Genomic DNA, 64,111 nt, shown 5'->3' with positions numbered 1-64,111 from the left:
CTGATGTCTGTCTTTCCTAGAAGAAGGACAAAGGGGCTGAGGTTCATGATCAAGGCATGGGCTTTGATGATAATATGAACTTGCTTAACCCGTCTCTGCCATTTAACCAAGTTAAGGGATAATAGGTGTTAAGGGAGTCCCTCTTCCTCTTTGAGCCTTGTTGCTGCTGCTGCTGCTAAGTCGCTTCGGTCGTGTCCAACTCTGTGCGACCCCATAGACGGCAGCCCACCAGGCTCCCCCATCCCTGGGATTCTCCAGGCAAGAACACTGGAGTGGGTTGCCATTTCCTTCTCCAATACATGGAAGTGAAAAATGAAGTAAAGTCGGTCAGTCGTGCTCGACTCTTAGCGACCCCATGGACTGAAGCCAACCAGGCTCTTCCATCCATCGGATTTTCCAGGCAAGAGTACTGGAGTGGGGTGCCATTGCCTTCTCTGTGAGCCTTGTTATCCATTAGTTATGATAATAAGTGCATGTACCTGGGTGGGGGGGTGATTTGGAGAAATACCCCATGCATAGTGCTTAATAGAGGGCCAGGCTCAGGGCCTTTGTATATGCTGTTCCCTTTGCCTAGAATGCTTTTCCCTACATTCATTGAGTGGCTGGATCTTTCTCATTTCTTGGGGTTGGGCTTAAATAGTTCCTTGGCTTCCCTTCTAAAGGAAGAAAGGAAGCCACTGTCACATCTCGTTCATATTCTTTAGAGCATATGTGACATTTCTGGCCTGACATACTTTATTAGATTACAATATATTCTTCCTTTCATTCTTTGACACCCCCTGCCCCTCACTAGAATTGAGAATCTCCATGTTGGCAGGGACCACCTCTACCTTGTTCACTGCAGTATCTCCAGTGTCTAGTAGGTACCTGACAATTATTTACTGAAAAAAATGAAAAAACCCCACAAATCTATAAATATGCATTATTCGCTTCTCTGTGGTCTGTCTTCTCTGACTGGTTTGTGAGGGACATAAGCACAAGCCTAGTCAGGCTTGTTCTCTGCTGTGTCTCCTGAGCCCCTCGCCCTGGTCAGTGTGCATTGCATGACCTGTAAATACTTGGCAGGGGAACATGGCTGGCGGTGTGGAGGGCGGCAGTCGTCTGTGAGCACTGCTCTCAGGCGCAGGAAGCACTCCAGGCCCTGTCCCTGGTGGCTTCTTGACTTAGGCCACACTCTGTTCCAATGCTGCATTTTTGCGGACCATTTCTTTGTGCTGCAGGCCCCTCAAAGTGATAGGCAGTGCCCTATATTGGGAAAACAGACAGAGGATTGGGAGTTGGGCAGACCTAGACACTAGTCTCTGATGATCAATCACTAACAGTCTCTGGGACCTTGAGTCAGTTGCTGAAGCTTCAGTTTTCTCATCTGTAACATTGTCCAATAGGGTGTGGCTATTTAAGTGAAGGCAAACTCAGTAAAAATTTACTTCCCTAGGTGTACTAGCCACATCTCATGTGTTCAATAGCCGCGTGTGGCAGGGGTTCGCTGTGTTAGATGGTGCAGATATGGTACATTTCCATCACGGTGGGAAGTTCAAGTCTAAAGGAACAGCTGACAAGTAAACTGGCATGCAAGCACTGGTTACTACATTTCTTCTTGCTTCCCTAGTTTGCCCATCTCATGGGGAAGGAGTGGAAAGGATACAGCAGCTGCTTTACAGTGTTGTTGGGTATGTTAAGTCCTTTCCATTCCTTATTTCACTCCATCTATACAACCACTCTATTTTACCACAAGGAAACTGGGGTTCAAAGAGAGTTTATGACCTGTCAAGACTGTCCCTGGTGTTCCCAACTCCAAAAAATTGTGTCCTTAACACAAGAGGAGTCTGGGAGATAGTAAGAACAGCTAATACGTAGGAAGCGCTGATGATGGCCGTGTGAGGCTCTCTTGGAAATTCGCTTTATATAAATCTCATCCCAACCCTGGGCGGCTGAGCGTTCTCACCACTTCATTTACAGGTGAGGAAGCTAAAAGCGCAGAGAGGAAGTGACTTGCCCATGGCTACCAGATGGGAAGACGCTTGTTGTCTCTGACCTTGTCCCAGGCAACTTCCCCGTGACTCATATCCTCCTGGGGGAAGCCAAGAAAAGCCAAGTCCATACTCCCTCCCGTGAAGTTGGAGACCCAGCCAGGTTTCTCTTGGTCCAAGCTGCCTATTTGGGACAGGACCAGGAGACACCATGGGCTGGTTCCCCTCCTCTCTGGGTGGCTCTGGTCTCCTTGCTGTCTAACTGCTGGAGGCCCTGAGCGTGGAAACTTGGCTTTGGGACCAGACCACCCACCTCCAAGACCAAGGGCTGGCAGGGCGGGCTGAGCAGAAGGCAGGGCTGGCCCCCGCCCCCTCTCTGTGTTTACCTTTTGAACTTTTATTGTGAGCTTATCTTTAAAGTGGAAAAATATTCCATAAACTTAAAATAGGCAAGACTTAATTAATAGCATGCTTTGTTCTTCTGATCCTTATCCGTACAGGAAGACCCACCCCTTTTTGGTTTTGTGGGTCAAGGTGAAATTACCCCTGGGGGCTTCCAAACAGCTGCTCCATTTTCTACTTTTGAACTCTGAGACCCTTTGGCTTTTCCCTCCTTAGGGTGGAAAGGCTTTTCTCATCTCGTTCGCCTCAGGATTTCACCAAGGCCTTTTCTTTTTACCATATCACTAGTCTTACATGTTTTAATTATTTCTTCTCATGTGATTAATAGCTACTATGCATTGAAGACCTACTCTGTTAAGGGCTCCTAACACTCTTACATGGTAGATCTTATTTCCATTTTACAGATGGAAACAGGCCCAAAGAGGAAAAATGACTTTCCCAACGCTGCACAACTCTAAGATGTGGAGCTTGGCTTTGAATCTAGGCTCCATGCCTCCACACACCCATGACTAATATTTTACTGACTGCTTAGCTCTGGGCTCAAGGGTCTAAAACATGTCCTTTTTACTTTCCTTGTTTAAAACCTCTCTTTTTACTTCTTACAGTCCTACAAGGCATGTATAATTATTCTCACCATTTCACAGATGAGGAAACTTTGGCTCAGAGAGGTGAATTCATTTACCCAAAGTCACACAGCAATCAATGGTGGAGCTGTGATTTGCACCGAGCTGTGTCTGATAGGTAGCTTGGAAAAGTAGTAGATTAGAAGCCAAAAACCCCCACAGATTTTGGTTCCTCATTGTATGGGCAATCCACTTAAGCCTTCTGAACTTCATTTCTTATCTGCGAAATGGGGACATTTTGTTTTCCTAACTTCTTGTGGTGGTTGTGAGAATCAAATGGCTCAGAAACAGTGGTTCTTGAGAACTGTTCCCTCAGGGCCTGAGTTTATCCCAGTTTTGGATGGAATTGTGGTAAATTTTGTCTTTGTGAAATTCTCTTCTGAGTTTTCCAACAAAATGTGTATCTTTCTTCCACGAACAGAGAAGAATAATCTATGTCCTTTTTTAAACCATCTCATTCAATCCCCACAACGGCATGAGATGGATGCTCTTTTTTGCATTTTAGGAGAGAGGCGATTAGAAGGAAAAGGAGTGACAGCTGGGAGCTGCTGAGGAAGCAAGGGAGCCCAGTTCTGTTTGACCGTCAAATCTCCACGCACATCACTCCATGGAGGGCAAATTCTCCATTGTGAGAAGGTTCTGGAGGGTTTGTAGTGTTTGTTTGTTTTTTTAGATAGACTTTATATTTTAGAGCAGTTTTAGGTTCACAGCAAAGCCGAATGGAAAGCACTTAGAGTTCCCATATTACTCCCCATCCTCACTCCATACACAGTTGTTCTGCCATCAACATCTCTCATCAGAGTGGTCCATTTGTTACAACTGATGAACCTACACTGACGTGTCATTATCACCCAAAGTCCAGTTTATACTGAGGTTCACTCTTTAGTGCTGTATATTCTATGGCTTTAACCAAAAGTATAATGACATGTCCCTGGAGGAGGGCAAGGCGACCCACTCCAGTATTCTTGCCTGGAGAATCCCATGGACAGAAGAGTCTGGAGCGCCACGGTCCATAGGGTCGCAAAGAGTTGAACAGGACTGAAACAACTTAGCAAACACACACACACACACACACACACATAATGACATGTGTCCACCATTACAATATTATACAGAGTAGTTTCGCTGCTGTGACATGACTGAAGCAACTTAGCATGCAGGCATGCGTGCAAAAGTTCCCTGTCCTTTGCTTATTCATTCCTCCATTCCCCACAACAACCCCCGGCAACCACGGATCTTAGTGTCTCCATAGTTTTGGCATCATACAGTATGTAGCCTTTTCAGATTGGCTTCTTTCACTTAGTACTATGCATGTAAGGTTCTTCCACATCTTTTTATGGCTTGATAGCTCATTTCTTTTTTAGCACTGAATAATATTAGAGTATTGCATTGTTTGGAGGTACCATAGTTTATTTATCCATTCACCTACTGAAGGACATCTTGGTTGCCTCCACATACTGTCAGTTATAAACAAAGCTGCTGTCAGCATCTGTGTGCAGGTTTTTGCGTCGATGTGGGTGTTCACCGCCTTTGGATAAACACCCAGGAGTTTGATGGCTGAATATCACAGTAAGAGCACGCTGAGTAGTAAGAAGCTGCCAAACTGTTTTCCAAAGCGGCTTACCATTCTCACCAGCAGTGAATGAGCACTTCTCCTCCTCTGAAGAGCTGAAGCAGTTTTTGGAGAAAACCAGCCCCAGCTAAAGGGGGCGGGGATGCAGCCACTCTGAGAGTCCTTGTGCTCTGAGATGGGGCTGACCTTCCACAGCAGGCAGGAGACATTGGAAGCTGGAGAGAAATGCCTGGGCCCGGTGCCACCAGGGAACTGACACCCTTCTCTGCTTTCCTAGAGCTCGCACTCCCTGCCGTGTGGACAGCCAGCCTTGAGAGGAGGTCCAGGGCTATTTGGGGACTCCTAGGTCAGAGACTTTGGATGTAATCCTGCCTCGGAGTCAGGCCCTCCAGTCTGGCTTGGCAGCTGGGACCCTAACACTTTTGTCTCCCCCCACTACCCCCATCTCAGGGGGCTTCCCTGTGGCTTAGATGGTAAAGAATCTGCCTGCAATGCAGGAGACCTGGGTTCGATCCCTGGGTTGGGAAGATCCCCTGGAGTGGCAATCCACTCCAGTATTCTTGCCTGGAGAACCCCATGGACGGAAGAGCAGGGCAGGCTACAGTACATGGGGTTGCAAAGAGTCGCACACAACTGAGCCACTAATGCATTCATTCACCACCACTGGCATCCCAGCCCTGAGTCCCGCTCATGATAACTCTTCAGCTGCTTAGAATCTTAACTCCTCCAACCTCTATCACCACTTGCTCCCATAAAACTGCCCCTGAATCACACTATCTCAGATGAGACCCACTGTATAGGTGCCAGCTTCTTCTTGCAGAAGCAATGTCTGCCATTTGAAATCTGCTGGCTCCTATCCCTGCAGGCTTGCTTCCTCAGTTATATGAGGAGAGTAGGTATGGGGCTTTCAAACGCTGTAAGAATCTCACAGGGCTTCCCTGGTGGCTCAATGGTAAAGAATCAGCCTGCTAATGCAGGAGACTCAGGTTTGATCCCTGTGTCAGGAAGATCATATGGAGGAGGACATGGCAACCCATTACAGTATTCTTGCCTGGAGAATCCCATGGACAGAGGAGCCTGGCAATCTATAGTGCATAGGGTCGCAAAAGAGTCAGACATGACTTAGTGACTAAACAACAAGAATCTCATGAGATAAGAAAAGAGAAATAGCTTGGTGAGTCAAGCGGCCCAATACTTCTGTTAGGAAATCCCCTGTTAAATAGTACCACCGATTTCACCAAAATTGGTTATGGGGTGTCACCTACAGAAGACATGGTCACCCTTAAGGGGCATAGGGTCTTTCAGCAGAAAGGAATTTGAGGAGGCTGCAGCCTCAGTGATTATACTTACCACTCCTGGCATTCCTAAAAAAAGCCTGACTGGCAACCTTTCACAGGACAGGTCGGGGTACAAATTGCAGAAAGCAAGAACTCAGGGACCCTTTCATTCCAGGATAACAATTGGCTGAGTGCTTGACTTGTGCCAGGCACTACTCTAATCTCTACTCTAAAGTACATCACCTTCTCCTCTTCCTCCTCTGCCCCCTCCTCTCCCTCCTTCATCTTCTTTTTGGTATCAGTTTTATTTAAATATAAATTCACATACCAGGCAATTCATCTGTTTAACATGTACAAATCAGTGGTTTAGTACATTCACAGAATTTGTGCAACCATACCACAACCCATTTTAGATATTTTTGTTACCCAAAAGGACACCCCATACCCTTTAGTTATCACACCCCAATCTCCCTGCTTCCCCAGCCCCAGGCAACCACTAATCTACTTTCTGTCACTATAGATTTGCCTATTCCGGACATTTTACATAAATGCAGTATTAGATTTTATAGCCTTTCTTTTTTCTGGCTTCTTTCTCTCAGTACAATGTGTTCAAGGGTCATCCATGTTATAGTCTGTACCAGAACTTTGTTACTTTTTCTGGCTGAACAGTCTATTGTATAGATATACCACGTTTAAAACCCTTTCATTAGTTCATGGGCCTCTGGGTTGCTTCCAGTTTTTGGTCATTATGAGTAATGCTGCTATGAACATTCATGTACAACTGTTGATGTGAACATGTGTTTTCATTTCTTTTGGGTGAAATGGAGTGAAATTTCTGAGTCAAATGATTGCATTACCTTCTCTAATTCTACATCTACCCTTTGAAGTCGAAACTATCTCTAAGTCACAATTGAGGAAACTTGAAACTCAGAGAGGTTGCCTAAGACCATATGGTGAGTGAATGGTGGAGCAGGACTTGGAACTCAGGCAGTCTAACTCAGATCCCATGCTTCTCATCCCACCTTCAGGGTCTTAGAACTTCTGTTTCACCTAAGAGGTAGCCCCAACTACAAGCATCTGAATCTCAAAAATGGGGCTAGGCCTCTGCGTACTAGGATAGCCCAGCCAGGAATGAACTCTGAAGAGCCTAGTTTTGGGGAGGGGTTTGGGGTGGAGAAAAATCAGGTATCTTGTTCATCGCCTGGGGTGACCAAGGATCTAAGGTACTGAGAGAAGGCTTACGTTTAGGCTTTCTGTGTGTGTGTGTGGTCAGTCATGTCCGACTCTTCATAAACCCATTGACTGTAGCCCACCAGGCTCTCTGTCTATGAGATTTCCCAGGCAAGAATGGGAATAACAAATAATGCTGTTATGGAGTGGAGTGGGTTACTATTTTCTACTCCACGGGATCTTCCTGACCTAGGAATCGACCCCCAGTCTCTTGTGTTTCCTGTGTTGGCAGGCAGATTCTTTACCACTGTGCAACCTGGGTCCTCTTTAAAAGTTAAAAAAAAAAAAAAAAGTTTAACGGTTTCTAAAAAAAAAAAAAGTTTAATGGTTTTTGTGATAGTTTCCTCTAGGCTAGACTGCCTTGAGGATGAAATAAACATGAGTTTCTGGAAGCAGTGTAGTAAATGGCCAGCACGTGGGCTTTACAGGTCAGCTGCCCAGAAGGGAAGAAGTCCCCATCACCTCTCTGTGCCTGTATTCCCCCACTTGCACCACACCCTGCTCTCTGGGCTCTATAAGCTCTGACTTGTCAGGTTCCTCCAAAGATGACAGTTTTCAGAGGAAAGGAGGATTAGAAGCTCCAGAGCAGGACCCCAGAGGCCTTGGGAAGTGAAACAGGTCCCCAGAAGGAAACAAGTTCATATTCTTGCAAAAGAAGGGGGGAAAAATAGGACTAAGAAGAGGATACTTCAAAAATTATCTCTGTGGGAATCTGCTCTTAGGGGCTGGGGAAGCAATTCAGGTGAATTTAAATTTTCTACCGAGCACTTCTCTGGCAGTCCAGTGTTTAAGACTCTGTTCTCCCATTGCAGGGGCCACAGGTTCCATCCCTGGTCAGGGAACTAAGAACCTGCCGTGTTTCCCGGCAGGCATTCCACCCGCCGGGTCAAAAAAGAAAAATTTCCCCAACTATACTTCACTTTGGTACCTCACTTTGTTCCTTTAGAGTACTCATCACTGGTCTAACTAAATAATTGAGTAAGGACTGTGATTCTCATGTGAGATCCTGAGTGTAGTTTTGTTCACTGCTGCCAAAAACTCATTGCCTGGCAGGTAGTAGGCAGCATTGTCAGAAAAAAACCCAAAAAGCCCAGTTAAATTTCAGTTTTAGACAAGCAATAAATTATTTTTAGTGTATGTTCATTTATTTGAAATTCAAATTTAACTGTGCTTCCTGTATTTTACCTAAATCTGACAACCCTAGGAGTAGGGTCTCGATAAATATTTGTGGAACAAATGGATAAAGGAGGTTTTGCCTTGGCTCCGCCCTAAACTTGTGGTTTGACCATTTGAGCAATGCTCGGTCCCTCTCTGGGCCCGTTTCTCTGACAGGTGGGAGTTCGGGCAGCGACCACAGCGCAGGGATCGCCAAGGCAGGAGAGCGTGGTGTGAACTGCCAAAGAAAAGGAGGAAGCTAGCGTCACCTCTGTGTGGGACAGTCTGGACCTCCAGACTGGGTACCGCTCTCAAGTCCTTCTGCCGGGGCCGGGGAAGCCCCAGTCCCGCCCCTCCAAGCTGGGGCTAGCCTGAGGCTGTCGCCATGGAGATACGGTAGCCTGGAGCCCCTCCCCGCCAGGCCACGCGTTTCCGCTGCGTTGGAGCCTCCTGATTGGACGGCCATCTGGACGCTACCACCAGCCCAGAGCCCGCTAAGGGGTGGGGGCGGGATCTTGTCCTCGTGGGACCCTTGCCCTGAAAACCTGTTCATGTGGCCTCTCTAGGGGAGGATGGGTTCTCTGCCTGGCGTGGGGACAAAGGCTGGGTATCAGGTCGGAAGCGTGATCACTGCTTCTCCTACTAGATCTTATGTTCATGCCTCTCCCTGAGAAAGAAAGCGGGGATCGGGAAAGTCGGTAACGCCCCCCTCGAGAGCCTATTCGGCCCCCCAAATCTGGAGCACCGGAAGTGCTGGCGACGTGTCAGTGCGCCCTATCCTAAACCTTCCCCCCTAGGCCACCTTTCCTATTCAGATACGGGATTCCGGGGCCGCCTCGGCGCTGCACCCCGCCACTTCCGCATTGAACCGCCGCTTCAACCGAACTCCCAGCCTCTGCGCGCGCTCCCTTTCATGCCTGATGGTTGGGCCGACGCCTGAGAGTAGCCACGCCCTCTCCTGCTCCTGGCAGCCAATGGGCGGGCGCCTCCCGGCGGGGTGGTGGGTAATTAATGAGGGCCGGGAGCTGATTGGTTACGGGGTCGTGGCCGGGGGCTGGGCGGTGGGGTAGGTTGTTCCTAAGGTGGGAGGCGGCACCCGTGGCTGAGAAGGAGGCCTGAGAGCGACATGTCCCCGGCGGCTGAGGCACAGCGGCCCGTGGCGCTGTTTTTCTGAGTCTGGGGCGGCCTGGCGGCCGGCTGAGGACAACACTCGGCGGAGGCTGCCCCCGCTGTGAAGGCCGCCATGCTAGGCGCTCGGGCGGTTGAGGGAGCCGCCGTGGCGCTCCTGCGACTGCTGCTTCTGCTGCTGCCGGCTCTCGGCGTGGTCCGCTTGGCGGGGGCCGGGCTGCCCGAGAGCGTGATTTGGGCCGTCAACGCGGGCGGGGAGGCGCATGTGGACGTGCACGGGATCCACTTCCGCAAGGACCCTTTGGAAGGCCGGGTGGGCAGAGGTGAGAGCCCCTCGGCCGAGCCGCGGGATCCCGGGCCTGCCGTGCCGGGCGCAGCGCGCCGAGGGCTGCGGGCCCCGAACCCCTTCCTCGACCCCGGGGCCACGTCTCTGGAGCGAAGTTTCTCTCTACAGTTTCCTCGGGGGCCCGATCAGAGCCTAGAGACTGGCACTGGCTCGAAGCAGCCAAGAGCCATCGAGGCAGAGAGTTGGCGAGAAGTTATATTTGGACCTCGCATCTTGTATTTTCTTAACCCCTCACCTCCAACCGCGCTGGGAAAGTAAAGTCGGGGGCGGCCTATTGCCACCTCTAGGCCTCACGGGTTTTTCGGTTTTCGCTGTTCCTAGCCTGGTGGTCAGTTTCTGGTAGATTTCTGCCGACCCAGAAATCGGCCGCTCTCTTTACCCTCTCTGCAGGAGCGGGTCTTGATTCTTAGCCAGAATGGAAAGGAATCTTCGAAGAGGATGGGCCAGGAAAGTTTGATGGTAGCCTCCTCCCCCGCCCCCCCCCCCCCTTTTGGAGCGGGGCATATGTGTGCTTAAAAGTAGAAGCTTTAAGGCCCTTCCCAGAGGGTGGTTATGTCGCCAACCCTACTGCACACGGGGCTGGTGGTGTGTCAGCAGCGTAAGGTCTGAATATTCTGCCTGCCTGTGCGGAGAGCCTACCCCTCAGTGGTCCTGAGAGGTGTGATTCCAGGTTATGGGAAAATTGCTTTTGGCTTAACTGATTGAGCAACAGTAGTTTTGCAAGAGCTGCACAGTTCTCAGTGTGAGAATTGCTGGGGGAGCTAGTTAAAAATACAAATTCTAGACCTGTAGATTAAACCCAGGTTTCTGCACCCCTGGGGCTTCTGATGTAGGTCATCTGCAGACCACTCTTTGGGAAAATCTAGACTTTGTTTCTTCTGTTCTTAGGATTGGAAAACAGGTTTAAGAAGGAAGTTCCCCGTTTCATGTGTTGGAAGGAGGTTTATGCTGTCGGCTGGGTTCAGAGGCTGCCAGCTTGGCAACAGGCCATCTCCAGAAAAGTAGGAAACAGACTTTCTCACTCTTTTTTCCACGATGCCCAGATTTGGCTCTTGCTTTTCCTGAAAGGTTTAACTTGGTTCTTTCAACCAAATTAATTGCCCTGGCCTGCTTGGAATTTGTTGTATTGGGGGGTGTTTATTGCTTCCATAGACGTGGGGGTGTTGGGGCACAGAGCAGTTTTCCAAAGCTCCACGTTTGTCTTCAGTTTAGCTCTGGAATTTATTTAGCCCTGGCATGTAGGTCTCAGTAGCCTGGGTTCAGCTGAGTCAGGGCCCTGGTCTTCAGCAGCCATCACAGCAGCCAAAGGCAGACTTAATAGCAGGAGGTGGTTGTTATCTTCAGCCTGGACCCTTCCTCTTTCTTCATGGGTGTGGGCAGGGCGGAAGAAGCCCTTGAGGAAATTAGAGACCGTTTGTGGACTTCGCCTCTAGAGATAGCTGTGGTGAGGCCATGTACAGATGGTTCCTTTTCAATTAACAAATTCCAGGCTTTTCATAGGTGACCTTATTCTCTTTGGTCCCTAGTGGGGAGGAGGGAGCTGAGAGCACACAGGTTTAGTCCCCAGCTACTTTACTTGCCTTATTCAGAAATCCTGGTTTTCATTTGCTGGTACCAGTGGGTTTGGTTTTTTTTTTTTTTGAGTCTGATCAGCAGTCAGTCAGGCTGTCTGTCCTTAGGTTACTGGATCATAGTTGCAGTGCCTTTGGAAGAATTTATTGTAGCAGGTAAAATTGTGCAACTTACCGTATTACGAAAGCTCACTTGTTCTGGAATCCTGGCTGGAACCCTGGCACTCTAAATGGAGGTTCCCTGCTCCACACTGGTAGTCCACTTGGGTATGAATTGCAGCAGTGTTAAGGGTTGAATGAGGGTGGAGGCTGGTTGTCAGCCTTTAGGTTGATGTAGCTTGACCCAGCCAGTTGCGACGTTGCACTTGGAGGGCTCCTGAGAGCAGCATTTTGCTGGCTGTAGGTCGGGCTGAGAAGTGATTAGTCTTTCTCTCTCGGAAAGCAGCTCTTTAGATTCTTTCTGTGCAGGGGAGTCAGTACCACGAAGGGAAGTGCAGCTGCTCCTTCTGTTTGGATAAGGGTGTGCCAAGTATTTGGAGACCCTTGCTCCCCACCCCCCGAACCCTGCTGCTATTTACACTAATTTCCTTTGGAGCTGAACGTCTTTATTTTCCATACGCCCGTGATGTTTTCAGCACCCAAGGAAAGTCCATTTTTGTGTTTAATGAATTCAGATGTTTGTTGCCAAGTTAATCCAGATAAGAGTTTGGCCTGCTTTTGAACTTGCTGTCTCTCTATAGTGTCTTTGTAGTTTGGCATTCTCGGAAACTGTGAGTGGCCCAAGGCACCTAGTGGGTTTTGCTTTCAAAGGCACTTCACATTGTGTATTGAATTTCATTTCTGCCTTGAGGATAGCTAGGGCTCATGGAAGATGCTGACAGCCTGGGAAAGGCTTTTTTCACCTGTGTGCTTCAGCAGACAGAGGTACCACTATGGAGAGTGATTCAGAAGCTTTCTGTGTGGGATTCTGGCGTGCTCTGCATCCCAGGTTCTTCGTAACTTGCTCTCTGTGGGTTCTTCTGGACTCTGATGGAAAAGACTTGGTTATTTGGCCTGAAGGCATAGAGATTGGCTCGGTTTTAGGAAAAAAGCTATTTCTTCTTCATAGAAAGATGCCCGCTAGTTATTTGTATGGCCTTGATGAATTTGCGTTCCCTCTCTGAACCTTGTTTTCCTTCATAAAACTTGTCATGCTTTAGGAATCAGTGACATGAGTCTGAAAATTCTGTCCAGAGTAGGTTTAAGTGTCTGTCTTTTTCTTTGCTTGAAGATCTTTTACAAGGAATTACAAGTGGAGCAGAATGTGGCTCTGGAGGGGAAAAAGCTGGCCAGGGGTCTGAGCCCATCAGATTACTAATTCTCTAGGACCTAAGGAAGACCCTGCAGGGGCTTCCCTGGTGGCAGTGGTAAGGAATCCGCCTGTTAATGCAGGAGATGCAGGTTTGATTACTGGATCGGGAAGATCCCCTGGAGAAGGAAATGGCAACCCACTCCAGTATTCTTGCCTGGGAAATTCCATGGACAGAGGAACCCAGTGGGCTACAGTCCATGAGGTTGCAAAAGATTCAGACAGGACTGAGCAATTAAAGAACAACAAAGAAGACTCTTCCCTTTTGGCTGGGGAAGGATCTGGCTTTGGGGAAATAAGAGCTTGAAAGATAATGTGAGAGAGACACTGGTACTTCTGATTTGCTTAAGGCCAAGGGATTTGTTTAAAATTCTCTTCTTATACTGCTTTCTTGGTGGCTCAGACGGTTAAGAATCTGCCTGCAGTGCAAAGACTTGGGTTTGATCCCTGGGTTGGGAAGATCCCCTGGAGAAGGGAATGCAACCCACTCCAGTATTCTTGCCTGGAGAATCCCATGGACAGAGGAACCTGGCGGGCTACAGTCTGGGGTCACAAAGAGTCAGACATGATTGAATGACTAGCACTTTAATATACTGCTACATAAGAGGCCAATTTCATTTGCAGGCCCTCCTAGGAGCAGTTCACTAGCAGAGAAGTTAGGTAGATGGTACCCTGTTTTCCAGATGAAAAAACGCCTAGAGACAACAACATGTTCTACATCACATAGTAGGTAGCAGAGCCAGGATTCAAATCCAGGCCCATCTTCCCCTCAAACCTGGACTGAGTTTTTCAAGTAGCCTGGTGACTCTATTGTCTAGAGCTAAGAAGCTGTGGACAGAGTGTGGACCCTCTGGCCCCGTTCCATCTTTGGTTAACCGTCTGACCTCTGTCGGGCTAACTCGAAATTCTAATTCCAGCTGCCATTGTATGTTCCCCGTGTTCACTTCACTGTTGAGGTAGCCATGAAGGCATAAAGGCTCGGAGGGGAAGTTGCTATTGTCTCTCTTGAGACTTGGGCAAATTCAGCTTTGCATGTGGGGAATTTCGTGGGCAAGCCACTTGGAAAAGCTTTTAAAGGTAATTCCAAGGTTGTTGAGTAGTTTTTTGCTGAGTTTTCTTAGCTGTGAGACTGAGACTGCCACAGATTATGTTACCGTCAGTTTCTCACTTTTTCCATGCCAGAAGGGGGGAAAATAGATTCTCCACACATGCATAACATTTTCTGTGTCTCCGAAAAGCAAATCGAGTGACCATTCCAAATTTGTAAGGATCACGGTCTTTGTGAAAGAGGGAGATTCTTAGAACTCATTTGGAAGAGGATCGGCAATCTTTATATCTTTATAGGTTTGTGGTCTGAGCCTGGGGGTTGTATCTGGGGCAGTTGGCAGCACATCCTTTGTAGAGCTACTCAGCACCCCAGCCCCTTTGATTTTTCAAGGAGAAATAGGAAGAAAAAATGTCTGGAGACAAAAGTGCAATGAGTTTCCTGTTCATTGTCTCATCAGTCCATCTGATCTGGCTGCTATTCACTTACAGGAACTGTTAACAGTTCTGTTTATTTTTCTGGAAGGCTTGACCTCAGCCACTGGATCTTCTAGTTACTCTCTTACCTCCTGTGGAGATAAAAGATCCTGTCTCTTGGATTCTCGGAAGATAAAGCTGCCAGAGTGACCGCTCTCAAACATCACCCTGGGGATCCAGGTGCCAGATGTCTTCAGAGCCACCGTGTGAAACTGGAAGGTGGTCTTGACATCTTAGCTCCAAGACTCCTCCTCCCAGGTGGAGGAGAGACTAGGCCCGTGTACCAAAATCACTGCCGAGTCTGTGGTTTGGAAGGTAGATGGATAGAGCTCTGGAAGGCATAGTGTTCACCTCTTGGCCCTGAGTGTGGAAGCATATTTGAGGAAGGACCCGGGTTAGTTTGTTGTGTGGGAGAAAGAAAAACATACACAGAGTCATAGCTGAGGGCAGTAGAGGATTTTGGCTCTTCTGATACCCACCCACAAAAAACAACTTTTTACTCTGCCTTCTTCCTCATCTGTTTAAAATGGGAAAGGTGGCTCAGTGGTAAAGAATCAGCCCACCAGTGGAGAAGCAGTTTCAGTCCCTGGGTTGGGAAGATCCTCTGGAGGAGGAAATGGCAACCCACTCCAGTATTGTTAGCTGGACAGAGGAGCCTGGTGGGCTAGAGTCCGTGGGGTTGCAAAGAGTCAGACACGACTGAGTGACTGAGCACGCGCATGCACACATTCCTCATCTGTCCCAAATGGGGAAGGTGGCTCCTTCTGGAGCTGGGAATCTGAGGCCAGAGGTGCAACGGGACCGTGGACCATTTTCCTTCCCTGCTAGGATGGCTCTCCTGTGGAGAGGAGCATGTGACTTGACTACGCTGCGGGCACCTCCTTTGTTGCCATTTGTTTGTTCAGTGGATCACACTGAGCGCGCTGATGAACGTGCCCAGGACGACGTTATGTCCTGGGGATACAGCGGGAATCTTGTTTCTTCTTTCAGTTTGTCTGGGGGCATGTTTGAGACCACGGGTGAGGTTGAGTTCGTGAGTCTGTGGGAAGTAAGGTGTTAGACCCAGAGGAAATTAGAGAGCATCACATCCTCTTTCTAACGACCTTGTTGCTTTTGACCAGCCCTGGAACTTTTTGAATGAAAACGTTGTAAAAAGCAACGAAAGCTGGTTTCTTATTTGCAGTAAAGACAATGAAGAATGACTTTCCTAACAGATATCCTGTTTTTTTTTTTTACTTAGACTGAGCTCTTCCAAATGAGGAAAAAAAATTCTTTGAACTTAATCATCTTGCAGTGTTCCTGGCCATCCTCCTGCTTTTACGAGGTTTCTCTGAAGCCCAACAGCTGTAGGGCAGTGCTTTGTTGTAATAATGAGTTAGACTTGTTCCATTCCCATCACTCTGAATATGGCTGGGGAAAAGTCAATTTCATGAATGTTTGAAAGTTTTGCTGTGAGGGTGATGGGAGCTTGTTGGGGTGATTTCTGTGTTGGTTTCTTTCATTTTACTCTTCCTTGGTAACAGCTCCCTGACTCCTGCCTTTGTGGCTGGTCTCTTTGGAGCCAGGTGCAATGGGGGAGGGTTATTAGCTTTGCCCGGGGAAATGCCCCTGGCCATTCTGGGGTCTCCAGTCTGCTTTTGTGTTTGGCCTCTGATGTGGTTTCTCTTGTATCTTTTGTCACCAGCCTCTGACTATGGCATGAAGCTACCAATCCTGCGTTCCAACCCGGAGGACCAGATCCTATATCAGACAGAGCGGTACAACGAGGAGACCTTTGGCTACGAAGTGCCCATCAAGGAGGAGGGGGACTACGTGCTAGTGCTGAAGTTTGCTGAGGTCTACTTCGCACAGTCCCAGCAGAAGGTGAGGCGGCTCAGGCCCCCACTTGACCAGTGGGACCCTGCCACTCTGGGAGAAAGCTCCCAGAGAATGTAGGTGCTTAGGAGAGAGGAATAATTGATGTTTGAGGAAAAGCTGGGTTTTCTTTTTAAGGTCACGCCATGTGGCTTGTGGGATCTCAGTTCCCTGACCAAGGACTGAACCCCAGTGAAAGCCCAGAATCCTAATGACTAGGCCACCAGGGAACTCCCAAAGCTGCATTATTCCTCTTGCCCAGCTGTGTCCCGTAACCACGAGGCTGCATTTGCCTCGTGGTTGACAGAAGGTACCTGTGACAGAAAGAACCTGATGCTAGGAAAGATTGAGGGAGGAAAAGGGGACGACAGAGGATGAGATGGTTGGATGGCATCACCGATGCGATGGACATGAATTTGAACAAACTCCGGGAGTTGGTGATAGACAGGGAAGCCTGGCGTGCTGCAGTCCATGGGGTTGCAAAGAGTCAGACACGAGTGAGTGACTGAACTGAACTGACAGAAGGCAATGCCAGAATCCTAGATCTTAGCAATTAACTAATCTTCTTAAGGTCCTCCTGGTTATAACCTCTCCCTTCTTGGTTGTCTGCACCTTCTTGTTTTTCGCTGTGATATTTTCCTGTCCCTTCTTCTGACTTTCCTTCTTTCTGCCTTGAGTTTTTTGTTTGCACTCTTTGTTCCCAGTTAGCAACCTTGACAGTGAAGGAATGTGCCTTTGGTTTGGCTCAGGTAAAGGTCTCTAGCCACCCTGAAGTCTATCCAGCCCTGCCTGTCATTCCTTAAATTACTTTTGAACTTGAAGCCCAGGCAGGTGGCTAATGTCCAGCTGCTGAAGGAGTGTGAAGCAGATGGTTTTTTGTTTGTTTTGGCTGTGTCGAGTGGCATGGAGAACGTGCCCTACCAGGGGTCGAACCTGCAACCCGTACGTTAGAAGCACAGAGCCTTAAAGTCTGAAGCAGGTGGTTTTGACACTGTCTGCTTGTCTCATCTTGGCAGGTGTTTGATGTGCGGTTGAACGGCCACGTGGTGGTGAAGGACCTGGATATCTTTGATCGTGTAGGGCACAGTACTGCCCATGATGAGATCATCCCGATGAGCATCCGGAAGGGGAAGCTGAGCGTCCAGGGCGAGGTGTCCACCTTCACAGGCAAACTCTACATCGAATTTGTCAAGGTAACGCTCCTCCTCTGCCCCCTTGCAGCCGAGGACGAGCTCAAAAGGATGGGTGCCAGGGGCAGTGGGAAGCTATTTGCTGCTGTGTGGCGGTAACTGCTGTTTCCCTTATTTTAGGGATACTATGACAACCCCAAAGTCTGTGCACTCTACATCATGGCTGGGACAGTGGATGGTAAGTTGTGTTTCTGGTCTGCTTTTTTTTTTTTTTAATTATTTATTTTTGGCTATGCCGGCTCTTCATTGCGGTGAGGGCTTTTCTCTAGTTGGGGCAAGCGGAGGCTCCTCTCTAGTTGTGGTATGCAGGCTCCTCATTGTGGTGGCTTCTCTTTTATGGAGCACGGTCTTAGGTACTCAGGCTTCAGCAGTTGCTCCCCAGGTGGACTCGGTAGCTGTGGCTCCTGGGCTCTAGGGCACAGGCTCAGTAGCTGTGGCTCCTGGGCTCTAGGGCGCAGGCTCAGTAGCTGTGGCTCCTGGGCTCTAGGGCGCAGGCTCAGTAGCTGTAGCTCCTGGGCTCTAGGGCGCAGGCTCAGTAGCTGTGGCTCAGGGGCTTAGTTGTCCCCAGCACGTGGGATCTTCCTGGACCAGGAATCAAACCCATGTCTCCTGCATCGGCAGGTAGATTCTCTACACTGAGCCACCTGGGCAGCTCCTCTGATCTGCTTTTTGACGTGAGCTGAAGGATATGATTGAGGGAACCGCTAGGGGTGATTTAGCTGATCACTGTTCTGAAACCCCTAACACTTAAAGCCTTAATATGAGGAACCCAGAGTCAGGTGGCCCAGGCTGAAGTGTAGCAAGCACGGTGCTAGCCCTAAGCTTTGCAGCAGGGTCTGTGTTCAGATCTTCCTGTCACCATTTAATCAGTGAGTTGGTTTTAGACAAAAATCCTTTTAACTGCTCTGTAAATCAGGACTGGGTGTGCCCTGACCCTTGTAGTCATTTGGAATTGCCTAAACCTTACTCTTATTCTGTTTCTTTGACTTCTGTGAATGAGGTGCGGGGCAGGTAGATAGAAAGAGGAAAAAGGCAGAGGAAGGGCCCTGAGTGGTGTGCTCTAAGAGCACACTGTTGCTGGGCTGCACTTAGCAGAAGTTCACTTAATGTCTCCTTGTTCTGGGATCCAGCCCAAAAGTCCATCTCTTTCTTGGGGTTGAAGTCCTGGCTGCCAGCTTTCCCAGGCCGGTTTTTGCAGGGAAGGCATCTGTCTCGGTGACTTTGCTCCCCCATCGCACCTCCATGCCTTTCCCCACCTCATCTGGAGGCACATCCCAGAGGATGTCTTACTCCCAGACTGATGGGTAAACAGAATCCCTTGGGAGGGGACAGTGAACAGAGGGGGAGGGTGTGCGGAGAACCCAGAACTCCGTGGATCAGCTTTTCCTCGGTTGCTGTGTGCATCAGAAGGGAATGTGGGGTTGGAGGAGGGAGAAGGAGAGATTTGAAAAGGTTAAGCTTGGGATATTGGGTCACTGTCCTCATCCAGTCTGGTTCTCCCCAGGCTCTAAAGAAGTAGGACAGGGAAGGGAGACAGGGAGTCTCTCAGGGTGCAAGACTTCTACTCCGTTTTAGTTAAATCTCAGGAAGACCCATGTTTGCAGCCATCTGCTGTTCTCCAGGCTGGGAACTGTGGCTGCTCCTTCCTGTGGATCCTGCTTTAGGTCATAGGGTCTCTTGTGGCTCATTTACTTCCCTTAAGGGCCTCATTTAAATGCCGTGAGTCTTACTTAAAAGGTGTTCTTGTTCTCATGTCAGATGTGCCAAAGCTGCAGCCTCATCCAGGACTGGAAAAGAAAGAAGAAGAGGAGGAGGAAGAAGAATACGATGAAGGGTCTAATCTCAAGAGACAGACCAATAAGAACCGAGTGCAGTCGGGCCCCCGCACGCCCAACCCCTACGCCTCGGACAACAGCAGCCTCATGTTTCCCATCCTGGTGGCCTTCGGAGTCTTCATTCCAACCCTCTTCTGCCTCTGCCGGTTGTGAGAACCGATCACCATCCTGAACAGGTGGAGGGGTGTGGGAAAGAAACCGAACGTGTTGGTTTGGGTTTCTGTATTTTTTATAGTGATTAACAAAAACGTGAGAAAACACACACACACACACACACACACACACACAATTAAAGGAGATGAAAAGAGGCAGAGTGACTAGAGAGCAGCCCTCATCCACCACCTGGTCCCAGACCTGCTCTAGTCCTCATCCTCTCCCTGGGGCAGCCCCCAGCTGTCTCTTTCCTCTCTCGGGTACGTAGGGTAAACTCGATCCCACCTGGCCAAGGGTCTTCGTCCAGTGGAAGGAACTCTGAACTCAGAGCTGACCTGGTTCCTTTTCTTAGGTTAGAAATTAACAGCAGGCAAATACGATCTTCTTACTCCAGAAGACCAGCGCTGGGAGTTGGGTATGTTCTGAAGTGACGTCCAGAGAAGTTTTCAGATGTCCTGGGATTCCAAGTGGGTGTGTGGTCTGTGTGTGTGTGTGAAGGTGTATAATTTGTATGATAAGACAAAAATGGAAGGGGGATTCAAAAGAGGAAAAGTTAATACTTCCTTACATGGAAGCCTGTCTGGTTTTAGCCCAGTGACGGTTCCACCTTAAGTGTTTGAGCTTTGTCATCGCTTTTCTCCTTGACACGCGCCAGTTAGAGGACTGTCTGGTATCCAAGGCGATTCGTTTCTATCAGGTCCTCGAGTTGCCTATGACTTCTTACCACAGCAGATCATTTTGATTTCAGTGCCTGTTGGGGATTTGATTTCCTCTCTCTCTCTTATTTTTCTGAACCTGGCTCATTTGGAAATCTCTTCTCGCTCTCTCTCAACCATCCTGCTAAGTTATTGCCAAGAAGGGAAGGAGACATTGGGGATCTGGAGTTCCCTCTGCTTGAATGTCTTCTCCTCCACCACCTCACCTTACTGGTACCTCCCTCCCTGGATCTCTGAGCCAGCAGCCAGGAGGACCTGACCGAGCAGCTCTTTTACTGGCCCCTTTGTAGGGGCTTGCTGCCAGGGGACACAGAGGCTTTCCAGCCTGCAGACACAGAACACTTGACCTTAAAAGTCTCTTCTGGTCTTTGGATTGGAAAAGGCTTACGTTAACATAACTTAAGAGCAACCTCAGAGACCTGAGCCCTACTAAGTGACTGACCACTGTTGAGAGTATCTAGTATCCGACGTTCATTGATTCCCTCCTCGTCCTACGTCATGGTTCAGCCAGTTTTGGCTTAAGGCTAGAGCTGCCCCAAGGAGCTAGAATAATTGTATCTGGCCCAGTGACGCCTCTCACTGACCTTAAGAGTGCGCCCTTATGACCTTTCATTTCCCCTGTCCAGGTCACTGCCAAGTTCTTGGTGTGATGGGGCAGGAAGGTTAACAGGCAGCCCTAGGCCTGGCAGCCCCGGATATGTCTGTCTTGAATTCCCTGCGAAAATTTTCTGAGGGAAGTGAGGCTCCCCTGTTGCCCACCTTTCTGATCCCAGTCAGCCTTTTCCCCATTAGCGGAGCACTGAGCTGGGACCCAGGCAAGCTACAAGGAGTTTTGTGGATGGAGAGCCACAGGATGAGCCGCTGCTGGGGCTGGAACAGCACAGACTCTCAGGCCAGGCCCATCTTTAGAACCTGTTGAATTTTGAGGGTTTTTTTTGTTTCTGGTTTCCAAGAGCTCTGCATATTTGAACTGGTAGTTTTGGGACAAAGGAAGTAGCCCCTGGGCTCCCATCCTGGGTTTTGGGTTCTGACCGAAGTTACTCCAGGTCCGCCTTTTAGTCCTTCGAGAGAGTCAAAGCCCTTCATTTCAGTTGTGACTTAGACGTCCGTCCTCGGGCAAGAGTCAGGCTGCCGGGTGGCTGCGGCCTGAAGCTATGACTAGAGGCGCACTTGGAGTGCATCACAAAGCCTCCTGCATTTCGCAGGGACGTCCTGAAGCCTCTGTCCTGGGGACCGCCTGCCTGGGGCAGTGGGCGTCCCGACGGTCACTCAGGCTTCTGACGGTGGCTTGGATTCCCGTCCCATCGCTGCTCTCCTGAGGCCACTGCCCACGCCACGGGGTAAACAGGATGCGGGAGGGCTTGCGGCCGCCATCTTGCCTTGTCCATTCGTTTGCTGGGTCTCTCTGAGGAAGGAGGGCTCCCCGCCTCCTCACCTCAACCCTTCCCTCCAGTGACTCAGAGTCTCAGAAGGAAACCCTGACTCCTGGGGCCATTTCCTCACGGTACTGTAAGCCAAGCAGCCTCGCTTCTGCCTCTGTTTCCCAGCCCACCCTTTCCCTGAGCTCAGGGACAGGGATGGGCGCTTTCCTTTTTGGTCGTGTCTGAAAGGAAGGAACAGCTTTCTGTGGCTCATAAAAGCTAAAGGGGAAGTGAGGAAACAGGAAGAAGTATGGCAGGGGCGGGGGTCAAGTACCCTGTAGCCAAGCCCACCCAGCTCTCAAAGCCGCCCAGGGCTGGTCACGGTTGGCTTGGGATGCTGAACTTGAAAGCTTTTTGGTTTGTTTGTTTTTTTTTTGCTCCTTCAAGATGTTATAGGTACATGAAGTTTAGGTTAAAGGGGTGGGAACGGGGTACTGTTTATTTTTATTTTTTGTATTGTGCGTGTCAAGAATTACTCTGTTGTTTATCCTTTGCTCTTTGCACTGTTTGTCCCTGTGTCTGTGTCTTGAGCTGGTGCTAGGGCTGAGAGTCTGCGCGGTAGGGGAGTTGCTGGCTGGGGTTGGGGAGGTGAGAAGTCAGGCCTATTAGGGGTGGGAAAGGAAAGACCTCGACTCTTCTCTACGGGATCCACACTCTGTCCGAGCTTCTGAGATCCTCCTCAGCCCAGCTGGCCAAAGCCAAGAGCAAACGCTAACTGAGATGAAACTCCTGGTGCCAGAAGTGTGGCTCAGGTCCAGTTTCCAGTTGGACCAGGCACAAATGTCCGTGGGAGGTGGGCTGAGTCTGCATTGTCGCCCTGATTGGGGTCAGAGACCAGCTGGCCTCCAATCAGACTTTTAGGGGGCTTCACTCAACCCTGATGGGAACATCATGCCAGGAAACAGTCTGTGGGACCCAGGTACCCTAAACCAAATATGTTGTTCTGGGGGGAAAAAACAAAACAGAAAAAAACCTGTATGATCGAGAAGAAGCTGCTCAATGTTTACCTTGCGTTTTGGCGACTTGAAAGATGGTCCTCTTTGTTTCAGTGGTGTTAGACTCGCAGGAGGACCACAGGGCCTGTGGGCCCACCTGTCGCTTGGAGAGTGTGATCTTGTTTTCCCGTTCCCACCGTTTGCCTAAGAGATACTGGCCCAAAATTGGAGGATCATATTAGAAGTCACTTAGGCTTTGAAGAGATGGGGTAAAGTTTGAGTTACGTTACCCGCCCCCTTTCTGTGCCTGGGGACTGTTTAATCCAGTTTTAGAATCGCGTTGTGACTTCTTTTCTTTTTGGAGAAGCTTCTGTTTTAAGGAATTTCTCGCCCTTCGCATCCTGCTTCTGCGCTCTCCTGGGAAAGCCTGGCCGTGGCTTCTAGGATCTGAGTTGAACTTCGGAAAGCAGCAGCAGTATTTTCCCTTTCCTAGCTCTTACGCTCCTTTTCCTAGAAACGGGCTCACCTTGGGAAGCCCAGGGGGAGAATCAGTAGGTTCTCCACCCTCCCTGGGGGTTGGGGAAAGACCCAGCCGGTCAGCACAGTGCCTTTTCCTCTCCTGCTCTGAGCCAGGATGGGTGTTCCCACAAGATTCAGGTCTGGGCAGGGGGTCTCACTGTTCCTGCCGTGGGGCTGCCTCCCCGTCCCTTCTCTCCCTTCCCCTTTGCTGGCTGGCTCTGACCTAGTCCAAGTGTCTTCTTGCCTCGGGGAGCCTTAATGGCATCAAGTGGCAACATATAATGCTATCCTCCACGCCTCTCCAAAAAGACTTAGAAGAGCAGGTGAGCTTTCCAGAATGAGAGACTAATAAGAGATACTCCTGTGTCACAAAAACAAGGTGGGGAGGGAGGGTAAGCTTAGGGCCTCCTGCTGTGACCCTGGGGAAGGAGCCTAAGGGATGGTGCAGAAGTAGAACCAGAGACACCTGGGATCCGTTCAGAAACCAGAAAAGGAATCTGCTCCTCTTCTGTGGGAAGAGACGATTAGGGATGAAAGAGCTCTAAGAAAATTGCAAAGAAGCCTTATCGTTCAAGCTTCAGAGAGATCGGAGTCGTTTCTCCCTTTCAGCCCGAGCTAGGGCTCCTTCTGTATTTAGACCTCTCCTGGGGCAAGAGGGCTAGATTTCCCCGTTTTGTTACAAGACTAGGTTGGCACCAATGGGTCCACTGCCCGGCGAGGGTGGTTTCTTCTCTGTTACGTGGGTGGCTCACTGCCGATCTGGTGTGTCCTTGCCTAGCAGCCTTTGGCTAGCTGGCTTTCAGCTGCCAGACCATTTGGATGAGGGCTGGCAATTTGGGGCCTGGCTGGGTTGGCAGGGAAAGAGCAAGATGGATCTCTTGGGACGGGTTCCCTGCTCCTGCCCCGCACCCCCCCCCAACCCCCCACCCCCCACCCCCCCCCCGCCCCAGGAGTATAAAAACAAGGAGCCAGGATGGTGCTGGCAGCCAGGGAAACAGTAGTGCCTGTTGGAGTTGGCAGAGAGGCCCTTGGCACCTCTTGCATCCAGGCAGTCTTGTGAGATGGGGGCACGCAGCACCAGGAAAAGCAGGACTCCATTCTCACCTCTATTTTGAGCTTCGGGCCTTTATTTCAGTACAAGGAAAATCAACAACAATCTGAAGTGCGCTTTCCGTCCTTTCAAAGGACAACTGTCAGGAAAGGAGGGCTGAGTTGTCAGGTGGGAGAGGGGAGTTTGCAGGGCCAGGTGGGAGGACAGACCGGGGAATGAGACACCCTTGACTCCTCTCTTCCCTGCTGCGTCGTGATCCGGGGAATGAAAAGAAATTGGACCCTGGATCAGTCCCCTCCGAGGATTTTCCTTCCCCCAAGCTCTCCCATGCTTGGACCAGCTGTCCCTTCAGAGCTCAGGGCAGCCTCTTCAACTGTCATCGGCCTAAGCTGGGCTTGTTAGGACACCAGCCTGCCCCTCTTGGTCGGTCGATTCTGTACCAAGTGCTGGAGCCACAGTGTCCAGTTCATGGTAGCCCTTGTAGCTCCTATTCTAGAAGCCCATCCTCTCCCTGCGGAGGCCAAACCTGCTCTGTCTGTAGCCACAACATGCATTTATAGCAACACAGCGGGGTGTGACTGAGGAGCTTTGAACCTGGCTGGCCCGGGAAAGCTGCCGGGGCGCACAGAGCTGTCTTTCCTTCCGGGCTCTCTCCATCTGCCCTACCCCTCCCATGCCCCCACCCAACTCCCACCAAAAAGTGGAAAAAAAAAAAAAATCAGAATGTTTTTCACTGTCCATTGCTTTGTGTTTTAATAAACAATTTGCAGTGACACTCAGTGTTGGGATTGAGTTTGAACTTGATCGCAAAGAAGTGAGGTGGAGACCCAGGGGTTCTCTTGGCTGCAAAGGGTTCTCCCATGATGTGTCAGGGAGCTTTCTTTTCACCAGGATGTTTGGCTAAGGGAACGAAGTTTTGTGAAATGCCGCTGGGCCTTTTCAACTGGCAGCAGCTCTCTCAAGGAAAAATAAACAATTATTTTGTTTTGTTTCCACTTTCACTGGAACACCAGGCCGGGACTCTCATTTCCAAGACACACTGAGCCCGTTGCTGCTTCCCCTCCGGTTTTCCCCTCAGCTTCCACAATAACCTGTGGACAGACTCGGCCATGAGATGGTTTTCTCTGCTTTCTCCTCTTATAGTGTGCTGTCAGTGTTGATAAGCTCAGAAACACGAAGCTCAGAAAACTTCAGAAATTTACCCCAGACTAGCCAGTAAATGGTCAAGCCAGGATTCAAACCCAGTCTGTCTGGCTGGAAAGCCCATGATCTTGCTAAGGCTATAGCAATAATCATTACAGATACCTTTGACTGAGCCTTTGAGATGGGCCTGGCAGGAAGGCCCAGCACTTCCACAGACATTAATCTGTTTAATCTTTAACAAACGAGTTGGTATTCACCTTTAAGAGGTGAAGTGACTTGCTGAAGGTCACAAAGCCAGCAAAAGGCAGGGCTGAGGTTTTAAATCAGGACTCTCTTGCTCTTGACCATGACTCTCCCACACACCTCCCCCCCCCGCCCCCACCCCTGACGCCATGTTCTGTGATTCTCCAAGCAGGAACCAAGGCTGCTGGTATGGGGAGAGGGAGGGAGAGTGTGGCCTGCCTCCCCTCAGTTATCCCTTGAAGGGCAGAATTCAGCGCTCAGCTCCAAGAATGAAACCACTGTTGATGGAGTCTGTTCTCAGGGCTCAAATAAGCCAGGAGGCCCACAGAGCCTCATTCTTAGCTTGAGCCCACCCATAACTAGAGTTCTTGACTAATTTAGACTTGGCTGTTACTATTTCAAGTAGCTTCGCGTGAGCTGCCAAATGGGGAAGAGACCTGAAGAAGCCCTACTCTAGGGACTCACAGGGAGGGAAATTGTCTGACAGAAGGTCTTGGGCCAAGTGCCGGGGGTTGGGTTAAACCACTCTTGGGTCCAGATCTTAATCTCGCTGAGGAAATCAGGCTCCCGGTTGGCTGGAGCCGATGTGTCGGACCTTTCTCCATACTTAGTACCCCACGCCCCTCCACCACCCCCATAGAGGAAGAAAGAAAAGAGTTTTTCCAACATTTACTGGAATGCCTGTTGCCATAGCAATGGCGAGAGGTCAAGGCAGAACAGAGGCGAAGCACGGAGCAGACGGCCTCTGCTCTCTAGCAACCGGAAATGGTAGGCACCTCACCACAGTTATTTGGCCCAAGAGTCTTAGTTTTGTTTGTTGTTAACCACTTAATTAGTGAAAAACAAACCCACTTGTTTTTTGGCTTGGGCCTTAAGACTCCTTCTCCTGGGTTTTACTTTTTAGCCATGTGGCATGTGGGATCTTAGTTCCCTGACCAGGGTTTGAACCTGAGCCCCCTGCCTTGGAAGTGCTGAGTCTTAACCACTGGATCACCAGGGAAGCCCCTCTTGTGGGTTTTCTCATGGCTTCTACTTGACCTCCCACCTGTTGCTTCCTTAAACCTTGGTCCCTGACACATCTCCTTTCTGTGCTGACGTGACTGTTCTTTTAGTCACTGCACTGCACTCGCCCATCCAGCTCCATGGCTTTTCCCTGCCCAGGGTGCCTGCCTTCAGCAGAGGGGTCGTGGAGAAAGTGGGCACTTAAATGTATTGCCATAGCGACTGTTCATGAGACACTCTCCCTGACGCCAGCACAGTGCTTTTCATTGCTGTTTTCATCTCCTCTCAACCCCAGGAAAGACCAGTCACTGGCCTGACGTGTAAATAAGAAAACAAAGGGTCAGAGGGCATACGCGACCTACCCTGTGTTCTTTTAACATCGATGTATGACTTTTTTTTTTTTTGAGATGGAGTTTATTATTAAAATTTTTTTAAATTTTTTAAATTATGAAAGTATGATAAAATATTCACAGGAAACTTGGAAAATACAGAACAAGGTTACATATCATTCTACATATTACAATTATCTTTTTAAGTAGATAAACTTAAGATTTTTAGTTGTTGTTTCAGTATCAAACTCTCAAAAATTAATAGAATGAATATGCAGAGAAGTAGAAGGATATAGTGGACTTGAAAAGCACTGTGAACCAGTTCCACATAATTGAGATTTTATACAGTATTCAAGTTCCCATAGACTGTAAACCAGGATACGCTGGAACATATCAAGGGACATAAAACATGATGTACTAGTTTTAAGAAGGAACCTTTTGAGGGTAGATAACTGAGGAAGCTGGGTGTTGGTTACACAGAGGTTTATTATATTATTCTTTCTCTGAAAAAGAAAAGTAACCTTTTAAGGCTTAGTTCTACAAAGTGCAAAGGTACATTTAAAAATTTTATATGGGGTACAGGATGTAAAAAATATTCATCGGTCTTAGCCCTACCTCTTTAATCCCTAGAGGATAATACACATGTTTATGTTTGGTTTATATCTTCCATTTTATAAGTATTTATATATGTACATATACAGTCCATGGAGTCACAAAAAGTCAGACACGACTGAAGCGACTGAACATGCATGCATACACATATTTACGTATGTGTTTATTTTGCACATGGGCAAATGTGCCTTTGAATTCCATTAAGGAATTACTGAAAACAGTATATGCAAACAGTATATGGTTAAGACTCCTTAGTTCCACTGCAGGGACTGCAGGTTCGATCCCTGGTTGGGAAACTAAGATCCTGTGTGCCATGTGGTACAAACCAAAATCCATATATGCACTTAAAATGCTGAAATTTCTGCCCTCAAGAAAACTACACAAATGTCTGCCCACCAGTCTTATGCTGTATGACTTTGGAATATACCATGAAATCTTTTTTGGAAGCAAGTGGGATAAAAGTAATAAATGAATACTTAAAGAGCCCTCAGCCAGGGAGAGAAGTGACTTGGGTACTAGGGAAATTACTAGCTCTCAGTTTCCCAGACCACAAGGCCCGCCTGCAGTCCCAGCCATGACCCGAGGATTCAATGGATGCCACCTCAGGGAGGCAGCAGGAAGGAGGACTGAACTTCCCTGTCTCAGCAGAAAAAAGCCCTATGATGTCCCGCTTACCTTGGCTGCACCAGCTCTGGGCCCCACCTGCCTGGCCTGATTTGAGGCCGACTGCCTGGCAACTCTGAGACTGTCCTGGAAAACAGCCACTGGCACAGCTCTCACAGGGAAGAAACTAACGCACTGAAGGAGAGGGACCTGAAGAGGACTGAGTCGGGAAGAAAGGGAGGTCAGCCTCTCCACTCCTGTCTTCCCATGTTCTGGCCCAGGCAGACAAGGGGGCTGTTGTTTAATGCAGTAAATCTCTATTTTCCTTTTTCCACCAAATGGAATGAGAAGACGTACTTTTCAAAAAACACTTTTTATTTAAGAGCCTTTTGACATACCTTAGGAAGATTCGGTGAGGAGAGGCTGATTGGAGTTTACAGCCCTGATTTTTCCAACTCCTTTTTAAAAAGGAATAATTACAGATATTTTTTCTTTCTTTTTGGGGTGCTTACCGTTCTCCTAAAGACATAATCTTTTTAACCACAGTTTACAGATAGTGATCAGAAAGAGTACAGGCCTCAGCTCCCATATATGGCAGTATTTATTTAAATTTCTTTTTGAACAGAAAAAAGTGATCCAGTCTGAGGTAGTTTTCAAGTTTTTAAGAGATAATAAGGCTACTTTGACTTAGAATCTACCTTCCAGACACAGATCCAAAGTTATTTATTTATTTCAAAGTAAACAAGCAGCCCGTGATCATGTGCTTGTTGTGATAAAATAGCATAGAAGCAGCTCAAGAGTGTTGAAAGAGAATATATCCCCCTTCAGTCCCTTCTAATACTCTGCTTCCCAATGGGAACGTCACTTAATACATTATATCCAAACCCCTTCCATTGCAGTCACATACAAATATTCATGTACTTTTAAATTTTAAGTGAATGGGATTATATGCCTTGTCCACCTCCCCCCACAAACTTAATCTATCTTTGAGGTCTCTCCATACTAGTACGTGGAGACCGATCTCAGTCTTTTTAATAGCTGTATGACATGAATAGATGCAACTGTAACTTACTGTAACTTTTCAGTGTTAGAATGGTCCCTCATCTTTGTGAACACATATCGGCTAAATTCCTGGATGTGGAATTGCAAATAAAGTGGTCAACACGCTTGTCATCATCCCTAAAAAGAGAAAAGCCGGGATCCAGGTAACTCGAGTTCTGGTGCTCTGAGAACAAAGATTCATGGAGCAAGTGATTGTGGGAAGTGGCTGTATGCTCACCCCCGCCCCGCCCATCACCATCTTAGTGATTCACAATCAAGTAGCATATTAACATTTTAGGAAATTCTTCAGTAGCTACTTACTGCTGAGTAGTTTGAAAAGAATTGTTTGCAAAGGGAAAGAGCTTAATTCTCTGTACACATCTTAAAATTCCCTGAACTGTTTGAGAAGTCCCACCCGGGGTGGGGGGAAGAGGTGGGGGTGGGTAATCTCTCCAAGACAGGACAGTATTTTGATAGGAACTTGACCACATACTGTTTCACCCTGCTGGGCAACTGAGGTGGAGTCAGGTTTGGATTTTATCCAGAAACTAGATGAGGCTTATCAGCTGCTCCCAAACCCCTCATATCAGGTTAGAGGACTCAGCAAGTCCTGCATAAATCCAGTCTTTTGAGGCTAACTGTAGAGAGATGGGTAGAGTTTCACTTTGGCCTGAGCCTAACAGGTGACATCAGCCTTGCAGACACATTTTGCAGCACTCAGGCCGGGGGCCTTCCAACACAGAAGAAAGTGGATCCTGACTCGAGCAAAGGAGCCACCTGGGGTGTAAGAGGGCAGCGTCTTCCCCCCTCCCACTCACCTCCAGTTGACATAACGGTGAATTTCCAATTTTCAGTGCAGACGTTACCCCTGAAGCCTCTCTCCCACCCCCCAGACCTCTCCTGTGTACTCTGGTAGCACCTCTGCTGCTACAGTTAGCACTCTGGTTTTTCTTCTAGTTCATTTACACTAGGCTGGTCAAGAGGAAGGGCCATGTAGTGAATTATGTACCTCACAGTCTTCCCCAACAAAGTGGGAGCTCTTCCATAGCACCCTGCTGTGCAAGCCTTCCTTCACTCATTCATTCACTGTCAGTCAGTCATTATTGAGCACCTGGTGCTTTCAAATTGTGCTGCTGGAGAAGACTCTTGAGAATCCCTTAGCAAGGAGATGAAACCAGCCAATCCTAAAGGAAATCAACCCTGAATATTTGTTGGAAAGACTGAAGCTCGAATACTTTGGCCACCTGTTGCGAACAGTCGACTCACTGGAAAAGACCCTGAGGCTGGGAAAGATTGAGGGCAGGGGAAGGGTGCAACAGAGGATGAGATGGTTGGATAGCATCACCAACTCAATGCATATGAGTTTGAGCTAACTCCAGGAGGCAGTGAAGGACAGGAAAGCCTGGAGTGCTGCAGTCCATGGAGTCTCCGAGAGACATGACTTAGCCACTGAACAACAGGCATTAGCTCAGTTCAGTTCAGTCGCTCAGTCGTGTCTGACTCTTTGCAACACCATGGACCTCAGCCACCAGGCCTCCCTGTCCATCACCAACTCCTGGAGTTTACTCAAACTCATGTCCATTGAGTTGGTGATGGCATCCAACAAATCTCATCCTCTGTCATCCCCTTCTTCTCCTGCCTTCAATCTTTCCCAGCATCAGGGTCTTTTCAAATGAGTTAGTTCTTCGCATCAAGTGGCCAAAGTATTGGAGTTTCAGCTTCAACATCAGTCTTTCCAATGTATATTCAGGACTGATTTCCTTTAGGATGGACTGGCTGAATCTCCTTGCAGTCCAAGGGACTCTCAAGAGTCTTCTCCAACACCACAGTTCAAAAGCATCAATTCTTTGGTGTTCAGCTTTCTTTATAGGCTGCCCAAATACAGTGGTGAATACAGCAGACTCAATCCCTGCCCCCTTTCATATTCTTATATTCCTTGCAGCCCAGTTCAATGTTTAGCCCAAAGCCTGACGCAGTAGGGTTTAAGAATGGAAATCTAATCGGACAGCTGCTTTTGCACAGCAAACACAGTCTTAACTTACCTTCTAGACTGCAGATGAAACCACATTTTCTCAAGATGCCTTGTTTGCATTTTATGTGCTAGAAAGTCATTTGACCGTACGAAATATATGCTAGATGTTTGGGGTGACTTCGGGGGCCAAGTGGAGAGTCCGGGGTACTAACGTGGCGGCCCACCTGGCTGGACCAGTGCTGGAGTCGGGGCTTGAGGGGGAGGGTAGGGGCGGGGGGCGCCAGCGACGCGGCTCGCAGGCCCCGCCCACCTCGGCCCCGCCTTCAGGTCCCAGCCCGGCCCCGCCCCCTCTCTCCATAGTTACGGCGCTGCGGAGGCGGCGGCCATCTTGGCGGCGGAGCGATGAGCGGGTCGAATTCGAAGGCTGCGGCCTTGGGGTCGGCCGTTGGGCCCGCGGGGCTGGTAACTGGCAAGGAAGAGAAGAAGAAGGCTGGCGGCGGCGTCCTGAACAGGCTCAAGGGGCGGCGGCAGGCGCCCCACCACGCGGCAGACGACGGCATCGGGGCAGCGGTCACGGAGCAGGAGCTGCTGGCTCTGGACACCATCCGGCCCGAGCACGTCCTGCGCCTCAGCCAGGTCACCGAGAGTGAGTACGGGGCCGGCCGCGTCCTCCCCTCGGCGTCGGGCCGCCGGGCCCCCGGACCCCGTGTCGCCTTCCGCGGAGCCGGCCGCTCGCGGCTCGGCGGGCCCAGGGGGTCCACCCAGGCGTCCCCGACTGGCCAGGCCTCGCTGCCCACTGCTCCGCCCGACCGAGTCGGCGCTCCCCTCCCTCACCTACACCTCAAGGGGATGGGTCCCCTTGAGCTCGACTGCCCTCCCCTGACTCCGGCCACGTCAGGCTTCCCTGTGGCCCGTCCCGGTTGGGCCCTCAGGCCCGGCCGACCGTACTCCTCCTCAGCTGGATCTCTTTGGGTGGGGACCCCCTCTCTTGGCTTCTTAACTAGCTCCTCCTGACCCTGGCAAGTGGGCCGCTGCCTCTCCCCGACTCCCTTAGCCCCCAGCTCGCTGCTATCAGAGAAGTTCCTGCTCAGCTTGGCCCCCTCGACCTGAGCCAGCTTCTGCTGCCCTCTGCCAGCCCAGACCCTACCTGCTTTCTCCGCGTTTCCCTCCACTCCGGCCCCCCGGACAGCCCCTCCTGGCTCCAGCCTGCTGTGGCTCCCTGCCTCGGCCCCCTGCCTCTTTTGGGTCCCAAGCGTTGCCCTTTTTGTGTGCAGGTGGGCTTTTCTTTTCTTTAAGTACATTGCCGCGGAGTTTCTGCCTCATTTATATGTATGTAATGTATATATTAATAAAGTTTCAGTTCCACGTATAAAACCTAAATGTGAATCCTGCCTTTGACACTTGATCTAGTGATTGATGAATATGTCAGAGTATCAGAGATGCATTTCTTGCATAGGATGCAACGGTTTTACACCTTTTATTGATAGAAGAAATACATAGCCCGCCACCTGTCCTGGCTCTCCTCCCTCTTCCTGTTCTCTTCCAGGTCATCCTCTTACTTGATGCCCTTTCTGTTGCCGCTGTTTCCCCCTGAGTTTCCAGTCCATAGGTTAGATCCTGCTTGCCCAGCCCACCCACCTGCTCCATCCTCTGGACTTATAACTTTGAAGCCCCAGCACCAGCTTGATGGATTAAGGCTGCTCTCCTTTTATCTGTTGACTTGCTTTGGTCCACAGCTCAGGTGGCCCTCAGGAAGCTGGAGGCCATCCCAGTGATTTGAGGATGGCAGTTTGAGGCCTTGGTTCAACCTGTGTGAAATAGAATTCCCATCTTCTAAGACAGTTTTAATTTGATTCTGAGTATTGTCACGTGTCCGTTTTCAATCACTGTTTGCCTTGGGACTATCCTGAGTGTGGCTTTAGAAGGTCTTGCTCTTCTGTTTCATAGAAACATTGTGAAAAAGCTGCTTCTATTCCAACCCAGTTATCACCAGGGGTTCTGAAAGTGTGGAAATGCTCGCCACCTCACCTTTTCTCACCTCCTGCTTTCTCTTGATAGCAAGGATGAATCTAGCTGCTAGTGCCTGATGCTAAGTGGCATGCTCAGAGGGCACTCAGGCCCTGTGTAGGAACTTGAGCTTGGTGCCGTTGTTTCAGAACACCTCCGCAGCTTCTTGGAGAAAGTCATAAGTCAGCTTGGTGACCTCTGGAGTTTGTTACTTTTCTTAAAGTCTCTTCCGTTCAGCAGGGTATTGATTGAGGCCCCTGTAAAGGTGCAGAACCAATATCAGTGCCTTGGGAAGTTACGGAATAATCAGTAGCTCTCAATTTTGCCATCTTATTGGAGAGTCAGCTTGTAAAACATGAAACAGCGAACACAGCAGGCAGTATAAGATACAGTACCAAAGTGAACTGTGGAGATGATGCTCTCAGGAGTCATGGTGGAAAGAAAGAAATGAAATCATCTTTGGTCAGCACTGTCTTGATTAACAGATGAAGCTATTGGCGGCTCCATCTCCCTTTGGCCTCATGCCCTCTCCAGCAAATCTGTCCTGCCACCTGGGTGGGTAGGGCCCACCGCCTGGTTTTGTGCAGCCCACAATCCAAGAATGATTTTTACCTTTTCAAATGGTTGGGGAAAAAAATCTCTTGGGACACACAGTTATATAAAATTTGTATTTTTTTGTCTGTAAATAGTTGTGTGACTGCATTTGTGCTACAGTGACGGAGTTGAGTAGTTCTGATAGTGAGTGTGTGGCCTCAAAAACTAAGTTACTCATTTTCTGACCCTTTACAGAGAAAGTTGGCTGATCTCTGCTTTGTGATACGGTCAGCAGGCATGCACCACATTCACCACTGCGTGCATGCGTGTGTGCTCGCTCAGTCGTGTCTGACTTTTGGGTCAGCATGTTTTTAAATGGATTTCTAAAAAAGTTCTGTTGTGTTTTGACTTCTGATGAAAGGTTTTTAGGTCATTTTTGAAGTGTTTCCAGAGAAATTCCCTTCTACCATTCCTGTTTCTAAGTGTTACGGTAATCTTCCATCTAAACCAAGTCCATGCACTTTTCTCCTTTCTTGGATCCCATAATTCTCTGCATGCAACTTTTGGCTATAACATAAGAGGAAGTTTTGGGGTATATTTTATGTAAGAAAAAAAACAACCCGAGTTTGCTTCACAACTTGAGAAGGAAATGGTAGTTTCGGAGGATTATTTAACAGCATTGGTCTCTCTCTCTCTCTTTCATTTTCAGATTATTTATGTAAACCTGAAGACAACATCTACAGTATTGATTTTACCCGCTTCAAAATTCGGGATTTGGAGACAGGGACAGTGCTTTTTGAAATTGCCAAACCTTGTGTTTCAGGTAGGTCTCAGTATCGCATCAACAGTAGTCAGTTGACTGTCGGAGCAAAGAGTCTTTGAGGCTTGAGTTTTTGTGTGCCATTGCATCCTGTATCATGGACGCCGCAAGGCCTGCCTCTGAGCCGCCTCCTAAAGCCTGGCCTACAGGTTTGAAGCTGTGCTTGCTGAGTATTTACTCTGCACTGGTTATCAGTTCCATGGTTTTCTGTTTACATCATCTCATGGAATCCTCACACCTCTGTGAGGAGTTATTATCCTTATCTTCCAGATAAGGAAACAGGCCCAGAATTTCCAAGTGACTTTCCTAAGGTCCCATGCTCTTTGATCTGATCGCGTCACCTCCACTTAGGAAGGAATCCTTGAAATGAAAGTATAATGAGGAAAGCCTGCCCGAGCCTTGAGTCGTGGGGACACTCTGGAAGGGCGATAGGGAGGCTTCCAGTCCACATCATGAGGCAGTTTCTTTCTCTTCTCACGCCCTTTCCATTGAATAGTGTCTCAGATTTCCTAGTTAGTCCCGGTTTGGATTTTAATCTCCAGCATTTTCTGGATGACCAGAAGGCCCAGGCCTGTGAACTCATTTGCTTGGGACCCCTTCAGTTAGCCTTGAATGAATACTGCTCGTGCTTGTGATGTGGTTCCAGGGCACTTCATTTCTGACTAGGGGACCACTTGTAGGTCTGGGGAGCATGTCACTGGAGATTGAGCGCCCCCTGGAGTTTGTTTTTAGAACTCCAGCCCAGATAGTCCAGAGTTGCAGCCAGTCTGTGCTAATGCCTCTTTTTGCCAAGCTTTTCACATCTATTTGCTATTCAGAAGGAGCCTGTAAGTTTGGTAAGACAGCTGTTAGTAACCAAGTAAGTCAAAGGGTTTCATGAAAAAGTCTCAGCCAGACTAAGGCATCCGTCTCTTGACCCCACTTGAGATTCCTTGCTGATTGACCCAACGTGAGATTGCTACCATAATCCTGGACTGACCAGGGCACTAAGGCTCGAGCTGGTAGGTACTTGTATTGGGAGGGTCGGGGCCACCTAGTTTCCTGGGTCTGTGCCATTCGCATCTCTAAGCTTCCTGTCCTTGTGTTAAGATGTTCCCAGGACCCAGGGAACACCAGGGCTACTTCGGGTATATGGATTTGGATGAGACAGGACTGAGAATAGTCATTTCAGTACAAAACTGAACTGTCACAGGAAGGTCAGCACCAGACACTGTAAAAATACCTTGATTTTCAGCCCGTCCAGCCTTTAAGGACCTTGATTGACTAAGGTGCACGCCGAACCAGAGCCCTCCTGCAGCACTTTTCTGATGAGCTCGAATCCCCAAGAAGATCTGCTCTGTTTCTTTCTGAATCCCATAGTTGGAGCCGGGCCTCTGGAGTCTACCTTTGAACTCCCACTCAGTCTGGCTGTCCACTGCTCTTGGGATATTTGATGCTTAAAAAGACTTCTCTTATTGTATTGGTCAGCCTAGACCTGGAAAAAAATGCTCTTGCTGGACACTGGGTGGCTGCTAGAGAGGGCGCTAACTCCTGGTTCACATTAGAATGTCTGCCAGTTCCTTTTGGGTTCAGGAATGGGCTAGACCAGAGCCCATCATTACTGGTGTGGACCGTCTTCTTTCTTGGGTCCTGCGTGTTGGTTCATGGCCCATCTGCTTCATGCTTCACTCTTTCTCAGATGGTCAGAGTGTTGGGCCTGGTATGGCCTGGAATAGGTAGTAATCCAAGGAGGTGCAGTTCCCCAAGGCTGAAGGTCACTGTCTTTCATTTAAATAGCAGAATTATTTCTAGGGATTTGTCTTTGCTGTGCCAGAAATTTCTGCATTCTTTGGAGGTGCCTTCTCGATAGTTTCAACTTTTGCAGCCTCTTTATTTTGCTTAGCAGCAAGCACATTAACTTGGTCAACAGCCGACCTGGTCTGTAAAGCACAGACCACTTCAGGGGCCTGGTACCCACCTGGTGTTCAGGCTTCAGCGTTAGGACATGGCCCAAGGCCTCAGGTTATATAAAAGGCAAATAGCCTCGTGTTTAAGAATAGGCTTCGAGTCTGATGGGCCTGGATCTACATCCTTGCTCCCTTAATTTACTGTAGGCTCACTTCGCTTTATTGAACTTCACAGATAGTGTGTTTTTTTATAAATTGAGATAGTGTGTTTTTTTATAAATTGAAAGTTCATGGCAGTTTTGTATTGAGTAAGTGTTGGCTCCATTTTTTCAACAACATTAAAAGTTTTTTAAATTTATAGTTGATTTACAGTGTTGTGTTACTTTCTGGTGTATAGTTATATATTTTTTCATTTTCTTTCCCATTATGGTTTATTACAGGATATTGTATGTAGCAGCATTATTTATATTTTGCTATGGCTTTGCAGGATCTTAGTTCCCTGACCAGGGATCCAACCCATGCCCCCTGCAGTGGAACCACAGAGTCCTAACCACTGGACCACCAGGGAATTCTCGGCAGCGTTATTTTCATTTTAATTTTTTTTTAATATTTATATTTATTCAATTTACTTCTTTGGCTGCTCTGAGTCTTAGTTGTGGCATGTGGGATCTAGTTCCCTGACCAGGGATTCAACCCTGGGGTTTTGATTGAAGACTGGGGGGAGTTTGGACCCATAAGCTCACCTCTCTGGGTCTGTAAAGTGGAGATAAAATGCAGACAACACCTCCAGGGTTGTTAGGACCCTGTGAGGTGTGCAGGATGGAGCCAGGAATCTTCAGCAGGTGCTCAGTGAGCACGGCCGTCCTGCTGCGGGTGTCGGTACCCCGGACTGGTCGTGCTTTTTGCTGAGCCGGCGTTCCGTGTGCCCTTTCAGACCAGGAGGAGGAAGAGGACGAGGAAGGGGAGGCAGGCGGAGATGTGGACGTCAGCGCAGGCCGCTTCGTCCGCTACCAGTTCACACCGGCGTTTCTCCGCCTGCGCACCGTGGGTGCCACGTGAGTCCCGGCATCTCCTGAGGGGAGCACCTTCTTCTGGTTCACAGAGAAGAATGTCCTGTGTTGGATTGGGGTTGGCTCTAGCGGAGGGAGGAGGCAACAAAGCCGAGCTTACGGAGATTGTGTTTCGCAGGGTGGAGTTCACCGTGGGAGACAAACCTGTGTCAAACTTCCGCATGATCGAGCGGCACTACTTCCGGGAACGGCTGCTGAAAAATTTTGACTTTGATTTCGGCTTCTGCATCCCCAGCAGCAGGAACACTTGCGAGCACATCTATGAGTTTCCCCAACTTTCTGAGGATGTCAGTAGGTATCCCCTGACTTGTGCAACGTTTTGGATCTTTCAGCTTAGCAGGAGTGGACCTTGAAGTGAAATCCATCTGGTCTGGCGATCTCGTTGGCAGAGAACCAGGGATGTGATGGGTTTCCAGTCACTTGACCTCAGGCTTCTCATTTCCTTTCGCTCCTGTCTCGTGTTTCACACTCTGGCTCTGCTGGCAGCGGGACTCTGAAGTTGTTGATACAGGCCATCCTTTAAGAAGCCTGTGCAGGGAAGGGTGTAATGGAGGGAGATGAGAGGAGACCCCGGCCCTCCCCGGGGTGCCCATTCCATACACAGCCAGTCACGGTTTCACTGTTCTGAACCCCAGTTCCTGCTCAGCACTGCACTGGCCCTTTGCTTCCTCCTTAATCAGAGCTCTGGTTAAACTAAGCTGAGTGGGATTCTCAATCTGAGGACCACCTCTTTCTCATTCTCTGCCAGTAGAAGGGTCATGAGATAAACTGTCAGAATAGATCAGGCAGGAAATAGCGAGCTGGTCGAGGTGTGGGAGCAGGAGTGACAGAATGGAAACAAGGTCTTAGGAAGAGATATGGGGAGGGAGACCTGGGGGAGGCACCAAGCAGGGAAGGCCAGGCCAGGGAGGAGATGGACTCGATGACAGGACGAACAGGATGTGTAGTCCTGTGGTTTCCATCTGGCTCTTTGACATTAGCATCGCCTGTGAGTCGTGAGGGTAAGTTGTTCTAGAGCAATGAAGATACAATGGGATCTGTGAGTAGTGGTGGAGTTTAGTTGAATTGTGGGCAAGGGTCTGCATACACTGACCAGTTTTCTCAGAGTCCCAGATCCTTGAGAGTGTTGTTTTCTGACAAGTGCTTGTGCTTGTGCAGCAGTCCTATTCACAGGTAAAGTGAGGATTGATGAGAAGTGGGCAGGGTGTCAACTATATCTGCTATCATCATGATCCTGTTTTTATAAAGCCTGCTCCCCAAGCTGGGCTGGAATTGTTGATACTTGCAAGAGATTAAGTACAGCATTTCAAGTTTTTTATCAAAGGCCAGCCATCTAACTTTCTCTCCTTGAAACCAGATAAGCTAAAAGGGGATGGGGGTCAGTCCTCTGGATGTGAGCTAAATAACGTTGGTGAGTTCAGAGAACTTGAAGCAGTCAACGCACCTTTTGAGAACTGTGGTCAGCGACAGCGTTTCCTCCAGAGGATTCAGAATAGCGCATGATCACTGACTCAGAATCAACCAGGGGTGGTGGCTCGCAGGTCCCTTGACCCTCCATTTATAGTTAAAGACCTGGGGCAGCTGCCTCAACACACAGAAAATTCAAGTCTGGGTCCCAGGGCAGGCTTGCCTTTGCAGGATCGTTGGCGAGTTAACAACCACGCGCCATCTCTGGAGAAGACACCTTGCCCCCCTGCACACCTAGGATTCCTTTGTTGTAGGGGTGCCTGTGGGTGGGCCCAGTGAGGCACCACTTTCTAAATTTGGACCAGAATGTCTGGACGTGGGGGCCAGAAGCACCAATCAGTCAGCTGCTTTGATGCATGTTGGCAGACGGGCGAGCTCCTCTCCCTAGGGTTCTGACTGAGCACCAGGCTGATGATGGCCACGGAGGGCCAGGCCCAGCGCTTGTGGCCTCCTGCTGTGGAAGTGGATGGCACGCACCGTTTGGGGGCCTCTGTGGTCCCAGGTCTCCCCAGCTCTCCAGGCCTGGCTCCCTCTGTTCTGACCTCATTATTCTGATAGCACACACTCACATTTCAGGAAGGGCTGGTTTATGCACTTTTGTGTGTGGGTGCTCAGTCATGCCTGACTCTTTGCAGCCCCATGGACTGTAGCCCCACCAGGCTCCTCTGTCCTTGGGATTTCCTAGGCAAGAACACTGGAGTGGGTTGCCATTTCCTCCTCCAAGGGATCTTCCTGACCCAGGGATCGGACCTGCGTCTCTTCTGTCTCCTGCATTGGCTGGCGGGTTCTTTACCACTGAGTTACCTGGGGATTTAGAGGGGATGCTGAGTTTTTTCCCACCTGGTCCATAGGGCAGACTCACACATAACTGTTTGCATTTTTTCCCTTCTAACTTGTAGTTCGTCTGATGATTGAAAATCCCTATGAGACCCGTTCTGACAGCTTTTACTTCGTCGACAACAAGCTGATAATGCACAACAAGGCCGACTATGCCTATAATGGGGGCCAGTAGCAGCGGCCAGAGCAGACGGGGAGGTGCTTTGCTGTGGCCCGAGGTCCTGGCGCACGGAGGTGGTTGAAGCTGCTGTCTGTTGACACATATCTGGAACGTGGCCCCCGGAAGCCGAGGCCGGGGTGGTAGTTTCCTGTGCTCCAAGAGAGGTGCCAAGCAGTGCTGTGTCTCTTTCCCCCTGTATTTTTTCCTCCCTTTTCCCCCTGCCCCTTAGGTTGCAGAGGTAGTCAAACTTAAAATAAGACTCCTGGAATCCAGATAGAAAGAAAGTTTATTTTCCCGGCTCCTTCAGGATGTCCTGATGAGCCTGGGTCTCTGCAGGCACAGCTGTACTAGGGAGAGAAGGCTCTTCTGTAGCTTCAGGGGCCCTCTGTGAAGCTGAGACTCCTCCCTCACCTGCAGGGCCGCCATCAGCACACTCAGACCTCAGCCTGAGCATTGTCCTTAACCTGCTGGAGAGGACCTTGAACAGAGTGGAGCAGAGGATGGGGCCAGGAGTTGAGGCGCGGGGATGGGCAAGGCTGCCGAACCTAGGGAGCCCTTACCTGTCTGACTTCCGGGATCTTGGCTGCTGCTCCTGGCGCACCCCCGAGGTTTCAGCCTGGCCGTGCCTTCCCGTTCTCCTTCCAGACGGAAGATGAGCTTGCTCTGCTTTTCCTAGCTCCTGCCTTTTGAGTGTCTCCTGAAATCGAATGTGTCCATTTTCTCTCTGGGAACTGTAGTGTCGCTCGAGGCCAGCACAGGCCTCGTTGTGTTCTGGTTTTTTATTTCTAGGCTTGTGGGGAGGTTTTACAAAATGTCAGGGGTGCTCCCAGCGTACGTGATGTGTGGCTAGACTCCCGAGTGCCGATCAGACTCCCACGGCTCCTCTGGATCTTGTCCTCTCTGCTTTTGTACTGAAGCTGCTCTGGAACCATCCTGGCCGGTCCCACCTGAGTAAGGCGGATTCTGGTCCTGTGGACCGCTAGTCGGAATGGTCTCGGTGTTGGGAAAAGGGGGAAATGGGCTGAGGTGGCCTGGCAGAGACATGTGTTCTCCAAAACGTGTCTCTCTGCACTTCCCTCAGGCCCTCATTGGACGGACTCGCCCCGCCTTAGTTCCCTAACTGCTGTCTGTGTGGGTGGATTCAGGTGCTCAGGCCTAACTCCTGTCCTTATGATGAGATTTTTGCCGTGGCCAGGGCTCAGCGTTCATAGGAAGGTCGCAGTAGGAAGGGCCCAGGCACGTGGTACCTCTGACAGGAGCGCCGCCTCCCCGGTGTTGGGGAGAAAGGCCGGGCGGGGCCAGGAGAGGAGGGCCCGCGCTGTGCCGCAGGTGGACCTGGCCTTTCGCTGCCCCGTGTTGCACCCTGTTTGGTTTGTAGAGCATGAGTGGCCTTGAACTTTGGTCCAGTGCTTTGTGCCAGGCCAGAGTCTGGGCTGTGCCAGAGGCCAGCAACTTGCTCACTGAGAGCACCCTGGTTTCATCGTGGGTGCCAGCCCTGCACCCAGCTCCCGAGGCAAGAAGAAACTGGGCTCCCTGCAGGGCAGGCTGCTCACCCCAGACCTGATGAGCCCCAGAACTGGAGTCGGCTGCAAATCCAGGTGCCTTAGGTGTGGCTCCTTCCCGTCCCTGGCGGACAGACGCGGCGCTGCCTCTTCACCTTCTCTCTCGCTGGGGCACCTTCAACAGATCTGTGTTCACTGGGCTCTTCTCTCTGCGACAAGCCCACTCGGGAGAGTTTCCACTATTTGATGTTTAATTATTATCTAGGAAATGGTTTGGAGCTGTCCAGAGCCCTGCTCAGGAGAGTGTGTCCCAGACAGATCCCGTCTTGTGGGCTCGTAGGCTGTCCCTCAGCTGCAGTGTTAGTGGTTGCTGGGAGGAGGGCAGGGGGAAGCGGGTGTTCTGGCTTGAAGAGTGCTGCGCCCTTTTCCCAGGAGCTTGCCTTAGTTTCACTGGAGACCACTGTGAGGCAGGATAGGGGTTGGTCCCCTTCTGCACTTGAAGGTCTGGCGTCTGTACCTGGGACTCCAGATTCTTGTGTCCAGCTACTCAGGAAACCTTGAGGAGCCTCTGGGGTGTTGACTAGGATAAGCTTGAAATTCATCCTTCTGTACCCGAACTGGGGAGAGAATTGGAAATTATACTTTCTCTGAAAGTAGCTGAACTCATCAGAAGCTGAATCAGGAGGCTGTGGCGTTGAGAAATTTGGACTATGGGCAGCAGTTACCTGTGGGCACTGGGGCAGCCAGCCAGAAACTGCCTGCCGGGGAGACACGCCCTCCCTCTGTTCAGACCTGGCACTGGCGAGGCAGCTCCTGAAGGGAACACATCCCAGCAGACCAGCTCACCCAGCTGTGGCCAGAGGGCTGCCGCCTGCACCCCTCCTCCTCCTGTCTCGCTCCTGTCCTTCTGCCCTGGAGGCTCCTGGGAGAGCACCTTTCTTTTCCTGTGGCGCCTTTGGGCTGAGATGCCCTTTTAGCTTCTGCAGAGAAGACCATGGTTTATTTTATTCTGTGTTTTAAAGAGTAAACAGGAAATAAGTAAAAGTCGTTCTGGGATAAAGTAGGTCATCCTCTCCTCATGTATCAGCTCGTAGCTGTCTCGCAGGGAACGCAAGTATTCAGGGCTTTGCAGGACTTCTGAAGGCACTCAAAGTATGGACCACCCGATTCTCAAATACGGGCAGTGATTTGGGGGTCTTGGAGCGCTCCTTAGACTGAAGAGTCTTGATGCGGCAGTAGCTGGGGGGATCTTCAACTTGTTTTTTTAGTCGAAGTGGAACTCACTTCTGGAACAGCCTTAATAGGCTGTGTCCAGTGTGCCAGTTGGGTGTCTTGCTCTGGTGTGTCTTGCCACCCTGATCCTCTCAGTTGAGTACTCCCAGTGTCCTCTTAGTTTTTTGCTGTAAAGTCACTTTCTTCCTGGTGGCCTTTGTCACCATGATTTCAGATTGGGGAATGGGGACCATTCTCAGAATTATAGCACAGACTCAGTGTCTGTGGGTGAGGACCCCTGATGCAGAGGATGCCAGTCTACTGGTGAAGGAACCTAAGCGTCGATCCTGTTTCTCACATTCCATGTCACGGAACGTCTTAGGCACAAGAAGGATCTGATGGAGGTGGATTTACCCCTTGTTGTATACAAAGGATCACGTAAAGTCGTTGAACTTGTGAAAGTCTATTTTTTTCCCCTGTAAGTCTATTTTTCACAGAATATAAGAAACGTCAATGACCAAATCTGTCCTTCCTCCCTTTCCCCTTCCTTCACCTAAGATCCTCGTTCCAGTTTCTATTGTCTTTGTGTCCAAAGTAAACTAGGTGACTTATTTGTATAAAATGTTATTTTGCCACAAGAGACAGTAATAAAAGAAAGATTTTCACAGTATGTGTGCCCTCTCGTGTCTCCTGACTGGGCCTCTTGCTTTGCAGGGGGAGTAGGTATGGAGTGGGGGTGGGCTCTGAGTTTCTTTACGTGGCCTTTCTGTAAACCTTTCGGTTTAAAGGGTAGCCCTGGTTTCTAGAGTGATAGGACACAGTATTGTGTGTTAGGTTTCATGTGTCTTTGCTTTGCAATTTAATGAAATGGTTTGAGAATTTTAAATGCATATGTATTTTAAAGTTAGGTTCATTGAGGTGTGTTTTAACCATACCTCATCTAAGAGTCAATTCAACCCATTTAAGAGTATGGTTTGATGAGTTTGATAAATGGATACCTGATCACAGTCATGATAAAGGACGTTTCCATCACCTTGGAAAATTTCCTCAAGTTCCTGCTGTCTGCAGCCAGTTCCCTCCCTCCACGCAACCCCTTGGAACCAACTTCTGATTCCTGTCTTTTTTGGAAAACATGCATATTTTTAATATAACACTTACATTCATGTTTAAGGTCACAAACGATGCAAGTTAAAAATAACTCTGGTTTAGACAGTTTGTGGCACCTGAAGGTCTGTTGGCCTCTGCCTACAAACACTCATTGATTTTCCCCTTCTCTTCCCCCTTTTCTTCTACCCAGGGCTGGTGCCCACGTGCGGTAGTAAAAGGTATGAAAGCCTCAGAGGAGCATTTGCCAACGACAGTAAATGTACTGTCGGTTTAGAGGCTTGCTTTTGAATGCATTTCTTCTAAATGCAAATATAGAAGCATCAACTCAGTGGACATGAATTTGAGCAAACTCTGGAAGATAGTAGAGGACAGAGGAGCCTCGTGGGCACAGTCCATGGGGTTGCAAAGAATTGGACATGACTTAGTGACTTAAGGAAAAAAACATTTGAAAGACTGCCACATCTTTTAATTGATCTTCAGAAATCAGATCAAGTTCTGGTTTCAGTCTGTGCTGGAGACAGACGCCTGGCTGAGTTAATGGGTGAAGAAAGGCAGCTGGAGGGACTGGGTTCCTGGGTGCATGTGGGCAGTGCCTGGAGCCTGTGGAAGTCTGACTCACACCTGGGCCCATGGAAGATGCTTGTCAGGCAAGAGAAATCGCTGTAATTTTGGGGCGCAGGGTGGAGGGGTCCTGACTAAGGACAAAATGCAGGACATTAGGACACAGCATTCAAGGCTCCCATTGGAGGGATAGGTGGGGTTCTCTGCTCCACAATTGGGAGTGAGACGCGGGACCACAGAGGGACAGGGAAGCAGCAGTGTCACCCCACCTTCACAACCTCCTGGCACCCCAACTCCTTATGCCAAGATAATGAGCAGCAGCGTAAGACCCTTGCCCCACTGGGCACTCAGGCTAGTAAGGGACTTGATAAGATTTCAGATGCTACCTGCCAGAAATAAAACAATGGGATGGAGAGCTTGTGAAGGGAAGCACCAGCCTCCTCAGGGAGGTGTTGATGGGAAGGAGTCTTCCAGCGGAGGGAATGGTGACTGTAAAGGTCCTGAGGCAGGAAGCAGCTAGAGATCCTGGAGAAAAGCTGCACTGTGAGGCTTCAGCAGTGACAGCGAGGGCGCGGTGGGTTTGGGGCCGGGGAACGCCAAGTGGAGTTTTTTAGATCACGGAACTGGATTTTAAGTGACTTAGCAGCAACAGCAGGCTCGCCCCCTGAAGAGTTTTAAGGTCAGCCTAGAACCAGGAAATCAACCCTGAATATTCATCGGAAGGACCGAAGCTGAAGCTCCAAATACTTTGGCCACCTGATGAGAAGAGCCGACTCATTGGAAAAGACCCAGATGCCGGGAAAGCCTGAAGGCGATTGAAGGCAGGAAGAGAAGGGGACGACAGAGGATGAGATGGTTGGACAGCACCACCGACTCAATGGACATGAATTTGAGCAAACTCCGGGAGATAGTGAAAGACAAGGAAGCCTAGCGGGCTTCAGTTCATGGGGTCGCAGAGCGGGATACGACTTAGCAGGCGGAACAGAACCAGCTTGGGAGACTTTGCCTAAAGAGTTGGATTATCTCCGCGGTGGGGGTGGCGGGCTGAGGCAGGGCACCCGCGGCCGGCCCCGGGCCCGCCCCCGAGGCCCGAGGGGCGGGGCTCCTGACAGGCGCAGGTCCCTCCCCGCACGGCCCGGAACCCGTGCTGCGGCCCGGAGGTCGCCGGGAAGAAGCCCAGTACTGGCCCGCCGTGTCTGTCCTCCATGGCTGCCATGCTGCTCGCCCGGGCCTGTGGCCTTGTCCGCGGAGGTGAGTGCGTTCTGACCCCGCACGGTGGGGCGGCGGGCGGGGCGGGCGTGGGTCCGGGTGGGCATGGGTCCGGGCAGCGGGTTCACCCCTGCAGCAGGGCGGGCGGCCGGGCGGCCTTTGCCCCAGTTAGGCTGCTCCTTGCGCCTGCGTGGCCGCGGCCCCTGCTCCGGCCCGCTTCTCACGCTGCACCACCCCACCACTCTCACCCCGAAACTTATTGCACCTTCGGAGGAGGTTCAAGGTACGCCATTCCTAGGGTGCCAGGTCTGGGGTTGAACCCAAACTGTACATCTGTGACCTTGGGCCCTTGTGTGAAACGACCACAGTATACTGCTGTTCTCAGAGTTGTTAGGTAAGGTGAAGGTAAGGTGAAGTCGCTCAGACGTGTCCGACTCTTTGCGACCCCACACACTGTAGCTTAACCAAGCTCCTCCGTCCATGGGATTTTCCAGGCAAGAGTACTGGAGTGGGTTGCCATTTCCTTCTCCAGAGGATTTTCCCGACCCAGGGTTCAAACCCAGGTCTCCCAGAAATCATAGAGTTGTTAAACAAGGATTAAAATACAGGTGCCTGGCAGATGACAGGAGCTCACTGGTATCCTCTTTCCCATCTTCTAATTTCTCTACCCTGTGGCAGCAGTGGCACCTGTGGCCAGGGCTTCCTTTGCCTGGTCAAGACCCACTCACCCTGAATAATAACAAAGGGAGCCCTCTTTGAGAGCTGTCGCTGCTCTCAGCAAGGTTAGGGTTAAGTGCTAAGTGCTACAGTTAGTTTTCATGGTTCTAGCCCAGGAGCAGAGTACTGTTGTCCTCCACATTTAGAGAAACCAGTGAAGTTAAGATCCTGGCCTGAGGTCACAGAATTGTGCTCTCACGTCACTGGTCTTATACTGGCCACTGAGGAGGACTGTTGTACAGTGTTCAGCAAGCATGGTGAACATTCCGTTCTATTCTCAACAGCAGTGTTAATGACATTTTGGGCCCCTAGTTCTTTATAATGGGTTCTGTCCTGTACAATGTTTAGCAGTTTTCCTGGCCTCTACCCACTCCCTACCACCCTTCGGTTGAGACAACCAAAAATGTCTCTGGACATTGCCAGATGTCCCCCTGGGGGACACGAGTCATTTGTGTGGAGAACCACTCATAAGTGAAAAAGTGGAAAAGTGTTCATCATTCAGTCGTGTCCAACTCTGTGACCCCCATGGATTGTAGCCTGCCAGGCTCCTCTGTCCATGGAATTCTCTAGGCAAGAATACTGGAGTGGATAGTCATTCCCTTCTCCAGGGGATCTTCCCAACCCAGGGATTGAACCTGGGTCGCCTGTGTTGCAGGCAGTTTCTTTACCATCTGAGTCACCAGGGAAGCCCACCCAGTAAGTGGATCACTGTTATTATTTTAATTACTACATGAGACCTCTTGCATTCCTCTTCCACTGACTCCTTTTCTCTCTGGCAGCCCCCTGGCCTTGGGGCTGGCGTCGCCTACATACCGTCTACCAGTCTGTTGAACTGCCCGAGACTCACCAGATGCTGCGGCAGACGTGCCGCGACTTTGCCGAGAAGGAGCTCTTTCCCATCGCAGCCCAGGTGGACAAGGAGCATCGCTTCCCAGCAGCTCAGGTGAGAATTCCAACCTCAGCACCCAGTGATGGAATCTGCCCTCTGCTCCAGGATAACTGGTGACAGTGACAACCGGTGACAGTGACACTGCAGTCAGGGAACCCTCAGGGTGTGTGGTCCTGGGGGCCAGAAAATGCCCTGGAGGTTTCCACTGTCCAGCATGAGGCCTGTAGCCAGGATAATAACTTCTGGAATAACAGTAGTCATGGTGGATGATTGCTATGCTTACTGTATACCAGGCATTGTGTTGATAATAATAGTTAACACATAAAACGCTGACATGTGCTTGGTACTCACCTAAGTGCTGATGGGTTAGCACACCTGTTTCTTTTCTTTTCTTTTTTTTGGCTGCACCATGTGTCATGCAGAATCTTAGTTCCCTGACTGGTGATCGAACTCATGCCCCCTTCGGTGGCAGCTCGGAGTCTTAACCATTGGACCACTGGGGAAGTGCCTGGCTTATCTGTCTCTTAAAACTGTCCAATGAGATGAAGGTGCCATTATTACGTATCCTGTTGTGTAGTTGATGAAACTCAGATTGATGAGAGGCTTAAATAATGAGCACAAGGTCATGAAGCTAATGAGTTACAGAGCTAAGGTTCCAACCCACATCTGTCTTCTGCCAGCCGCTGAGATCCCAGTCGGTCCTGTCCACCCTGTGTCACTGTATCATTCCTGTGAGGACAAGTGCTTCTGCTGTACCCTCCCGTGGGACTTAACCAGCTGTCTGGCACACGATTGCACTTAGTAGATGCTGTTGAGATGACTTGTGATAAAGCGGTTCTGTCAGGCCTTCACACCCTGGCTGCCCGTCTGGGGAATTCAGAACCTGTGGTTGCTGTTAACATGCTTCTTCAGCCTTGGGGCCAGTTTTCCCATCTTAGTGCATGCTGTGTGCTCACAGTGCACTGTGTTCACAGGCACTGTGCCTGGACTGTGGATATAACATCTAAAGAGCTCAAAGTAGTAGGTGGGTGGCATTCTGAGCACCAAAATGAGTTGGGCAACTTTTATGTGGTAAGCCTTGAAGTTGTCTTCATCGCATTTAGTACTAAAGGCATCCCCAGCTGCAGGTCTAATCTCCATTTGGCTTCCTGGAATGGTTGTAAGGATTGTAGGGGATTGTGTATGTTAAGTCCATGGTGCATGTGAAAAACAGAAGCTATTAATACTATTATTATTTTTATTACAGTTGAGAAAGTTGAAGCACAGAGAGGGGACGTGATTTTCCAAGGCTTACCAGCTTGTGGGGCTAGAATTCATACTCCCAAGTGTTCAGTTCAGTTCAGTCACTCAGTCGTGACCAACTCTTTGCGACCCCATGAATCGCAGCACGCCAGGCCTCCCTGTCTATCACCAACTCCCAGAGTCTACCCAAACTCATATCCATTGAGTCAGTGATGCCATCCAGCCATCTCATCCTCTGTCGTCCCCTTCTCCTCCTGCCCCCAATCCCTCCCAGCATCAGAGTCTTTTCCAAGGAGTCAGCTCTTCTCATGAGGTGGCCAAAGCATTGGAGTTTCAGCTTCAGCATCAGTGCTTCCAATGAACACCCAGGGCTGATCTCCTTTAGGATGCACTGGTTGGATCTTCTTGCAGTCCAAGGGACTCTCAAGAGTCTTCTCCAACACCGCAGTTCAAAAGCATCAATTCTTCAGCGCTCAGCTTTCTTCACAGTCCAACTCTCACATCCATACATGACCACTAGAAAAACTATAGCCTTGACTAGACGGACCTTTGTTGGCAAAGTAATATCTCTGCTTTTCAATATACTATCTAGGTTGGTCATAACTTTTCTTCCAAGGAGTAAGCGTCTTTTAATTTCATGGCTGCAATCACCATCTGCAATAATTTTGGAGCCCCAAAAAATTAAGTCTGATACTGTTTCCACTGTTTCCCCATCTATTTCCCATGAAGTGATGGAAACAGATGCCATGATCTTCTGCCATGAATGTTGAGCTTTAAGCCAACTTTTTCACTCTCTTCTTTCACTTTCATCAAGAGGCTTTTTAGTTCCTCTTCACTTTCTGCCATAAGGGTGGTGTCATCTGCATATCTGAGGTTATTGGTATTTCTCCCGGCAGTCTTGATTCCAGCTTGTGCTTCTTCTAGCCCAGCATTTCTCATGACATACTCTGCATATAAGTTAAATAAGCAGGGTGACAACATACAGCCTTGATGTACTCCTTTTCCTATTTGGAACCAGTCTGTTGTTCCATGTCCAGTTCTAACTGTTGCTTCCTGACTTGCATATAGGTTTCTCAAGAGGCAGGTCAGGTGGTCTGGTATTCCCATGTCTTTCAGAATTTTCCACAGTTTATTGTGATCCACACAGTGAAAGGCTTTGGCATAGTCAATAAAGCAGAAATAGATGTTTTTCTGGAACTCTCTTGCTTTTTCGTTGATCCAGTGGGTGTTGGCAATTTGATCTCTGGTTTCTCTGCCTTTTCGAAAACCAGCTTGAACATCTGAAAGTTCACGGTTCATGTATTGCTGAAGCCTGGCTTGGAGAATTTTGAGCATTAATAGCGTGTGAGATGAGTGCAATTATGTGGTAGTTTGAGCATTCTTTGGCATTGCCTTTCTTTGGGATTGGAATGAAAACTGACCTTTTCCAGTCCTGTGGCCACCGCTGAGTTTTCCAAATTTGTTGGCATATTGAGTGCAACACTTTCACAGCATCATCTTTCAAACAGGATTTGAAATAGCTCAATTGGAATTCTATCACCTCCACTAGCTTTGTTGGTAGTGATGCTTTCTAAGGCCCACTTGACTTCACATTCCAGGATATCTGGCTCTAGGTGAGTGATCACACCATTGTGATTATCTGGCTCGTGAAGATCTTTTTTGTACAGTTCTTCTGTGTATCTTGCCACCTCTTCTTAATATCTTCTGCTTCTGTTAGGTCCATACCATTTCTGTCCTTTATCAAGCCCATCTTTGCATGAAATGTTCCCTTGGTATCGCTAATTTTCTTGAAGAGATTTCTAGTCTTTCCCATTCTGTTGTTTTCCTCTATTTCTTTGCATTGATCACTGAGGAAGGCTTTCTTATCTCTCCTTGCTATTCTTTGGAACTCTGCATTCAGATGCTTATATCTTTCCTTTTCTCGTTTGCTTTTCGCTTCTCTTCTTTTCACAGCAATTTGTAAGGCCTCCTCAGACAGCCATTTTGCTTTTTTGCATTTCTTTTCCATGGGGATGGTCTTGATCCCTGTCTCCTGTACAATGTCATGAACCTTTGTCCATAGTTCATCAGGCACTCTGTCTATCAGATCTAGTCCCTTAAATCTGTTTCTCAGTTCCACTGTATAATCATAAGGGATTTGATTTAGGTCATGCCTGAAAAAGAACTGTACAAAAAAGGTCTTAATGACCTGGATAGCCACTATGGTATGGTCACTCACCCAGAACCAGAAGTCCTGGAGTGCAAAGTCAGATGGGCCTTAGGAAGCATTACTACCAGCAACGCTAGTGGAGGTGACAGAATTCTAGCTGAGCCATTTCAGATCCTAAAAGATGATGCTGTGAAAGTGCTACATTCGATATGCCAGCAAATTTGCAAAACTCAGCAGTGGCCACAGGACTGGAAAAGGTCAGTTTTCATTCCAATCCCAAAGAGGGGCAATGCCAAAGAATGTCCAAACTACCACACAATTGCACTCATTTCACTTGCGAGCATTTCACTTGCTCAAAACCCTTCAAGCTAGGCTTCAACAGTACATGAACTGAGAACTTCCAAATATGCAAGCTGGATTTAGAAAAGGCAGAGATCAAATTGCCAACATCCGCTGGATCATTGAAAAAGCACAAGAGTTCCAGAAAAACATCTACTTCTGCTTCATTGACCATGCTAAAGCCTTTGTGTGGATCACAACAAACTGTGGAAAATTCTTCAAGAGATGGGAAATCCAGACCACCTGACTTGCCTCCTGAGAAATCTGTAAAGAGGTCAAGAAGCAACAGTTAGAACTGGACATGGAACAACAGACTGGTTCCAAATAGGAAAAGGAGTACATCAAGGCTGTATATTGTTACCCTGCTTATTTAACTTATATGCAGAGTACATCATGAGAAACGCTGGGCTGGATGAATCATAAGCTGGATTCAAGATTACTGGGAGAAATATCAGTAACCTCAGATATGCAGATGATACCCCCTTATGGCAGAAGGCGAAGAGGAACTAAAGAGCCGCTTGATGAAGGTGAAAGAGAAGAGTGAAAAAGTTGGCTTAAAATTCAACATTCAGAAAACTAAGATCATGACATCCAGTCCCATCATGTCATGGCAAACAGATGGGGAAACAATGGAAACAGTGACAAACTTTCTTTTCCTGGGCTCCAAAATCACTGTGGATGGTGACTGCACCCATGAAATTAAAAGATGCTTGCTCCTTGGAAGAAAAGCTATGATAAGCCTAGACAGCTTATTAAGAAGCAGAGATATCACTTTGCCTACAAAGGTCTGTATAGTCCTTATATAAGCTATGGTTTTTCCAGTAGTCATGTATAGATGTGAGGGTTAGACCATAAAGAAGGCTGATTGCCAAAGAATTGATGCTTTTGAAGTGTTGTGCTGGAGAAGACTCTTGAGAGTGCCTTGGACTGCGAGATCAAACCAGTCAATCCTAAAGGAAATCAACCCTGAATATTCACTGAAGCTGAAACTCCAATGCTTTGGCCACCCAATGCGAAGAGCTGACTCATTGGAAAAGACCCTGATGCTGGGAAAGATTGAGGGCAGGATGAGAAGGGGACAACAGAGGATATGTTTGGATAGCATCACCGACTGAATGGACATGAGTTTGAGCAAGCCCTAGGAAATGGTGAAGGACAGGGAAGTCTGGCGTGCTGCAGGCTTAGTGACTGAACAGCAGAGGATAAAGGAACAGTTGTAAGATTTGCCTGAGGTTCTAGGGCTTGGGGAGAGAGAGCGGTAAATCTTCTGATCTCTGATCTTGCCACTGCCTCGCATGAATTGGACGCTCTCATTTTGGTCACTGATGGGATGCAGCGGTTGCCCAGGGAGTCCCTTTGCTGAGGATCGAAGCGTATTGGCTCATTGTTTTTCTCACTGTCTCTGTTACTATGGGTGGTGCTCAGCTATAGTTACAGAAGGAAATCCAGGACTTAAACAAGCAGAAGGGTCAAAACGGTAGACACAGGGGTAATAGGACAGGTTGCAAAATTTAAAATAATACCAGTCGTGTTTTAAAATGACGGTAGTAATAATAACAGGAGTAACTCTTATTTGGGGGTTACCATATTCCAGGTTGCTGTCCAGTTGCTCAGTCGTGTCTGACTCTTTGCGACCCCACAGACTGTAGCCCGCCAGGCTCCTGTGTCCTCCACTACCTCCTGGAGTTTGCTCAAATTCATGTCCATTAAATTGGTGATTTTCATGTACTTACCCTTAAATCATCAACAAAACACTCAGGCAGTTTCTTCACTGATCTCCAGTTTCCAGATGAGGAAACAGAAGCCAGGAATTACATTTCTCAGTCAGTAAAGCCAGACAGCTAGGATCGGAGGAGCCAGATGTAGATTCTGTCCAACCTGCAGGAGATACTTAGTGAGTGTTTTCTAATGTTTTTTTCCTGAAGAATTTTTTCTCCCAGGAAAAGTGGGTTTTCTGAGGAAGAGTCAAGGGGAGAAGAATTGAGTATGTTTATTGGGTGCAAAATCTGCTTTTCCTCCTCTTGCCCTAATCTCAGATGATCGTTTACCACATAGAAGCCTCTTGAACCATACTCCATTTTCCCTCTTATTCATATGCACAGACTCTTGTTAACGCCACCCTGGTGGCGTCCCCTGAATAGCATCACCTTTCACCTCTCCCACCAAGAATTTGTCACTGTGTTCATAATCCCTGGCTCTCTGGGTGTGCTTATCACGCTATTGTGTGTGTCCCGTGTCCCAGTTATTTTCTAAGGTTGCCTTCCTGAAGGCCAGGCTTGTTCAAACACCTGCCTCCTGGCCCAGCGAAACACCTCCTTGCCAAGTAAGTGCTTGGCATTCAGCAGACGTTTGCTGAATTTATGGACTTGAACTTTTTGGTCAAGTCATCCTGAATTTCTTACTGTCCCAGCACTCGGCACACACCGGCACAGAGTAGAAGCTGGGTGGCTTCCCGTGGCCCCTTCTCATGAATAAAGCAGCAGATCTTCAACAAGTAAGGAGGCGTGATTCTCTAAAGGGAGTTAGTTTGGACTCTGATGAGCATCGGCAAACTCAGGACAAATGTGACTTTTTAGAAATGTGAGCTTTAGAAGTGACTTAAAAGCACTGCTTTCTATATGAAGCACCCTCTAAAACAGGTCCCACATATGAAGGCAGCAGGTGCTGAAGGCTTGCTCTGCTAGGAAAGGGGTCTTTCTCTTTCTCACATGTTCTTTGGGAGTTTTTTTTTTTTTTTTTTAATAAACTTCATGCATTTAAAATATTTATTTATTTACTTTTGGCCACGCAAGTGGGGCCTTCCCAGGTGACTCAGTGGTAAAGAACCCGCCTGCAATGCAGGAGTCGTGGGTTCGATCCCTGGGTTGGGAAGATCCCCTGGAGGAGGAAATGGCAACCCACTCCAGTCTTCTTGCCAAGAAAATCCCATGCACAGAGGAGCCTGGTGGGCTACAGTCTATGGGGTCGCAAAAGAGTTGGATACAACTTAGTAACTGAGAATGTACGCAGCACATGGGAACCCTTAATTCCCCAACCAGGAATTGAATCCGCAGCCCCTGCCTTGAAAACGGGGAGTCTTAACCACTAGACCGCCAGGGAAGTCCCTCTCTTGCGGGTTTGGAGACCACTAGGCTTGGCCCAGTCAGGGTTGCAGGTCCACACTCCTGGTTCACAGACACAGGCATGGAGAGTAACCACTGTGGGTGGTGTCTCTGAGAGGTTCTCCTTGAGATCGCTCAAAATTGGCAAAAATATTGGCAAAAATATTAGGGAGGCTGGCTGCTGTTAGCCAGTTACCATTAAACATGCCGTGATCAGAAATGATTTCTACAGCCGGACACACGGTCTTTGTATGTGTGTACTGCTTTTTATTTTGTCTTCACCTTCTTCTTCTTCTTGATCATGCCCTCTTCTCTCCACTGCCTTTCTGTCTCCACATTTTCCCTGGAATGTTCCTGCAGCTGGCCATGGCGTATTGCCAGCAATCTCCAGATACACTTGAGAGTGAGAAAGGTTGGGGGGAAAATAGCATGCTGGTGAGGCCGCCACTTGGGTGCAGTCATTGTGGACTCGGGCAGCTTTCTCTTCTGGTACAGAGAGCACTAGAGGGTGGGGTGAGGGGCAGAGAGCCAGGGGCCCTGGCTTTCTCATCGGACTCTGGGTGTCTCCCAGGAGCGTCACCATCTGCGCAAGAGGCCCCACCCGTCCCAGGAACGCGGGGTCATCCTTGTCCTGCCGGTACTCCACCTGGGAATTTCGGTTCCCCTTCTGTCTCCTGGGGTGAAATGGAGTCTTCTTGGTGTGATGGGCTAATGTGTCATTTATCCCACGGTCATGGACCAGAGAGAGAGACAGAGAGAGAGAGAGACTAAAGAGGGGGCTGTGTGTCTTAATGCCTAGAGAAGCTGGATGGTGCATGTAGGGTGAGACAAATGGGGCTTTTTTTTTTTTTTTTTCTACTTCAGTTTCTTTTGCTCAATGGCCAGAGAAAGCCCTCCAGTGGGGTTCCTGTCTGGGCCTGAGCATGAATCTTGGGGACCCTGCGTATTTCTGGCTCCTGGTAGAATGCAGCCCTAGCTGGTAAGCCAGCACAGGCCTCCCCAATAAACCACCACCTCACTCTGGAATAGGTTTGCCAGAGGCCCTAAGTGTGGGCTCGAAAGGGGCTCTGTTCTGAGGCCACCCCGGGGCTGGCTCTGGGCTCTAAGTCCCCAGGTCGTGCTCAGAGACAGACAGCGCCTCAACTGCACTCTACTTCCCACCTTCGCCCACTCCTTGATCTGATAGCTTACAGTGAACCATGTCAGATTCAGTGACCTCCCAAGAAGATTTAGCTTCGGGACCAGAGACCAGGCTTGACCACTCAGAGCTCTTTTTGTGAAAAGGGACAGAGGAAGCTTCTGACACAGACATCAGAAGGGGGCGGAGAATGCTAGTCTTAGCAAGGGAGCTATATACTTTTTTAATTGGTTATTACAATAAATCATAAGAATGTCTCAAGGTTGTAAAGATCTTACTAGACCCACTCCCACAATTTACATTTTAAGATGACAGAATTAGAATTAACAATAGAAAGATTTTACTAGATGCCTCTCCCATAATATACATTTTAAGATAACAGGATTAGTCAGAAGGTTCTCAAGAAAGAGAAACATGTCCTCAAGCAGGATATATTGTTGTTATACATGTAATCCTTGGGCTTCCCTCATAGCTCTGTTAGTAAAGAATCCACCTGCATTGCCGGAGACCCTGGTTTGATTCCTGGGTTGGGAAGATCCACTGGAGAAGGGATAGGCTACCCACTCCAGTATTCTTGGGTTTCCCTGGTGGCTCAGCTGGTAAAGAATCTGCTGGGTTTGATCCCTGGGTTGGGAAGATCCCCTGGAGAAGGGAAAGCCTACCCACTCCAGTGTTCTGGCCTGGAGAGTCCCATGGACTGGATAGTCCATGGAATATAGTCTATAATATAGTCTATATTGCAGTCCATGGGTTCGCAAAGTCAGACAGGGCTGAGAAACATCATGTTCAAGAGAATAGGATCACGGACAAGAGAAACATCCTCAAGCAGGATACATTGTTGTTTTATATATAAAATCCTTAGTACAGAGTTGAAGCTGAGTTGTTTTATCAGCTCTGGGCTTAAAGAAAAAAACATCGTATGTGACTAAGACTAAGGAATATAGGGGAAAAAAAATGTGTCCCTTTCTCCTCCTTGAGAACTCCAGACCCCTCTCTCCTCCTCGGGGACCCCTGACTTCTTATCAACTTACCTAGAAATTGACTCTCAGACCCTCCCACCCTCACCCACTCCTCGATCCCCGCCGGCTTCCTGAGCAGTGTCACCCCCTGCTGCCCCCAGGTGTGCGGTGACCACAGAATTCTTTTTTTTTTTAGTGGCTCTCGAAATGCCACGTCCCTGGTGGCCCTGAATCCCATTCGTCACTGTGTACTAGCTTCCTGTTGCTGCTGCAGCACCAGGCCCCAGAAGCAGTGGCGTAGAGCTGCTGCTGCTGCTAAGTCGCTTCAGTCGTGTCCGACTCTGTGCGACCCCATAGACGGCAGCCCACCAGGCTCCCCCGTCCCTGGGATTCTCCAGGCAAGAGCACTGGAGTGGGTTGCCATTTCCTTCTCCAATGCATGAAAGTGAAAAGTGAAAGTGAAGTCGCTCAGTTGTGTCCCACTCTTAGCGACCCCATGGACTGTAGCCCACCAGGCTCCTCCGTCCATGGGATTTTCCAGGCAAAAGTACTGGAGTGGGGTGCCATTGCCTTCTCCAGGCGTAGAACAGTGCACACTTAGCGCCTGACCGTTCCTGGAGGGCGGAGATCCAAAGCTGGGCTCTCTGGGCTCTGATGAAGGTGTGGACAGGCCTTTGGGCAGGCCCCAGGGAGAATCACTGCCTGGCCTTTTCCGGTTTCTCCTCTTTCCCTTACAAGGACCCTGTGAGGACACTGGCCTCCCTGGATGATCCAGGGAAGCCCCTCCTCACCTCAGGGTCCTTTGCTTAATCTCCTTGGCAGAGTCTCTTTGAACATACTCAGTCTCTTTGAACCTGGGGGTTAGGGTGTGCTTGTCCCTGTGAGGCTGACATTCTGCCTCCGCACGGGCCATCTCCTCCCTTGTATTACAGGGGAGACCCTGAGGTGGGTCAGGCCCACCCCAAGCGTAGAGTCTTGCAAATTGTCTCGCATGGGAACAACTCAAGGTGGAATCAAACACCCAGTTTCATAGAGAGACACAAATCATTGTGAAAGTTCAGCAAATTCACCGATGCCCCTCTTCCCAGACATCACTGTCGAGTCAAGAACGTCTCAGTCACTTAATGATAAGAAATGCCACTCTAATTCTTAGAGAAATGCAAATGGAAACTACAGAGGTACCACCTCACACTGGTCAGAATGGCCACCATTCAAAAGTCTCCGAATAATAAATGCTGGAGAGGGTGTGGAGAAAAGGGAACCTTCCTATGCTGTTGGTGGGAATGTAAATTGGTGCAGTGGATAACAGTGGGAGGCTCCTCAGAAAACTGAAAGTAGAGTTGCCATATGGTCCAGCAGTCCCAGTACTGGGCATATATCCAGACAAAGCTATAATTTGAAGAGATACATGGACCCCTGTGTTCATAGCAGTACTATCCACAATAGCCAAGACATGCAGACAACCTGTCCATGGACAGATGAACGGGTAAAGAACACGTGGCACATACATATGGTGGAATATTACTCAGCCATAAACAAGGATGAAATAATGTCATTTGCAGTAGTGTGGTGGCCCTAGAGGTTATCATACTAAGTGAAGTAAGTCAAAGAGAAAGACAAATACCACAAGATATCACTTACATGTGTTATGTAAAATACAACACAAACGGAACCTATCTATTAATACAGGACAGAAACAGACTCACAGACAGGGAGAACAGACATGTAGTTGCCAAGGAGAAGGGGGTGAGGGAGGGACAAATTGGGAGTTTTGGATTAGCAGGTGCAAACTATTGTATATAGGATGGATAAACAGCAAGGCCCTCTGTACAGCACATGGAACTATATTCAGGATCCTGCGGTAAACCATATGGAAAAGAATATGAAAAAGAATCCGTATAGCAGAGTTACTTTGCTATACAGCAGAAAATTCACACAACATTGTAGATCAACTAGCGGTCAATAAGACTTTCTCTTTTAAATGCCGTGCATGGATCACTCACCTTGTGCAGACTGAGCTGGTTGTAGTCCTGGAGTCAGTGGTAGGTTTCAATCTCAGCCCCACCATTTACAAGGTCCACCCTGTGCAAAGCGCTCCACCTCCCTGAGCTCCAGCTTCCTCACCTGTGACATGAGGTTGACTCAGCAAAGCTTCAAGCTTCAGACAGACTGGACCAAGAATACACATGAAGCACTTTCCAGCACTGAGCATGTCAAAGGCATTTGATAATTAACCCCAGCCACTCCTGGATTCCAAGTCAAACATTCCAGGCTCTTCCCCTTTATCAAATCTTTCACTGGCACGAGACTACAGCAGTTGATACAGGGCATCACTGAGGAACAGCATGTGCAAGGGCCCTGTGGTGGGGAGGACAGGCTGTGCGGTGAGCGTTAGGGGCTGAAGAAGGTCTGTGTGGCACTGTGCTGCCCTGCTCCTTCACCTCGGAGGCCCCTGAAGCCTTGTGCCTTCTGCATGCTCACTGGTCGTGGCTGTAGACACAGAGATGAGTGAGGGCAGAGTACAGGGGCAGGACTGCCTGAGACAACAGGGCTGTCATACAGATCCGGCCTTGGGGGTTCCGGGGTGGGTGTTAGGGTCACACGACCTGAGTTTCTGTGGGCACCAGCCTGGGGGCAGGTGGGTTGGGGTTGGAGAGGGTGGGCCCTGTGGCCCCACCCCCACCCCCCTCCCCCGGGGGGCTGCCCTTGCCATGACATCCTTTCCTGGGGCCAGGTGAAGAAGATGGGCGAGCTGGGGCTTATGGCCATGAATGTGCCCGAGGAGCTCAGCGGAGCCGGCCTTGATTACCTGGCCTACTCCATCGCCATGGAGGAGATCAGCCGGGGCTGTGCCTCCACGGGAGTCATCATGAGTGTCAACAATGTGAGCCTCCCGCCTGGGCCTCGGACACACAGGCAGAGGGGGAGGGGGCTCCAGACGGCCCCACATCCAGGCACAGCCCTCCCTTGGCTCCCCGCCCCTGACCGCCGCTAGGCCTGGTCCTTTGCATGGGGCCTCTGGAGAGAAGAGGCCTGGGGGTGGGCATGCGGGTGTGCTGGGGCCTGCGATGACCTCCCCCCACGGTCCCCCCAGTCCCTCTACTTAGGGCCCATCCTGAAGTTCGGCACCAAGGAGCAGAAGCAGCGGTGGGTTGCTCCCTTCACTAGTGGTGACAAAATTGGCTGCTTTGCCCTCAGTGAACCAGGTACCACCTGGGACCGTGGCTCACCCACCCCCACCCCGCCCGGGGTCCACCTTGCCTGAGCTGGGACGGAGGGACTTGGACCCCGCTGTCCCTTTGGCTTGGAGACAGCCAGGTGCCATGTCCCCGCACCTCTAGAGAGGGAGCTGGTGTGGCCCTCCAGCCCCTTCTCTCAGGAGCCAGACCCTGATTCCCTGCGCCTGGGTCTGGCTCACCAGCTGGGGGGGTGGGGGGCGCAGAATGGGGGGGTTGCTTGGCAGGGCTGGGGGGTGCTTGGTGTGGGAAGTGTGAGCTTGGGTCCTGGGCGAGCTGGCGGCGGTGGACTCTGAGTCTGCGTGTGGGGCAGGGAACGGCAGCGACGCAGGGGCCGCGGCCACCACCGCGCGGGCAGACGGTGACTCGTGGGTCCTGAGTGGCACCAAGGCCTGGATCACCAACGCCTGGGAGGCCTCGGCCGTAGTGGTCTTCGCCAGCACCGACAGATCCTTGCATAACAAGGTGAGGGGCTCGCAAGGGAGGGGCGGCAAGCCGTTCAGTATGTCCAGCTGCATCTCTGTGGTCTGACCGAGCCGCTTGGGCTCTGGGGCTCTTGCCAGCCAACTCTTTCCGGCCCCGGGGCGGCGCTGTCCCGGGAGGAGCCAGCAGAGGACGTCACAGCGAGGTTCTGAGGGAGGTGGAAATTGGGGTGGCGACCCGAATGGGAGTCTTGGGTGGTTCGTCTGAGGGGCGTGGCCTCGGGCCGGTGAGCAAGTCAGGGGCGTGTCCCGGCCTCCAGGGCATCAGTGCCTTCCTGGTCCCCATGCCCACACCCGGCCTCACGCTGGGGAAGAAGGAAGACAAGCTGGGCATCCGGGCCTCGTCCACGGCCAACCTCATCTTCGAGGACTGTCGCATCCCCAAGGACAGCCTGCTGGGGGAGCCGGGGCTGGGCTTCAAGATCGCCATGGTGAGCCTGGCAGCGGGGGGCGGGGGTTCCCTAGGGTGAGGCCCTGGGGAACGGCTGGCCCCTGACAGGTGGGTCCTCACAGCAAACCCTGGACACGGGCCGCATCGGCATCGCCTCCCAGGCCCTGGGCATTGCCCAGGCCGCCCTGGACTGTGCTGTGACCTACGCGGAGAACCGCAGTGCTTTCGGGGCGCCCCTCACCAAGCTGCAGGCCATCCAGGTAACAGACGCGCAGCCTTGCCTGGACGCCAGAGGGACGCGAGTTCGGCCTTTCCTCTCTGCCTCCCAGACGGCTTTCAGCCTCGGCTCCGTCCTCCGCCCTCCTCTGTCCCGCCCCTCAGGGAGAGGGGAGGGCGGGCCTGCACCAACGGTGGGGCGGGTCTGGGTTGTTGCAGTTCAAGTTGGCGGACATGGCCCTCGCCCTGGAGAGTGCCCGGCTGCTGACCTGGCGCGCTGCCATGCTGAAGGACAACAAAAAGCCTTTCACCAAGGTGCCAGTGGGGCAGGGGTCTCCCCGGGCCCAGCCCAGAGCTTCTATGGCGGCAGAGGCACTGAGGGAGCCGTCTGGGCGGGGTTCCAGTTCCTTGAGCCTGTGGGTTTATCGCTCCAAGGGGCGGCTTCCCCAGGCCCGCCGTGTTGAACAGGCCAGGTGCTAAGAATTTCTGACGCCACCGTCCTCTGTGGTTAGGAGGCGGCAATGGCCAAGCTGGCTGCATCGGAGGCCGCAACTGCCATCACCCACCAGGTGAGAGTCCCCACTGCCTGGGTGAGCTCCCCAGGGTTGGGTAAGCGGGAGTGTGCCGGCTGCTTCTTCCTCCCCGCTGGCCCTTATGCGTGGATGGTCCTGCCCTGTCTTTCCCCCACGAGTTGGGGAGGGGGGGTTGGTCTTCCTTTCCTGAGCCCTCCCGTTCCCCTTCAGGCCATGCAGATCCTGGGCGGCATGGGCTACGTGAAGGAGATGCCAGCCGAGCGGCACTACCGCGACGCCCGCATCACCGAGATTTATGAAGGCACCAGTGAGATCCAGAGGCTCGTGGTCGCCGGGCACCTGCTCAAGAGCTACCGGAGCTGAGCCCTTTCTGGAGGGCTGACCGTGCCGGCCGAGGAGCCGAGCTGGCCGGAGGACCCTGGGAAAGGGGGAGGGAGTCACGTGGCCTTCCCACTGACTCCCCCGCTGCAGCCTGCGGGGCGGGGCCACGCCCCCTCTTGCCAGGACCCCTCCCACCTCCCAGGCCCAGGCTCCTGGGTGGGCCTGCTGCCCTCCGTTACCTCTCTCCACCCCAGAGCCGGCTTCCTAAGAGCGGAGGCTGGCTGCGACCTGGCCTGAGGATGCCCATCTCCAGCTGTTTCTTGACTTTGTACCCTCTCCACCGTTGACCGTGCCTTATTTTCTTCATCTGGGGGCTTGGCCGTGGGAAGGGAGAAATGATTCCCCCGGGGACTCCCCGGTTCTGTCCTGTGGGTCCTGGCGCTCAGCAGGAGACCCAGCGTCTGCCGTTTCCTCTGAGTTCAGGGTCTAGAGGAGTGGGTTGGAGGCCCGAACGACCACATCTCGACGCAGAAGTTGTGTTCTCTGAGGCCTTCGCCGCCTTGGGGCTGGGTCGTTATGGAAGCCTTCCTGCGCACCGATAACCTTTGTAAAGTATAAATGAGTACAGGTGAGGGGTCTGACTTGTGCTTTGGGACAATTATATGTGGGAACCGAGTAATAAAGGATACCTGTCCCCTGACCTGTGTGTCCTTGCCTGAGTGCTGCTGCTGGGGAGGGAACGATGGTCTTTTAGCCTGCTCTCTACAAACCCCCACACTGTGTGAGTGTGTGTGTGTAAGAGAGACGGGGTGGGGGGCGGGGGGCGGGCTGAATCGAACCAGAGACTCCTGCATTGCAGGCAGATTCATTACCGTCTGAGCCACTAGGGAAGCGCAAAGTTTTGGGGAGAGAGATTAATCATAAACTCAGCAAGGAAACGGGTTTTAGGAGGGCTGGGTTTCCAGTCCCTGTGCTGTGGGGCTGGCGTTGGAACGGAAGAACCTCTGTGGGGTCCGGGGGAGCACGCGACGATCACCGCTGTGGCCCAAGGCAGAGAAGAGAGTGGAGCTGCTGGAGAAGACAGAAAAGGGGGGTGGGGTGGGGGTGAGAAGAGCCCGCAAAGAGAGCTTCAGAGGAGGTGGGGACAGCCCTCCGCCGCCGAGCGGGAAGGGCTGAGACTTACACTTGAGGTCTCTGGAGGGCAGAGGGAATGGGGACATGATCCATTTGGAGCCACCATGCAGTGGGCGCCCAACCACGCGGGCTCTCGCCGCGCGCGGTTTCCGTGCAGGTTTGGGAGGCAGCCTCCAGCCCGCCGACCCCGGGCGCCCAGGGCCGGCCTTGCTTTTGACCTTCGGGCAGAGCCCGAGCCGAGGCTCCTGCAGGAGAGAGCGGCTCTCTGGGCACACGTTCCTTGGGGGCGGGGCGGGGCACCTGGTCCAGGTGCGCGGGATGGAGGAGCCTGGCGGTGCTGGGCCGGGAGACGCAGCGGCGGCGGCGTGTTTCCCCCGCTGCGCAGGCGGGCGGGGCGTGAGTGGTAACAGGTGCGCGATCCCGGGATCCCGAGATGCCCAGGCGCACGGATGCGGCCGCGAGGAGCGCGCGGACCGCTTCGCTGCCGCCTCGGCGTCTGCGGAGCTGCACCTCCTCCTACTCCAGGTAAGCGGCCAGCGCACCCCTCTGCGGGGCTCTGGGTTGGGATGGCAAGCTGAAGGTGTGGGGAACAGCCTGGGATTCAGGGCTCCTGCCCCGGAGCAGCCACGGTTGAGCCACCTGGGAGGCTGGGAAAGGACGGTCTCTCCCCGACTCAGTGACTGGGGCACCACAGGCGTCCAGATGACACCACGACGCCTCCAACGAGGCAGCCCTGGCTCCTGGCCCCTGTGAGGGTGTGGGGACAGGCACGAGGTTGAGGCGGTCTCTGGGCCCTTCCTCCAGGCAGTGGTGGAGTGTGAGGGGGCTTTGAGGTTCACAGGGGAACAGAGGGGGCCCAACCTGAGCCCCGGTCCCAGGCGGGACGCCAGGCTAGGAACCTGCTTCTCCTGCTCTGGACTCTGGCCCCTCCTGGCCTGGCATCAAGCCCGCCTGGCCTACCTGCTGAAATGGCTCCAGACCTTGAAGGGCCAGGCAGCCAGAGCCACAGAGCTCCTGCAGGGCACAGGGCTGGGCCAGCAGAGTCAGCCCCACCTGGGAAGTATGCTGATTTGTCCAGTGGCCACCCCAGCTGACCGTGTTCTTCTCAGATGGGGCTGGGAAGAACCTCAGCGACAGGGCCAGATAGAGCCATACCACCCTCCATTGCGCAGGTGAAAAGCCAGGGTCTCTGAGCCAACGTCCAGGAGTGTATGCACTCCTGGGCTTCCAAAAGCTCTCACAGGTCTCGGGTCTCCCTTTCCAGTTGGGGGTGGGGGAAGGCGGAAGTCAGTTCAGTCACTCAGTCGTATCCGACTCTTTGCAACCCCATGGACTGCAGCACGCCAGGCTTCCCTGTCGGTCACCAACTCCCAGAATTTACTCAAACTCATGTCCATTGAGTCAGTGATGCCATCCAACCATCGTACCCTCTGTCGTCCCCTTCTCCTCCCTCCTTCAATCTTTCCCAGCATCAGGGTCTTTTCCAAGGAGTCAGCTCTTTGCATCAGGTGGCCAAAGTATTGGAGTTTCAGCTTCAACATCAGTCCTTCCAATGAACACCCAGGACTGATCTCCTTTAGGATGGACTGGTTGGATCTCCTTGCAGTCCAAGGGACTCTCAAGAGTCTTCTCCAACACCACAGTTCAAAAGCATCAATTCTTCGGTGCTCAGCTTTCTTTATAGTCCAACTCTCACACCCATACATGACTACTGGAAAAACTGGCTTTGACTAGGCAGACCTTTGTTGGCAAAGTCATATCTCTGCTTTTTAATATGCTGTCCAAGTTAGTCATAACTTTTCTTCCAAGGAGCAAACGTCTTTTAATTTCATGGCTGCAGTCACCATCTGCAGTGATTTTGGAGCCCCCCAAAATAAAGGCTGTCACTATTTCCATTGTTTCCCCATCTATTTGCCATGAAGTGATGGGACCAGATGCTATGATCTTAGTTTTCTGAATGTTGAGTTTTAAGCCATCTTTTTCACTGTCCTCTTTCACTTTCATCAAGAGGCTCTTTAGTTCTTCTTCATATCTGAGATTATTGATATTTCTCCCAGAAATCTTGATTCCAGCTTGTGGGGAGAGTCAACCATGAACTCTCAGTTTTGAGCAGGGAGCAGGCCTTCCTT

At 50.3% G+C, this 64,111-nt stretch overlaps 3 protein-coding genes across 4 annotated transcripts; all 3 read left to right on the top strand.

Moving 5' to 3' along the window:
• The first annotated feature begins 9,314 nt into the window (after nucleotides 1-9,314).
• On the top strand, nucleotides 9,315-24,597 carry MLEC (malectin). The gene is made up of 5 exons (XM_027566560.1): nucleotides 9,315-9,681; nucleotides 15,829-16,007; nucleotides 17,015-17,191; nucleotides 17,309-17,366; nucleotides 18,947-24,597. Exons 1-5 carry the CDS (start codon nucleotides 9,474-9,476, stop codon nucleotides 19,174-19,176), a joined length of 852 nt encoding a protein of 283 aa, XP_027422361.1. The 5' UTR covers nucleotides 9,315-9,473; the 3' UTR covers nucleotides 19,177-24,597.
• Nucleotides 24,598-31,119: 6,522 nt separating this feature from the next.
• UNC119B (unc-119 lipid binding chaperone B) lies at nucleotides 31,120-42,928 on the top strand. The gene is made up of 5 exons (XM_027566559.1): nucleotides 31,120-31,409; nucleotides 34,014-34,127; nucleotides 36,945-37,065; nucleotides 37,199-37,371; nucleotides 39,447-42,928. The coding sequence occupies exons 1-5, from the start codon at nucleotides 31,166-31,168 to the stop codon at nucleotides 39,557-39,559; spliced, it is 765 nt and encodes a 254-aa protein (XP_027422360.1). The 5' UTR covers nucleotides 31,120-31,165; the 3' UTR covers nucleotides 39,560-42,928.
• A 2,110-nt stretch (nucleotides 42,929-45,038) lies between these two features.
• Nucleotides 45,039-61,548, top strand: ACADS (acyl-CoA dehydrogenase short chain). 2 transcript variants are annotated; one of them, XM_027566557.1, is made up of 10 exons: nucleotides 45,039-45,177; nucleotides 46,632-46,795; nucleotides 58,404-58,553; nucleotides 58,764-58,875; nucleotides 59,219-59,370; nucleotides 59,648-59,818; nucleotides 59,901-60,038; nucleotides 60,214-60,309; nucleotides 60,507-60,563; nucleotides 60,738-61,548. In XM_027566557.1, exons 1-10 carry the CDS (start codon nucleotides 45,132-45,134, stop codon nucleotides 60,888-60,890), a joined length of 1,239 nt encoding a protein of 412 aa, XP_027422358.1. In that variant the 5' UTR covers nucleotides 45,039-45,131; the 3' UTR covers nucleotides 60,891-61,548. The 2 variants fall into 2 exon arrangements, with proteins under 2 accessions (XP_027422358.1, XP_027422359.1); XM_027566558.1 differs by lacking the exon at nucleotides 60,214-60,309 and having other exon boundaries at nucleotides 45,052-45,177.
• Nucleotides 61,549-64,111: the final 2,563 nt, after the last annotated feature.

This window comes from Bos indicus x Bos taurus, chromosome 17, assembly GCF_003369695.1.
Source record: "Bos indicus x Bos taurus breed Angus x Brahman F1 hybrid chromosome 17, Bos_hybrid_MaternalHap_v2.0, whole genome shotgun sequence".
NCBI classification, from domain to species: Eukaryota; Metazoa; Chordata; class Mammalia; order Artiodactyla; family Bovidae; genus Bos; species Bos indicus x Bos taurus.
The sequence above is the reverse complement of the archived record's forward strand: the minus strand, read 5'-3'. Positions and strand labels throughout refer to the sequence as shown.

Bases quoted from the DNA above. Each gene is read 5' to 3' on its own strand.
- MLEC (XM_027566560.1), top strand. From the start codon at position 9,474: ATGCTAGGCGCTCGGGCGGTTGAGGGAGCCGCCGTGGCGCTCCTGCGA. The intron at 16,008-17,014 runs GTGAGGCGGCTC...TCATCTTGGCAG, and splicing joins TCGCACAGTCCCAGCAGAAG to GTGTTTGATGTGCGGTTGAA. The intron at 17,367-18,946 runs GTAAGTTGTGTT...TTCTCATGTCAG, and splicing joins CATGGCTGGGACAGTGGATG to ATGTGCCAAAGCTGCAGCCT.
- UNC119B (XM_027566559.1), top strand. From the start codon at position 31,166: ATGAGCGGGTCGAATTCGAAGGCTGCGGCCTTGGGGTCGGCCGTTGGG. The intron at 34,128-36,944 runs GTAGGTCTCAGT...GTGCCCTTTCAG, and splicing joins TGCCAAACCTTGTGTTTCAG to ACCAGGAGGAGGAAGAGGAC. The intron at 37,372-39,446 runs GTAGGTATCCCC...TCTAACTTGTAG, and splicing joins CCAACTTTCTGAGGATGTCA to TTCGTCTGATGATTGAAAAT.
- ACADS (XM_027566557.1), top strand. From the start codon at position 45,132: ATGGCTGCCATGCTGCTCGCCCGGGCCTGTGGCCTTGTCCGCGGAG. The intron at 58,876-59,218 runs GTACCACCTGGG...CGTGTGGGGCAG, and splicing joins CTTTGCCCTCAGTGAACCAG to GGAACGGCAGCGACGCAGGG. The intron at 59,819-59,900 runs GTGAGCCTGGCA...GGGTCCTCACAG, and splicing joins TGGGCTTCAAGATCGCCATG to CAAACCCTGGACACGGGCCG.